Raw genomic sequence first — 70,998 nt, 5'->3', positions numbered from 1 at the left:
ATTACTAGGTTAGATCCCGTGCCATGCACGGTAATTTCAATATTTATCATTAGTTTAATACAATTATTTTACTATAAAAAATAATATCAAATTGCAAAATAGGATGAAAGTTCTGTAATTACAATTTATTTGAATCTTTAAAGAAAACAGAGGAAGAAATGCATACACGAGTGCACGACTAATAAAAATAACCATTATGGATTACATTACAAAGTTATAGATAATATTAGATTATTGTATTATATGACTCTGTTCCCGTTATAAAATAAATAAATATATAAATCTTTGTTGAATGTGTAAAAATTAATATACTTGCCAAATAGAAAAGTAAGTATTAAATTAAATACTTCTCAAAGAAGCTTTGAAAAAAAAAAAAAAAAAAAAGACCTTTTGGAGGGAAAATTTTTAACCACTTTATGACAAGTGTCATTTCTAGTTTCGCCTTTAGTATAGGTATATTGATTGATATCAAATTCATCCTAACTATGTGCAAACATAAGTGATGCAACTAAAAAAAAAAAAAAAATGGAGATAGTAAACAACAATTCCTATTTCCTATCACACTTTGGAAGATTCCAAAACTACCCTTTTATAAAGACAACATTCATGTGAGTATTTGGATAATTTGTACATTTAAGAATTTTCTTTCATTCCTCCATGAATCCTCACTCCACTCCACATTTCTTACATGGAATCCCTCCAATCATCCTTTCTCTCTCCACCTCCACTCCTCAAAACCCACCACAAACCCCAACCCCTCTTCCCAAACACCCGCACCATAACCAAATTCCGGTGCTCCGTCACCTCTGACCCATGGTCCCTCAGCGACGGCAACACCGCCCCAAAACCCCGCTCAAAAAACCCCAAAAACCCACTTTCCGACGACAACGCCCGTCGCATAATCAAGTCCAAAGCTCGCTATCTTAGCACGCTTCGAAGAAACCAGGGCCCTCTAGCTCAAACCCCCAGGTGGGTCCGCCGTACGCCGGAGCAGATGGTTCAGTACTTGGAAGATGATAGGAATGGTCATTTGTATGGTAAACAGGTTGTTGCTGCAATTCAGGTTGTTAGAAGCTTGTCCCAGAAAACTGAAGGTAGTTATGATATGAGGAAAGTAATGGGTTCTTTTGTTGCTAAGCTTACTTTTAGAGAGATGTGTGTTGTGTTGAAGGAGCAAAAGGGTTGGCGCCAAGTTAGGGATTTTTTTGCTTGGATGAAATTGCAGGTGGGTTTGTTTTATTTGGGTTCTTTTTGTTTTGATTTTTTGCTGGCATTTTGATTGTGTTTTTAGTTGAATTGTATTGGATTTCTGTTGGGGTTTTTAATATTTGGGAATTATGATGTGAGGTTGTGGCATTTGCTTATATTATATTATAGGCTAGAATAGTTTGGACACAGGTATGTGTCCAAGTGTTTAACATGGCCGTTTTATATTAACTTAACATGATTTTAGTTTAGGTTGAAGTGTTTGAGTGTCGTACCCATGTCTGAGTGTCGAGTATCTAACACAGAACTTGAGGTCAATCCAAGGGTCAGACACTGCCATTTTATGAAATTGGTCTAGAATAAAGCGTGCAAGTGTCATACCCATCTCAGAAGGTATCGATATCTAATACCGTTAATGAGGTGAATGAAGAGTCTGATTAACATAATTGGTAAGAATTTAGTTTTAGACTTTAAAATTTGCGAATTGTCTATTGGGGAGATAGATATATGTGCATGTCTTTGACTGATCTTTTACATGATAATTATTGCTGTCAAGTTTTGGAATTAGGAAAGTTATGGTGTACTAGGATTTCTTTATTCAAGAGTTGTTTTATCTTTGTTGTTAATGAATCTATAGGAAAATTATATGCTGCAGGGTGTGTTGCATTTCTACTCAACTAAGAATATCTTGACTGAGGTGTGAGAGTTAAATGCATTGGGAAGCAGCTAGTGATTCACCTACTTTATCCTTGGAACTGTTCGATAGCTTTGTTTTTACTTGGCTGAGCTTATCAGAGTTGGATTACGACAGTACAATTATGAATCAATAGGAAATTTGGTGGACAAAGTTTTATCAAAATACAACTATATAGTAAAGCAAGTTGTTGTGTGCAGCCAAAGTTGATCGCTACTTACCATAGACCAAAATGAATCATTTTCGTTGCTTCATTTGATTTGAATAATGAGTATATACTGAAGTTATTGATGCACTTGGAACAGCTGTGCTACCGTCCTAGTGTTATTGCCTACACAATTGTTTTGCGTGCATATGGTCAAGTTGGGAAGATTAAGCTGGCTGAAGAGACCTTCCTAGAGATGCTTGATGCAGGATGTGAACCTGATGAAATTGCTTGTGGGACTATGCTGTGTACATATGCTAGATGGGGACGACACAAAGCTATGCTATCTTTTTACATGGCTGTGCGAGAGAGGGATGTGCTACTTTCTGTTGCAGTTTATAACTTCATGCTGTCATCCTTACAAAAGAAGTCACTGCACCAACATGTGATACAGATATATAAAGACATGATTGATAAGAGGGTTGTACCTAACCACTTTACCTTCACGGTTGCCATCTGTTCACTCGTTAAGGAAGGTCAATTTGAAGAGGGATTGAAAACTTTCAATAAGATGAAAAGCCTTGGTTTTGTACCTGAAGAGGTCACTTACAGCCTTCTGATCACATGTAACATCAAAGAAGGCAAGCAAGATGAAGCATTGAGGCTTTATGAAGAAATGAGATATCAAGACATAATACCAAGTAATTTTACTTGTGCTTCTCTGTTAAACCTCTATTATAAGAATGGAGATTACTCAAAGGCACTGTCTCTATTTTCAGAAATGGATAGGTACAAAATCCGAGCTGACGAAGTCATTTATGGTTTACTTGTCAGGATATATGGTAAGCTCGGTCTTTGTGAAGATGCAGAAAAGACTTTTGAAGAGGCTGAAAGATTGGGTCTGCTTCGTGATGAGAAAACATATGTAGCAATGGCACAAGTGTATTTTAGTTCAGGAGATTATGTGAAAGCTTTGCATACCATGGAGGTGATGAAGTCTCGAAATATACCATTCTCCAGTTTTTCCAATTCAATCTTGTTGAAGTGTTACAAGATGAATGGAGATCTTGGATCTGCTGAAGCAACGTTTCAGTCTTTATCCAGTACTGGAGTCCCGGATTCAAGATCTTGTAATGACATGCTCAACATGTTCTTAAGACAAACATTGCTTGAGAAGGCTAAGAATTTCATTCTTCAGATAAGGAAGGACAATGTTATGTTTGATGAGGAGCTCTGCAGGACGGTGATGAAGGTATACTCTAAGGAGGGAATGCTTAGAGAAGCTGAGCAATTCATTGAAGACGTAAGTGGAAATGGATGTATGGAAAATAGCAGCTTTATTCAAACTGTTTCCATGATTTTAAAATCAGAAGATGGGAAGTTTGAGAAAGAAAAAGGTCACTCGTTAGTCCCTGCTTCCCTTGATACTAATGCACTGGAGCTTATGCTTTGTCTTTATCTAGCAAATGGTAACGGCAATAAGATAGAATACACACTTGATTTTTTACTTGGAGCTGCTGATGGCTTATCTGTTGCAAAACAACTCATCGGAAAGTTTATACATGAAGGTGAAGTTGGTGTCTTCTGGAATTTGAAATAGTGTTGCATATTATTTTAACATATTATCAATTGTTCAGTTATATCTCAAGCAATATTTATCTTGTTGAGTTTTTCTTGACGATTGCCATTTAACTTGGTGTAGGTGATGCTTCTAAAGCTGAAATCCTCTGTGATCTATTAATTAAAAGAGACTCAAAGGAAAATGGTGGAATCTTGGCTTCAATGATTAGTTTGTATGGAAAGCAACAGAATCTGGAAAAAGTGAAAACATTGTTTTCAGCTGTGGTGAATTCTGCTGATTGCGGGGCTGAAATATACAATTCCGTGATTGATGCCTGTGTTAAATGTGGTGAACCTAGGGAAGGTTACGAGCTTTTCAAGGAATGCTCAAAAAGAGGAATATGTTTGAGTCCCTTTGTCATCAGTGTGCTTGTGAACCATCTAACAAATCGTGGTAGGGTATTGGCTCACCTTTAGTCAAGTTCTGTTCTTTTTGTGGAGAAATGTATTAGTGTGTGGTTGTATATACTTGATGCCTTGATCTGTTTCCTTCTTCTAACATAGTTATTCACTTTTTCTGCCCCAGGGATATATCGGGAAGCAGAGGATGTGATTAGCAGAAGTTTGCATGACAATGTGGTTCTTGACACTATTGCATATAATACGTTTATTAAGGCAATGTTAGAAGCAGGTTGGTTGGGGAGTTTTATTTTAAAGTCTTTTTTCTTTCAAGTACTCTAATATAATACGAGAAAAACAATTATAACTTATGCCTAACATAATACTTTCACAGGTAAATTGCATTTTGCTGCGAGCATATATGACCGCATGCTATCATCTGGAGTTTCCCTGTCAATACAGACATATAGCACTGTGATCAGGTTAGGTAGCCTCCTCACTGAAAAAATAATGCATTAACAAGTGGAAGGAAAGCATGTCTTACTTTCTTTTAATATATTATTATTTGGTTGGTGTAGTGTTTATGGAAGACAAAAGAAGCTAGATAAGGCCGTAGAGATGTTCAACATGGCACAGAATATGGGCATATCTTTGGATGAGAAAGTTTATACTAATCTAATAAGCATATATGGAAAGTCTGGTATGTTTTTCCACGAAGTCTTATGCCTTTTCATTTACTTGGTTTGTCCATGCATATAATCTATGCCCCATAAGTCTCTTTCCTTTTTGGAGCTGTAACTCTTTGCTTATCCACCATATGATTACAATGGAGAGAACTCTTTTTGCAGGAAAAGCTCAGGAAGCATCTGCGTTGTTCGCTAAAATGAGGGAGGAAGGCATAAAACCTGGAAAGGTGAATTTTTCTATGTTGCTTACTTTTTGAATACTCGTATTAAGAAGTGATTCATGACTTTAAACCTTTCAGCTACTGGAGAGAGAGAGGGTGGATGTAGTTCCTCATGATATAAGTATTACTTAGTATGATATGTGTTAAACTAATGTTGCCTGCCCTCGCTCTTCTAAGCTTTGTGATTCCAATGTTGCAGATAAGCTACAATGTTATGCTAAATGTATATGCTTCTGTGGGACTTTTTTCTGAGGCCGAGGAGCTTTTTAAGATCATGCAGCAAGATGGGCGCTGTCCTGATTCCTTTACTTATCTCGCCCTTGTTAAAGCTTACACAGAGAGCATGAAATACCAAGAAGCGGAACAAACAATTGCATCCATGAAGAAAGAAGGAATACAACCTTCTTGTGCTCATTATAATCTCTTGATATCAGTCTTTGCCAAAGCTGGCCTAATGGAGGAAGCTGACCGCGTTTTCAACACAATGCTTGCTTCTGGATTAAAACCTGACATTGTATGCTGTAGGACCATATTACGGAGTTACATGGAATATGGATATGTGGATAAAGGAATTTCTCTCTTTGAAAGGATTCAACAATATGCAAAGGCAGACAGATTTATCATGAGTGCTGCTATTCACTTGTACAAAGCTGTGGATAAGGGTCATCTGGCAGATGTCGTCTTAAAATCAATGAACGATATGGGGATTCCATTTTTGAGAAGCCTTGAAATCGGAAGCAGGGCAGGAACTTCCTAGAAGTTGGTGGACATATTTTTGAGTTCGAAATTGCAGTTCTACTTTTGTAGGTGAAAATCTTAGAAGATTAGCTAGAAATACGTAACACCAAGTATACAGTTTCCATGTATTTGTATAGTATCTTTGTTGGAATTCTTGGGAGGATGGTCAACTGGGCTGTATTGGTTAAGGTTACTCTTTTTCATAATTTTATGATTACGATTTTACGAGTATAATTTATACATAATTTATTCTTGAATATATATACTCGTATATACCAAGTTAAGCTTGGTCTAGTGGTAAGATTGTCACCCAACCTTGAGGTTGGGAGTTTAATCCCCACTAGAGACCCTTTGAGGGTGGAGATCCCTTAGCTTCTCCCTCACTCTCAAAATGTCTGACCTGCAAATACCGGGCCAAAAAAAACCGAACTCAGACCGTCAAAAATATATTAAAAAAAACCCTGATAAGGAAAGAACCTTCAAACCTTAAGACTTGATTGGGGCTACCAAACGAGACCTACGACTCTACGAGTGCTCCATATGGGTCGGAGTACTGCATCACTTCTGCTGTATTGGGCCAACAATGAAACTGCAAATGGGTAAAAGGATCTAACCTCAAAATAGTAGTAAGACCCAGATATCTCAACACCTTAACTTCTTCTTCCAACTAAATTGGTATTTTCTCTCTCTTCTCCTGTCACTTTCTCTCTCCTCTTCTTCTTCCTTCTGTACTTCGATCAGTCAATTGAAGATGGCGTTGAGCTTGCTCCGAAATCTTGCAAAATCAACCGCTTTGCGTTCGAATGCCAGGAGTTTCTGCATTGTTAGCACTGAAGTCGTCACCTCTCACACTGATAAATGGATGCAGGTAAACCCTATGTTTTCCCCCTTTTTTGTTGATTCTTTTGCTATTCTATAATTTTTATGCAATCATCATCTTTCTAATTAAAATTAGATCTGAGTTAGTTGTGATTTTAATTTTATTGGGTTTCCTCCAATTTTATTGTGTGATTTCTGCTCTATCAAATTAAGGTTTAGGATTATTCATTTTTCGATTAGAACAAATATTGAAATTTTTGTGGAAGTTTTTGGGGGTAATTAGTGAATACTTAATTAGGTTTTTAATTTTGTTCTAATTTTTCAAGTTGGATACTATAATCTTTTCAATTGTTGGACCAAAATTTGATTTATTTTCTATCAAATTAGAGACTCAGGTTATTGATTTTGACCATATAGGTGCTGTGAGGAGAAATAAAAAAAAAATGAAAATTTTGGTTTCTCTTCGTTAATTAGTTAAGTTAGTGATAAACAGGTGATTGCTTAGATGGATTGTTGTTCTAGTTATTCGCCACTTTGAAATGAATGTCAGATGGAAATAAAAGTTTTATTCGTAGATGTGATTCTATAGATGATGTGATTTTCACCATTTATTGTTGATTTTCGGCCTTAGTTAAGCGATTACTGTGTTTGATTTTGTTAGTTCCTTGAAATATAGCTGAATCTGGAATGTGATAACTGATAAGCCCTTTTCGAATGGTTGTTTCAAGAGTCAATGTGTCTTCTTTCTACTAGAACATAGGAAATTTCTACCTTTAATTGATGTTATCTAGTCCTTTGCTTGATACCTTTTGGAAAAGTTTGTTAAGCCCTTGTTAGTTGTGTGTTTTGTTGTTTCTATAATCTTTTCATAATCTATGAGCTAAACCCATTTTCAAGAGTTTGAACAATGAAGCGGATGGGGAATTTTTGGCAAAGCTCTCTTATACGAAGAACTACTCCTTCCATTTTTTTACTCTTTTTGTTGAACCCATTGACTAAAGTTCTGCCTTTAAGACATAAGTCTTCAGGTTTTTCTAATCTTTTTCTTAATTTGAAGATTTGATTTGCTTGTGCAGTTTAAGAATTGATTATTAGCTAAGAGCTTCAATTAGCAATATAGCATGAAAATTTATTATATAATTGATATAGACTATAGAGGCTATCTGAGTTAAAAGATTTACAGTACCATTCAGTTTCAAAGAAAGAATCTGTTTTCTCATGATCATGACAATCTCATTGGGCTCTTTTACCACTGGAAGCTTTCATTGTGGTTTCTGGTTTGTGGTAATTTTCTTCCAGTTAATATTAATTTCGAGATTAATTTATGGTCGCCTTTGGCCAAAAGCTCATGTAAAGGAGATTTTATAGTTTCAAGCCTTTTCTTTGAGTATCTTGCTCTGGTTTTCTTCCCATTGCTCAATAGTTTCACTGGCCATTTTGATATCTACTTTTAATTAAAGCCATTGTAGCAATAGAAAGTCAGATTTCTCAGGGCATCTTGTTTTCTTTTCAGTGTTGTGGGCCTTGTGAGGCCCTTCGTGTTGTATTTGTATGTATCTGAGAGACCCTTAACTATCATAAAGATCTAATCTTTGGGAGAATTTTCTGCTAACCCTTTGTCTGATAAACTAAGAGTAAGTAACCACCTAGAATCATACAAAACCTAACCCTGTAAATTTGATCCTTGGAATTAGATTACCTTACTCTTGCATCTACTAGGTCGTGAATTCGTCTGTCATACTTTTCAACTAGCCTTTATTTGATTTTTTCCTACTCTCTATTCTTAAAGCACACCACCAGTTGTTTTAGGATCCTTTAATGGTTGTGCATTTGATATCTGAGATATTATAACGCACTGCATGTTTACAGTATTCATTTGCTGTCGTTGTAGGATAAAAGCAAGAAGTCTCCAATGGAGTTGATCAATGAAGTACCTCCCATTAAAGTGCAAGACCGAATAGTTGCATGTGAAGGAGGTTAGATTGAGTTGAATTTTGTTTTTTATTTTCAAATCTAATTCCCACTGTTTAAGTAGGCACTATTTAAAAAAATTATGCTGACATACTATTCACAGAGCTTCGAAGAGCCTAAAATCTTTAAATCAATTGACTTGTTCTATTGCGTTATTTCTTGGTGGCAGCTAAGAATCCTCTGGGGCACCCTGTCGAGTTCATATGTCTTGACTTAGAAGCTCCAGCAGTCTGCAAATATTGTGGCCTGCGCTACGTTCAAGACCATGGTCATCATCATTAGAGCTGATTTACCATTTTGTGTATGTAATTCCCCACTTGAATTTGAAATTTGGGGGAATAATTGTCAATGTAGTTTGCATCCTCTTTTCAAGTAAGCCTTGAGTGCTTTGGTACTTTGCTTCACAGAACGACAACAATTTGATTCAATGAACATAGCTGATGCGATGGAAAATAATGAAATACCTATGTCATTTTGTTTTTAGGATTGATATTCTTATTCCCTCGACAATTTATTAAGGCACCTCGTCCAATTGGAAACAAGACATCCCTAATAATTTAGGACCTAGTTAACTTGTACGGAACCTTAAAAAATAATTGAGATCCCAAAATGTATTCAATTGAGAACTTAGAAACAATTTATTCATTTGATGTTAAAATTGTATCTGAATCAAAATTTGCTATAATGATTTATTGTACAAAGTGTTAACAAGCATCATGTCATTTGTCAGATACATCAGGAAAAAATAATCTGGAACCGCGTCGAACTTCATATTTCTACACTGTGACGTTAAGTATGCCAAAACTTCCCACAAATAGGGGCAAAATTATGACCAACATCAGTGTGGATGACGAAAAAAAAATTCCTCTGTGCTTAACCTATCTGTCTTCACAGCGCCAACAAATAAATAGCAACAATCTCAGCAATAAAAAGGTAATTTGCTTTGCCTATATAAGTCATCTACGATTTCATTGAGTTACTTTCTTCAGTTCCAGCCAATTTCTTTCTTTGTTGGTGTTCTGCAACCTTGTAATCTACAACCTCACGGAACAATTGAGGATCAAGGATGCAATTTTCACTCCCATAAACAGCTGCTTGAACTCCAGCCATTAGCTTTGCTATCTCTCTTCCTGAGAATCCTTCAGTCTTAGCTGCAGCCTCTCTCAGCAAGTCATCAGTCAATCCTGTAATTTCTATCTTTTGCTGCTGCTTCTGAAACAAATGTGAAAACAGCCCAGGTTTTCTTGATCCAGCTTGTGCTATATACTTGTCAAGATAGAGTTTTAGCAACTTAAATCTTTCATCCTCTCCAGGTAATGGGAACTCAAGAACTTCATCAATACGATCAGCCACTGCTGAATCAAGATCTCCAGGCCGGTTTGTGGCAAGAGCTAGGACTAAGTCCTTAGACTGATCACCTGTTCGAAACAAGAGTGCATTGAGTGCACTCCTTTGAGCTTCACTCATGTACATTTTGTTTCGTCTGGAAAATGTCAATTTACAGCATGAGAACCAAAGGTAATAAATGGATCATGAAAGCAAATTATGACATGCATGAAGGACAAGCCAAAACTCTATTAAAATGGTGTAAGCATAATCTTTTATGAGGGCATCATAACTTCACGTGAGACAAATGAATTTATTTTAGAGTTAATTATACAATTAAATTCCAACGCTGACAAATAATAGTTTCGAGTATGTTACACAAAGAAGTTCTGATGTGTAACTAGTGATGTGTTATTACTGAGCATCAAAGAAAATTTCCGGAAATATGAAGCGTAGCACACTAGCACATTAGAAATAAAGTATAACTGTTTTTTTGAGAAAAGAAATCAAGAATAACTTACTCGCAAAGGAAAGCATCAGCTTCATCAATAAATAACAATAGACCCCTATTAGACTTCTTTGCCCAGTCAAATAGCTGATGTATCTTCGTAACAGCTTGTGCCCCTAGTGGGGCAACATCTCCACCAGTCATCAATGCGTAGTCCAATCCCTGATAAGACACAGAACAAAATTCCATCAATCCATCAAACTCCGCCAGTGGGTTTCCATTGCCAGTCGGCCAGTCCCATGTCCGGATACGGAGGTTTACGGAAGGCCAGTGACAGCCAGTGTTGTCACATCACATGACAGAACAAAATTCTAAACAGGAAGAAATTTTATTGAAACATAAAATGAGCTCTCCTATGCACGCTAAAAGTTCAGGAAGCATAAATCATGCCTACAACTATTGATAGACTTTAATAAAGCATAATATTGATATACGATAAATCACAGTGAACAGGAGCATGATTTGTCCTACTTTAAGGTCAGAACATGACCGCTATTTCAAATTTTCACAATTATGCAGGATTAAACACAAATGCCACATATTAAAAGTTTAAGACTATTAACAAGCTAGAGGTAAGATGCCATACAGATTTACGAGCCAGCTCTCGTGCAGCCATTGTTTTCCCTGTTCCTGGAGGGCCATAGAAAAGCATATTACGGAATGGTGCTTGATGAGCTTTTGTGTTTGCAGTTGCAGAAGCTAGCTGCTGGATTCTCTTCTGGAGTGAAGGGTGTAAAATAACATCACCAAAACCATTTCCATTCTTGGAAGCATTTCCTCCAGTAGAACGGAGTGTGCTCATGACACGGGGAAGAACACCAGACCAGGGATATTTTCCTCTAGAGGATTCTCTGATTAATGATGGCTGTCCCAGTATCCTGTCTACATAACTCCATACTACTTTAGCTCCTTCTCTGCAAGATGAGAAACAAGAAGGAAAAAAAAAAAAGTCTATCAAAAATTGAAAAACAGATTGAAAGTTCAGAACTAATTGCAAAAGCCACATAGCTACAGTACCCAAAACATGTGCATGTACCAGTGCTCATACATACACTCAATTTTTCTCCAAAACTCCATTTCCTTGATTTCAAAACTTAATCACCCATCATCTTTTTCTTCTACTAATGGCAGCAATCCTCTTTCAATGTTAACTTCCAATCATCCCTTTTAGGCTTTCAAATATTGGCGCACCATAGTGCAACAATGAGACTAGGATTCTTATTTTAGTTTGCATGTCACATTGTCACCTGACAATTTTCATCATACGATAACTAAACTAAGCAAATAATTTTCTTATTTTCCGTTTTCTTGGTTTAGCCTTCATCTTACCTCAACACAATAGAAAAAAAAAAGCATAGGTTGAATCTAGAATGACAGATACAATACAAGGTACAGAACAAGGAATATGTAGATGGTAAAATACTAATAATCAGCTTATTAGGAACATAGTCTACTCTCTCTTTAGTCACAAGGAAAAATATATCAGTCAAACAAACCATCACAAAGGTAGGCTGCCTTTCCACATAGGAGTGAGCAGAAAATTTAATTAATCACCTAAAATCAAATCACTTAAGTTGGTGCAGGGAAAGCAGATCAAAACATCATAAGAAAGCTGCAACCCAAGCTTTGGCCAGCAACCTCTAGATGAAGCTCAGCCCTCTAAATTAACCATGTTGGGATGCCTTGAATCAAGCACTTCAAAAACCCAAGCATGGGGGGTATTCTTAGAGTAGAGTTTAAAATCTCTGCAAGACAAAACCTAGTTATTCTGTCTTCTGTACTCTAACCTAATCAATGCTTGTCCCTTTACATGAGCACATAGCTAACAAGCTGTTAGTGAACCCTGTCAACATGTCCTCGTAATTTTTTTGTTTATTTATTACTTAAAATCTAGTTATTCTGTCTTCTGTACTCTAACCTAATCAATGCTTGTCCCTTTGCATGAGGACATAGCTAACAAGCTGTTAGTGAACCCTGTCAACATGTCCTCATAAATTTTTGTTAATTTATTACTTAAGACCCTGAGTTATCATCTAAACCTTGCATGGGCAAACATAAAATGCAAATGGAACAGAAAGCTTTAATCTTTAGGGTCTTCTACTAAAGCATACAGCACTGTCAATACTGCATGCTAATAATTAGATATTTAATTCTGATTGACAAACATAACATTCCAAAATAAAATGGAAATGTATATTGATTTGTAAGGAGGGGAAAGAGCCAATTTAGTCCTTAGACCAAGGTCTTTAAATCCTGAAGTAGTTTTTCTTAATCTAAGACAAGGGTTGCCAAATCATCAACATAACTCCAAAGAGAGAGCCCAGTGGATCTTACAGCTGCACACTAGAATTTGTACCATACGTTTTAACTCACAAGCAACACAAAATAACAGGTACTGATCATTTATAGGCACAGGGAGGCGTCTTATGAGCTAGTAAAACTTTCATACATCATAACTTCAAACATTAACCAATGCACAGGTGTGCAGTTAGTGCAACTCTCAAATACCTTTTAGAGGGAATACAAACAGAGTTATACATCACTATTTATTGAATATAGGAAAAACCGGATACCCAAATCCAGTTCCAAGACAAACAATGCTTTAGAAACTTGGATTAAATAATTTAACAACCAAAATACGGAGTATAAAACAATCAGATAAAAAATTTCAATTTGACATCTCTCTCACTCTTTCTGATGATATGGATTGGTGCGCAACTTTTTCACTGACTATGCATAGTTTTTTTTACTTGAATTTGAATGTACATATATTGATTTTCGAGCGCATGATATTATTATTAATTTTCGAGAAAAATATGACCAGGCTCATTATGTTCAACCTTGTGCATGAGTCCTTGTAAATAACTTAAATGATCAACTCAAATATACCACTTGAGCACATTCCACAATGAAACTACCAGGTACACCTGAAAACTTACTCACACTTGGATCAAAAACCATCTCAGTTAATGGAGATCGAGAGAGAGAAATTGGCATGTAAAGGGATTAAGGGATTTCCAAGTGTCAATTTACAGGTGAATCTATTTGGCCTATTCAATATATAATTAGGTAGCAAAATAGATATTTATGTAAACTCAAAGCTTCCAACAGACCTTGTGGTGTATATGCCAGCAGCAAGAGCAGTAACCCCACCAACAGCAACAATAAGCTTATTTTGATCTGTCAATATAGCTCGAAATCCTCCTAGATAAAGTAATAAAGAAACAAAATCAAGCTAATAATAATGGTAATAAGTCATAGAGGAAGAAGGGTAAACATTTGTACAGTGAGATCGATATTTCTTTATATAAAGAGGAAAAAAATTAAACTTAACACACACTTGATTAATTTTGCACAATTTACTTTTCATAAAAAATAAAAAAAAAACCCTAAAAAGGAAATTAGAATGAGCAAACGAAATCAATCAAGCCATGCGCAAGCATAAAATAGCCCTGAGAATATGGCCACTTCATTAACAGAATACCAGCACAAGACAATCTACTAAATATTCCAATCACAAGATGGTCGTATGGCATACTAGAAAAGAATGGAAAAGATTTATAAAAAATGGTAAAGAAAAGAAATGATAACAACAAACAAAAACCTCTATGCGATACTTCAAAATTGAAACACAGGATTACAAATAATAATCTACTGTACAAAACAAAGCAAAATGAGGACTATAATAAAGATACCTCCAATGTGATCAAAAGTGGTGTTTATAGCCGAAACCCATTTCTCAGTCTCTTTTTTTGCACGTTCCCCAAACAAACGTAAATTAACCTCTTCCAACAGTTTTGCTTCATGAGCTCTCCCTTCTGCTTCTGCCATTGACTTTACTCTTAGGGTTTCACGCTCTATTTCTGCCTTCTCTTTTTCAGTTTTGATACGTTGTGCTTGAATCTGCTCCTCTGTTTGTCTCCTAGCAGCTTCTACTCTTTTAGCCATCTCCCCTTGCATCTCCACAAGCTCCCGATTTCTAGCTCTTTGTTTCTCATGCTCTTCCTGTCAAAGGGTAATAAATGAGTCTCTCATACATAAATACACATGTCGATGGTAACAAAACTAATCATATTACATACATCACTCCGTTTCTTTTTCAATGAATCTTCATATTTTGCCAACTGCGATTTAATTTCTGCTGTTTGCTTATTCAATTTTTGCTGTTCTCCATACATCACTTTCTGCTTTTCCTGCATGAACAGAGAAACAATGCTAAATGATACTAAGTATATAACAAAAGTCACTGAAAGAGGTAAACAAAAATTCTAAAAGATCCAAAACTTCAAAAAAGCAAGAAATTCCAATAAGCAAAATACACCACCAACATCTCCTCACCTTCTAAATCTCTGCATACATTAAAAAACCGAACCCCCCACCCAACCCCACAGCCCCGAGTTTTAATAAGTTCACAGCCTTCTTAACATCCTAAGGTAACTAGGTAAGTATGTAAGTATCAATTAACTTTATGCTAGCCATAGACATATGATCACCGATGACGGCCATAAAGAATATCCAAGGCACAGTTCAAAATTTACAGTGATTCCGAACAGGCCCTATGTCAACTTAATAAGGGTTTAGTTGCTAGTCTTGCTACCAGTACTATGAATATATGTTCATTAAATCAAACTCATCATCAAATACTACCATTTTGTTCTAGCATTGATTCAGACAACTATGTAAATGCAAATTAAAGCTTGCCAACTTACTAATTCAGCTTGATTTGCCATTGCCTTAAGCTCTTGTATCTTCATTTCAATCTCTTTCCTCTTCGTTTCTTCCTGCTCCTTTATCATCCCAATCACCTATAAACATCAAACAAAAAAACAACAAATTATTCACTACAAAACAACAATCAAATAAAACTTCGAACATTGAAATTCGAACACATTTCAACGAATCAAATTAATACCGTTCTAGCATCTTTAGACTTCTCAATCCGTTTCAAAGCAGCAACACCTCGTTCCAACGCCTCAGGATCGAACCCAGTAGAAGAAGTTCTGGGGTTATCATTTCTCGGCTTCCTTGGCTTCTCCGGCTCGTCAGACGGCGGCGCTTGCGGCGGAGCATTCCCAGGTTGTGGAAGCTGATTCGGGGAGTTTCCGGCGGAGGGCGGCGGAGAAGGAGAAGAGAAAGGGGGGAAGTTCAAACGGGGTTCAGCGTAAGTGTTGTTGGAACCTACAGTTGCAGCAGCAATGGCTGTCATTATACCTGTTGCGCATACTTTCGCAACCGCCATTGTTGAACCTTCTTCTTCTTCAGCTTACTATTCAACAATTGGGGTTTTTAGGGTTCAATTGAATTGAAATGGGGATGAACTGAATTGAATTGGGGTTTTTTAATTTGGGGAAGAAGAAATTGGCTTGATTAACAAGAAAGATGAAAAATGTGAGATAATTTTCAGGGTTTTGGTAGGGTTTGAGACATGGCGGTTTGGAATGTTTGAGATTGTTTTTTTGGTATTAAACCGGTACATATTCGGTTTTTTGTTGTTGTTGTTGTTGTTGTGTGTGTATCTGTGTTATGGGCTTGGGCTAAAAACTAGAAGTGGCACAAGTACAAGTTCAACACACTATCATTGTTGTTTGAAACTTGGAAGTTGGAACTTGTACTCTCGAAGATGTATGTGTTTTAATTAACACGCTCCCTATGAGACCACGATAAATCAAATGGGGCAAAAATAAAGGAACTGATGGAGTATATGTTAACGCAACAATTCAATTGTGTCAACTCAAACCATTTTGTGAACTAAACACCTCATTCTTTATGTGTAAACTTGAACAGTTCCTAACACAAGTGTGGTACCTTTAATCCCTTAGAAGGTTAATAGAATGCCAAGACCATCCAACTATCCAAGGTGTACGATTTCTCTGCAAGGGATGCTAGTTAGCTTTAGTAGAATTTTTAAGAAATGGAATCTAAGTAGTAATATGGTATGCCTATAAGATTGTTCTTTTTTCTCTATATATAAAAATGCATGTATGATTTTTCCTAGAAAAGTCTTAAATGGTTTGATAGTATTTCTGCAAATGTAAATAATGAACATAAAATAATGTCTACCAGTATATAAATAGTTATCTAAAATTGTAAGTGTTTGCATTATTATCTCATGCACTTGCCACCCTAAAGCATTTAGAATACTGCTTTGGTCAACATGTAAGAGAAAAAAAAAAAAAAAAACCCCTTTATACCGAAATTCCATCAAATTACTTCTTAAAAAAAACACCAGATTACCTTTTCTTGTGATTTTAGGTACACAAATTTATTAATATTAGTATTATGTCATACTTATACGGAGTATTATAATAGTGCAAACATTTAGATACTTGATGTATAATACGAAGTAATATATTAATGTTTGATACAATTTATATTTAAAATTTGCCCTTATACTAATAGAATTACCAATGTAAGACCTATCATCTATCATCCCAACATCCTAAAGTAAACTTTGTATCTAACCAAGAAGGGTCCATTAAATATACAACATGATTATGCATTTATGCCTGCAAGAAATACGACGTATGTTTATTAGTCAACACGTAAAAACACAAGTTTGATTAGCAATAAATCAGAAGATCTTCATAATTAAATATGGATAATTGCCGGATATTAACTCATCATTTTCAAATGTATAATACAATACAAGTATATATAAGTTGGACAAATAATCTCAACATGTACGTAGTGTATAGGTGTTTGACAAGTATCTTCGTAAAGAATAATTGTCTAGTTGTTAACATGTGCCCTAAGCTAAATAACTTGATAAGTTTTTGCTCAACCATGTGCAAGACTTGTGATCGAGTTGTGATTTTGTGAAGAGTCTTGTTTTGTAAAATCATGAGGAACCGAATTTTTCAATGGTATAATAAATTAATAAGTATATACTTCATCTGTTTCGAAATAATTACTACATATTTGATTATGTAAAATATGGTTGGATTTGTTTTAATTTATTTATTGATATTTTAAAATTTTACTTACGTATACTCGAATATAAGAAGTAAGTATATATGTTGAAAAGCAAGGAAGTTTTATGCTTTAAACATATCATCTACCACCTTTTTTTTTTTTGGACGAAAAGCATATCATCTACTTTTATATGAAGGAAGTACATTAAAATACTTCATTTGTTTCTATTTATTTGACGCGTTTGATTTAGACACATACATTAAGGAGAGGAGAGAGAGTGAGAGAGAATGATAAAGCAAGTGGGGTAGCCTGTAAATGCAAGGTAAAAAACTTACCTAAAAAGGAAACGTGTCAACTAAAAAAAGAATTTCCTAAAAAGGAATATGTGTCAACTAAAAAAAAACGGAGGTAGTAGTTCTTATATGGTAGTATATAATATAATGAGTAGTATGATGCATTAAACATTTACACCTTTACACATTGCACTTAAAGTACACTTTGACCACATACATTAAATAATTGATACAGAGGAGTAAGCATGTAAACATGTAAAAAATTACACAATGGAGGAAGTAATAATTAACTAATTTGAGATTATATTATACTAATTAAAAATAGACACACACAAAAAAAAAATACAAAAAATAGAGACAAAAAATGCTAAATATTCTTTTTATTTGGATTGTTCCCCTGTATAACTCAATATAATTATTTGCAATAATACATGACCATAAGGTCCATAAGTAACGATCAAAAATCATAATTATTATTATTTTCTGAAAGTCCAAATCATCAATATGTTAAAATATTTATTTTTAAAAATAAAGACAAAAAAAAAAAAAATAAATAAAATAAATGGGGTGATAAAATACAACTGGCAATTATTATTCAACTACAAGCCTACAATAATATTTTTTCACAGGACATATATTGCTGGATGATTGCAACCCCAATTACTGCTAAGTTCTCTTCCTTTCTTTAGCCTTTTGTTGTTGATAGATCTTGGTCACAGCATTGCACCACGACATAACAATTCACATCAGCTGGTATACTTTTACGACGACTACGATTATACAATTAATTCACATTTTTAACAATTGATCATATGATTAATGATATGTTTAAACTGTAAAGGAAGGTGAGGCAAGACGAGCTCGTAGTTCCTTTCTTAGAATTTTTCCTGCAGCAGACTTAGGAATGGCATGTACGAAGTATACTTTGTGAACCTTCTTGTAAAATACCACCTAAATTCAGAAAAATTAAAAAAAAAAAAAAAATTACATTATTAGTATGTATAATCACATGGTTGGTGCATGGAATCTTGTTTAATCATATACAATATATTGTTAGTATAATATAACATATGGATAGCGAAACAAGAATTAATTAAATTAATACGGAGTATTATTAGAGTAATGTAATGCGAAGTATTTGTTTATACCTGTTTCGCGATATATTCTTTAACTAAATCTTCTGTAAGATCAAGTCCATTGGTTGATCTAACAACAAATGCGATAGGAACTTCCCCTGCAGCTTCATCCTTTAGCCTGAAATTCATTTCGAGAACAAGAATTAATGACTAAAAAATTATTATTAATGAGCACAATCTAGTATTATTCCAAAAATAAGGCGGCTTGAATGATATAATATGACTTACGGGACAACAGCAGCATCCGCAATCGATGGATGGTTTATTAGAAGTGCCTCTAGTTCTGCTGGTGGAACCTGAATGTTTGACATACACAGAATCATGTTAATTAATTTGTACTTATTGTTATAAATTATAAATGACTGGGAGTACATAACTACATAACGAAGCTGGATTTTAAAGGAAATATAGAATGTCTTGATGAATAATACTCGTAGTAATAATAAGTACACTTGCCTGGAAGCCTTTGTATTTGATGATCTCCTTGACTCGATCAACAATGTATACTTCATTGTCATCATCTACATAGCCAACGTCACCTGTATGCAGCCAACCTTCGATATCTATTGTTGCTGCTGTTGATGCTGGATCGTTCAAGTATTCTGTTCAACCACAAATATGACATGTCCGGTTATATATAATGAATCAACACCCTAGCTAAAAAAACATGTACCAGCAACAACGCACGCATGACTAGAGTCATATATATATGTTTTTAGCATGTACCTTTCATGATTTGTTCACCACGAATACAAATCTCTCCGGCCTCATTGTAACCAACAGAAACACCGGTGTCAGGATCAACAATCTTCATCTCGGCGTTCCTAACAACAATGCCACATGAGCCTGGTTTTGTCGGTAGAGGCTCCTTAGCGAATCCTGGGCACATCGACAACACTGGCCCTGCTTCTGTCATTCCATAACCCTGCATAGCAAGCCATTTTGTGAATTGGTAAGATGTCATTCAATCATAAATAAGCACTAAATAGTAGTCTTTGCTAGAAAACCTTAAAGTCAATAACTTTTACATGATTTTCAACTTTTAACTACTACAATCAGCTAATTTATCAGCCATTAACTACTCCATTAGATCATTTTCAACTTCTAATTAATTTTCAGATGAATACAACTAGTTGTCTTGCACATTTTTCATACCATTTCCATAACAAATGACAAAATCATAACCTTACAATTTACTAAAAGATATACTTCATAAGTCAGTATCACGCTCGTAAACTTTACTCTACCAACAAGTAAAGCACAAAAGCGCCAACAAAATTATACATTTGTGCATCTATTAGATTCCAACCATCATATCTTTTACGTAGTATATCACGAGAGAAAATAGAGAAAGTACCAGTATTGCTAGAAAAGATAAGGAAAGGAAGGCATGATATGTAATTTAATCCATTTTTTATATAAGCTAATTATTTTAGTTAAGAGCATGATAAGGAAATTATAAACAAACAATTATCAGTATTTTTTAAATCAAGAATTATCCCAACTTGATTACAGATACTCATCGAGACTATATAGCCTCAAACAACTTGATTTAACTTGTCCAATTCAAATTATTTGTTGCATTATTTTTTATTATATCTTTTAACTATTGTGAATTTTAATTATATAATAGTAGTTTGCTTCAAAACTCCAATATAATTGTTGTCAAATTATTATAGTTCATAGTTTGTGTTTATCACCTTTGAACATATTTTAGTATGAGTACACGCAAGGGTTCATGAAAGAGGCTTGTACTATAACACAACGTATCATATACATGCACATGTTTTACATACACACCAACACAACGATTTAAGTACACCTTGCACCCGAGTGCATAAATTAATTTTCCAGTTAACACGTCGAGAGCACTAAAAGAATATAGTATTACCTCAACCAAAACTCAAAACACTTCCTACTAATCATAATAATCCACACTAAATTATCCTCCTTATAATTTACATATTTGGTTAGAAAATCTTCCCAAAAAATAAAAATTAATACACTTAGGATTAATTTACTCGTAGTGAGTAACCCCTCTGTCTCTAAAAGTTCTTCCATTAGAAACTTTTAAGAGATTAAAGGAGTTTTAAATCTTTTAATTATAACTCCATATTCTGCATTAATGTGTAGTTGTAAACCCAAGAAAGTGTGGCAAGTTAGTTAAATTGTTAACTTGGTAGTTACAAATTTATGTTAAGAATTTAATAAATTTGTATACTCCCTCCGTCCCCTTTTGATAGTCCCTTATAAACAGATTTTAGTCCTAAAATGTTCACCCCATTTGCTTTTTCCAACAATCATTAATATTAATTTTTTACCAAAATTCCCTCCAATTTGCAACAATATTTGGGCAAATTTAACTTTTTCATGTAAATTTTGTTTTCTCATATACTTTTATTACTTTCTCTACTTTTTTTGCATACCCAATGTCAGTAAACTTTTTGAATGTACTTTAACTATTCTTATTTGTGTTTATTAATTCCTGTGAAAAATGCCCATAAGGGACTATCAAAAGGGGACAGAGAGAGTAGTATTTAGGGAAGGCAAAGGCATGCACATCAGCACATAATTTAGTGGTAGGCAGTCAACTCTGAGATGGATCTAAAATAGCGGCCCACTTAGAAATACCATTAAGGCATTAATTCCAACTCATAATTTACGAAGTATTTTGGGATTTTGTGATGTGTTCCCATTTTTCCCACAAAAATTAATAATTCTATTTTTAAAATTAAAATAATAATAAAATCTTAGTGGATAGCACAAAATGAATAAATGGTCTACATATCATTAAAATAATTAAGATAAGAAATCAGTGAAAAAAAAAAATCATCTTCAAAAAAAGAGGTTAGAAATCAGTCAAATCACTTAGAAATCAGTCAAATCACCCCAAAATGTTGAAAACTTAAAAATAAAATTAGTTTTACAATGAATTATCCTAAAAGCAAACACCGGTCTTCAACATGCATAGACTAAGAATAGTCACTCCAAAAGTCCAAATAACATGGAAGTTTTATTTCAAAGGGATTTTTTCAAAGCGCACAAATATATTTATGCAACAATTCATATTGTACAACCGATTATACCATTCTCATGGTATAACAAATTCGTAACACTCAGTATTATAATTATGCATGATTATTTATTAAACATAATATGTACAACCGGTTATATAGTGAAGTAATTTACCATTTTTATCCATCTCAAATAAGTTATTACTTCCAATTTAATTCAAAAAAACACCAATAAAAATAAAATTAATAATAATAATTGAATTTAACACAAGTAATTAAGAAGAGTTACCTGTCCTAAAACTGCTTGAGGAATTCTTTCTCTAAGAGCATCCTCAAGTTCTTTTCCAAGAGGAGCAGCACCAGACATAACCATTCTAATTGAACTCAAATCATAATTACCGACGGCCGGATTCTTCGCCAACGCCAACACTAACGGCGGCACCACCATTGCGACCGACACCCGATGCTCCTGAATCAGATGCAACAGCGAGTTTATGTCGAATTTCGGCATGATCAAAATGGCGCTCCCAGCTCTCAATGCCACCATTAGAACCGAGTTTAGCGAAAAAATATGAAATAGTGGAAGTACACAAAGAAGAACATCTTCTTCTGTTAAATGCATGTTTGGATTTTCACCATCTACTTGTTGTGCAACACTGGTTGACAAGCTTTTGTGGGTTAAGATCACTCCCTTGGGTAACCCCGTTGTCCCCGATGAGAACGGGAGTGCAACGGGGTCGTTCGGGTCGAAATCTGAACCATTTTCAAGTATACTTACGTCTTCATCCGCCTCTGATAAAACAGAGAAATGGAGGCAGTTTTCTGGTGGGGTATCAACAGTTACGACTTTGAAATCCTCCCCGAGTTTAAACTCGTTGTTTTCTCTTAATTTATCAACGAATTGAGATTGTGTTATGATCAATTTGGCCTTGGAAACTTTGACCTGCTTGAAGATCTCACAGGAAGTGTAGAATGGATTTGCTGTTGTTGAAACAGCTCCGATCATTGAAGCTCCGAAAAAACTGAACACAAATTCAGGGCAGTTTTGGAGAAGGATCATTACAACATCACCTTTATATACCCCTAATTTCGATAACCCGGCCGCGGTTTTCCGGCAAAGAAGATGGGTTTCCGAGTAAGAGTAAATTTTTCCGTTTGCGCCGGAGATCAAACAAGGTTTATGGGAAACTTCAGGGAGTTTCTCGAACAAATACTTATGAAGAGGAAGATGATTAGTAATGTTTATATCGGGTAATCTTGATTTGAAAATATGCTCTGTTTTAAGATCCTCTGTTTTTGGAGGTGGAGTTGATTTCAAAGATGGGATTTCTGAGTCAAGGGGTTTGGATTGAACAGCTGCCATACTCATTTTTTGCAATCAAGATTGAATTTTGGAAATGGGATTTGTGAAATTCTTGGGTTTTTTTGGTGAATTTGGGGAGAAGAAGTGATAATTTAGGAGAGAGAAAATGAAAGGGAGAATGGTGGATGAAAGAATGGGAAGAGAGTAGTAATAAATAGTAGGAAATGGGGATGAGAGTTAGGTGGGAGAATAGAAAATTCAGAGTTAGAAATTTTTGGGGTAGCTGAATGTTTTTGAGGTTCTAAAGAGGTGGGCAATTTCTTAATGAAAGAGGGTACGTAGTTAGCAAGATTACAAGCGAAATTTTCTGTTTTAATTGGTGTTTGAATTTCAGTTATTGTCTCAAATTGTAATTTTTTATGTTATTTTGCATGTTGGTTTTGTTTTTAATTATTTGTATTTTTTCATTATAGGACCTTCTGTTGTTCTACGTAGTTTTATGATGGCTTTCGTCTACTAAACTGGAACGGATTTATTGAGACTTATCTGATTGAGCACTTCGCCTTATATAAAAATTACTAGCAAGTTTGAAGATAAATCTAAAAATTACAGTAGAACCATGTAAGTTTAGATATTATTAGTCAAAATTGATCATGTCAACTAATGTAACTGGTTAAAGTATTACAGCACTACTTAGTCACATTTTCCTCATTGATTAAAACTTTGTGACTGAGGGAGTAGGTCGATACCCAATTACCCATTACTTTAAATCAAATTTCTTTTACTAAATTTGTCATTTGTGAATCCATTAACCAATCATCTAAAGTGGTGTGATAAAAGTTAGATTAATCTACAAAATGTTTTAGTGGTTTGATTGTCTCTTCAATTGACTAGTTGTGTGATATTTGTACGTGTCTAACCCAATCCCATCAAACCTCAAAAGTACGTGGCCCTTACAATCTTACTTACTTCTTTCTAACCATTTGTATGAACCTCTTATCCTACCTACCCCCATTGGCCCCACCTCATGCACCAAGTTGATTAAAACGAAATAAAACAGAACAAGAAATTCAGGAAACTTTTGATAAAACGCCAAGTATTACTCCTAATTTTGTTACTTTACAAATTTGAAACTACATGCTGCATGCTTGCCACATTACTGCTGGTTCGGTAGGGCACGCGCTGGGTTTATATGCGGATCATCGGATCAATAAGAGCCTCGCTGCATGAGAGGCAGGTTAATACGTCATTGCAATTGTTTTATCTGTTCATTTTAAGTAAGGGTTGTCGTTCGATTTTCGGTTTGGATTAAAGGCATGTTTATAATTATTAAAGTGAGCTGAATTGAATTGATTGGAGTTGAAGTGAAATAAATTAAAATGAATATTTTATGAGAAAAGAAAATTAAGAGTTGAACTGAAATGAATTGATTGGAGCTGAACAAAACTGAACTGAAATTAAGCTGAAGTGAACAGGTCCTAAGTCCAAATCCGATCCAATCGGAAATATAATTTGGTTTTCAATTTTCCAATCCGATCCGATTCGAATTTCTCTCCCTATCCAATCCGAATTAAAATTCGGTTATTTGGATCCGATCTGAATTATAATATATTATTTTTTAGGATACGATTATAAAAATTAAGCTCTAATATAAATACAAGTTTTCAAAATCATGATGGGTTCAACATCAAGTCATTAATTAATTAATACAAAGTTCACCTAATTAATTTTATGTAGTAGTAAGTATTTGAGCTAAACTTCAAAAAACAAAGAAATCCATATTTATACAAGCCTAATTTAACAATTCAGTTTTCGATTTGGATTAGATCCAACTAGGGTCAATCTGATCCAATCCGAAAATCCAAATTTTCAAAAAATCTCAATCTGATCCGGTTCGATTTAAAATTAGGATCCGATCTAAATTGATAATTCGATTTGGATTGGATTGGATTTTTGTTTTAATCCAAATTATGGACACCCCTAATTTTTAGCTGTAACTTTTACAATTTAGTACTATAATCAAATGAATTCTTGTTGATTTCAATTGCTTCATCTGTTCATTTTTCAATTGATTTATAAGTAAGTCAAAATATAGTCAAGTGAATTCTTGTTAATTTCGTTTCGATTTATATTTTCATAATATTAAATTTTTATGATTTACACTTATCTACGACTAGAGATATGAAGAGTTTAGATTAGGCATTGACAAACGTGAAAGTCAGAGTGTCGTTACTAAAAGCAAATAGAAAAAGTATACAAAATGTCGCTAAACATGACCTTCGTATAAATGCTAAGTTGCTAATTTATTTACATTTTCATTTGAAGAAGGATATAATATATTAATATCCAAGAATCAAAATCATACGGTTGCTACTCATTGACTCAACTCGACTCGATAACCTTACACAAACCTTGTGAAAGTTATTGAAAGCAACCTGGACCCGAGCAACCTACATTCAACCAAATTTCACTCATATATCATATTTTTTTGTAATAACCCAAAATTGACCTATATACAGTATATATACATAACGTTGCCACAAGTATACTACGAGAATACGAGTAGTACAAAACAATAGACAGCGTCTTAGGAGATGAAGATAGGACCTACGTGCTCTTCCTCGGATCTGATAACATGAGCAATCTCTTCAACATTTTCTATATTTTTATTTTGTTAAAGTCTTCAATCCCAACTCAATTATTTGATCAATTGAACACGATTTCTTAGATAAAATCTTCAATCCCAACTCAATTACTGTACTTAATTATCATTTATGAGTATTCGCATTGATAGATACATTCGCTGTGCAATGGTGCATTTGGATTTACAACTCCTTTTGCATGCCCCCGGTTTACAGTAATTTTATTGTACATCGAACATTTTTACGAAAAAGTGACCCTTTTTCTTTATAAAAGTGACCCTTTTTCTTTACAAAAGTGACCCTTTTTATTATAAAAGTGATTCATATTTTCACAAAAGTTACCCCTTTTTTACAAAAATGACCCTTTTTTACAAAAATGACCCTTTTTTTCCACAAAAGTGACCCTTTTTCTTCACAAAAATGACCCTTTTTTTCACAAAAACAGAGTATTAAAATAAAAAAAATAAACACAAAATACAAAGGTTACCCCAATGGCTCTACTTTCATCCCGTATCTTTATCTCTCCTCAAAACTAAACATTTCCACCATTAACAAACCTTCAAATTCTCTCTCCTCCATCAAAACCTCAACCCCCTTCTCCCTCTCCGTTACCAACTGCAAGCCCTCATATTTTTCCCTTCATAGTTGTCGTCATCGTCACCTCTGCCGCCATAGTCATCACCACCTCCGCCGCTGCCATGTTTGCCACCATCAAAGTAGATGAGGCGAAATGATAAAAACCCACAATAAGGTATATATGCAATTGGGGTCGAGGTATTCGGAGTTGTTGTAATTCCGGACTTCAAACTCGACAAATCGGGGGATGGGGGGAGGTCAGAAGCGCAGGAATCAGGGGATTGGGATGCTTAGCAAGGTCGAAATCGGAGGGGGACGCCGGATTCTTAGGAGAAGCTAAGGGAGTGGCGACAGGAGTGGTGGTTTGGCAGTTGTTGGTTGTCCCAACTTCCGCCATTCACTAATTTACTGAACACCGGCTTTTTTTAAAAATTTGTGTTGGATTTATATGTGGCTTGAATTTAACTCCGAATAGAAAAGTTAATTACGATATACTTTTTCCGTTGCTTTATTCTCCGTATTTTTTTTAAATATCAATAATTATATACGAAACCTGAAATGACACTTGTCATTTTCTGGTTAAAAAATTTCTTGCCTTTTTTTTTTCTTTCTTGTTTTTTTGCGATATTTTAATGACATTCATTTTATAACCTACAATAATAGTTATTTCCATCTTGACAGTATATTTAATCCAATTATATTGAATTTTTTTACATATATTTTATATAGTCGAAAACTTTTAGTTATAAAAATATTATTTTTTTGAAAGAAAATATTATTATATTACATATATATATATATATATATATATATATATATATATATATATATATATATATATATAAAGGGGAGTTTTTTCCCGAGTTTTTAGAGAGCCGCGTATGAATTAATTTTTTCAGCGCGTCAGGTAGGATAATAAATTTTAGTGGTAGCCAATTAAATACGAGATTATTAATTTCTTTTAGAATTAAATAATTTAAATGACATGTAAGCAAAATTGGCCCAGTTTAAATTAATTAAATATAAAATATTATCTTTTGATATCAGTAATTTTATCTAAATATTATTATTATTATTATTATTATTATTATTATTATTATTATTATTATTTTCATTCTAGGTTATTTTGTTCAAATTTCGCATGTTGTTCAACCAATTTTTTGATTTTGACTGATTTTTGCGATTTCATTCTGAATCTCCATTTTTTTTTCAATTAGTTTGTGTTTTAAGGCTCAAATCTAGATTTCCCTGATTTTTTTTTTTTAATTTTCGCAAAAAGGAGTTACAGATTCTTGTGTTTTATGGTCCATCTTTGTTTTGTTTGCTTCCAATATGTGTTCTGAATTCTGATGATTTCGATCCATTTCCTTGGCTGTTGACAAATTGTATGAAGCATATTGGTTCTAAATTGTCGTTCACAAAGCATAAAAATTGATTTTAAGTTAAGTTAGGTTTACAAATTACAATTAGATTATAGACCAAGCTAAAAATTAGGCTGTACAATTTGTATAACTGCATAAAATGGACAATGTACACTAAAGTTTGATAGAAAATACAAATTATAATGAAAATGACAATGATGATTGCTATTTAAGTCCATATTGTTGTGTTTCTAGGAATATATACCTCGGGGTAATTGTAGTGTATGGTTAAGTTTTATATGCGACCCCTAGATGCTTAGAATACATCATTGGTGCATACTAATTAAATAGTAGTTGATCTCCAACATACTACTCATACATTTTTTTATTTTTTTATTTTTTTGAGGTACTCATCATACATACTTCTTAGTAGTAGTTTTGTCGAGTAATTTCACTAATTTGTCAGCATATGTTGGGCAAATGTGAGTTATGCGTGGTAGTAGTAATGGGGGCATTTGAGTTTCTACATGTGATTGTTTTCCTCCCCTTCCAAGAGAGGGGTAGTGATCAATAACAAACGGCTAAAACCTATTAGCTCAAGTGATAGAGCACTATGCAAATGCAAGATGTAGGTTCGAATCCTACATAGGTTATCTTTATACATAACTAAAAAAAAAACTTAAAAAATAAACCTAATTATTTCTCCTTATAGCAACAAATTAAATGTAATAATTTAGAACATAATGTAATAATAATATAAACATTGGAAATAATTTTAGAACATATGGAAAAAAAAAATTAGAGCATAGGAAAAAATTTAGAACACAAGATAAAAGTTTTGAACATAGGAAAAAAATTAAAACATTAGAACATAGGTAAAAAAAAAATTAGAAAACATAGGAAAAAAAAATTAGAGCATAGGTAGAAAAAGTTTGAATATAGGAAAAGTTTTAGAACATGGGAAAAAACTTTAGAACATATGAAATTAAAAGGCTTGGAACATAGGAAAGATAATTTTGAACATGAGAGGCAAAAAAAAATTTAGAATATAAGAAAAGGTTTAGAACATAGGAAAGATAGTTTAGAACATGAGAGAAAATTTTAGAACATAAGAAGAAAAAAAATTTAGAATATTGGAAAAAATTTAGAACATACACAAAAAAAAAAAAAAAAAAAAAATTAGAACACGGGAAAAATTTAGAACATAGACATAAATAATTTAGAACATAGACAAAAAAATATACAAAAAAAGTTAAGAATAAAGGTTTTGAACATACATAGAAACATAGGTAGAAAAATTTAGAACACAGAGAAAATTTAGTGAATATGTATAGAACATAGAATAATAATTTGGAACATAGGTATAAAAATTTTAAAACATAGAAAAAAAAATTAGAACATAGAAAAATGTTTAGAACATAGGTAGAAAAAGTTAAAATATAATGAAAGAATATAGGAAAAAAAATTTATAACATGAAAAATTTTAGAACGTAGGAAAAAATTATTAAACATAGGCAAATTGTTTAGAACATGGGCAAAAAATTTAGAACATACGAAAAAAAAATTAGAATACAGACAGAAAAATTTTAAACATAGGAAAAAAAAATATTTAAACATAGGCAGAATAGTTTAGAACATAGGCGGATAATTGGCTTGAAATAATTTTTGATTTTGGAATGTTTATTACAACTAAAGTCTGAAACAAATTTTCATCTCAAAACTACACAAATAAACCTACGTGGGACTCGAACCCACATCGTGTGTGCTTTAGCACAATGCTCTACCCATTGAGCTAGTAGGTTAATAAATATAAAATATTCGAGTAAAGAAAAATTAGTTCAGTAGAAATGAGACCGTTTGGTCCTTGTCAAAAACTCGGAAAGTTTCTTTCTAACTCTTCCTCCGGTCAATCTTGGCGATCATGTTCAGGAACTCTCATAAGGTAATAATTGTTCCATTTCCATCAGCATCTGCTTCATTAACGATATCCTGTAACTCAACTATATTTGGGCTATGATCAAGTACACATCACGGTTCCAAGCTCATTAGTGGAAATACAAGCTAGAGAAGTAGCATATGTAAATCATATTTTGATGCAAAATATAACATGATGTCGAGCAATACACAACAAAGCCATCAACCCCTCAAAGTAATCCCCTCAAACTCTCAAAGTTCTTAGCAAACTATCACAACAGACTACTTGCATTTAATATTGTAATAACATATTGCTAAAAGCTAAGCCTACATTTCATTAAACTTTCCCCAAATCTACAAATTAAATTACACACAAATCATTGAACATCATTAAATTTGAAACACAAATTGCAACACCCAAAACATTCTTAGTGCAATGAAGCTCAGTTAATCAATCAATACAATGTCCACCCAACAAGCTTTCCTTGTTCCACAATTTTAAACACACAACTCCACGAACAAACAATATCAACTTTGAAATAAATACACAAGCAAATGAACAATGCAATAAAATTCAAGCAAATAAAATAAAATAAAAATAAAATAAAACTAGAAAGCTAGAAGACGAAGTTGATTAAATTGGGGAAAAAAAACCTCAAGCAAATTCGCAAAATTAAAAAAAAATCGAAAATTAAACAAACAAATTGAAAATAAAAACGAAGAAATCTAAAGATGTAAACTCTAAATTGATGAAAGTACGAACAAAAATAAGAAAAATCGCAAAAAAAAAAAAAAAAAATCGCACGAAAAACTCTAAGAAATCTGGAAAAAAATCGAAACAATCAAGGAATAAAATGAAATCACAATTTTTTAAGAATTGATAAAACTTATCAGAGTATGAATACATTGATGAAAATCGGGTACTTTTGAGTTTTGAGGAGAGAGAAGATGCTAAGGAGAGAGAAAATATTGAGGAAAAAGAATGAATAGCCTTGAGATTTAGGCCCTGTTCTTTTGAGCCTCTAGGCAGAACACGGGTCAGCAGAGCAAAGCAGATTAAATTTTAACAGAGCAGAGCAGAGCAGAGCCGAGCCAAGCAGAGCAGAGCAGATTTCAACATTATTATTAATACTATTATTATTATTATTAAGTGCATATACCATTGATTTAGGTGAGTGAAAACATAAATAAATGTGTATCATATTTAACATATGTTAATAGTAGAAAGATAAAAGACAACAGTTTACTTATATTCATTTCACAAAAAATTTAAAATAAAATGATTTAATGTGTAATAATGATTTTACTTATAAATATGTCTTAATCATATATTTTTAACCCTCAAAATAATAATATACGAAGTACTACTTGAAAACAACCTCTTTTTTTTTTTTTTTTTTTTTAATTCATAAATTGTATGGAAAGATTTGAAAAATAATTCAACTCAATGAACTAACAATCAATACCCATATTAAATGTTTCTATACATTGTGATTCTAATATTAACAATCAATACCCACATTAAATGTTTCTATACATTGTGATTCTAATATCAAATGTTTATAAAAAAGAAATTGTTATTATTATTATTTATTTTTTTGAAAGAATTGTTATAATTATTAGAAATTATTAATTAATAATATTATTAAATATTAATTCTTAATAATTTGAATTATAAAATACTAGATGAAGCCCATGCAATGCACGGTTTGTTTGAATTTTTAAAATTATATTTTTTTTTATGTATGTGCTAAAATTTGTTATATATTTAGATAAAATTCATAATATCAAAAGATAATATTTTATATTTAATTAATTTAAACTTAAAAATCTCAATTGACAATTTTGCTTACATGGCATTTGAATTATTTAATTTTAAAAGAAATTAATAATCTCTTATTTTATTGGCTACAATTAAAATTTAAAATCCTATATGGCGTGTTAAGAAAAATAAATCCTATATGGCTCTCTAAAAACTTGGGAAAAAACTCCCTATATATATATATTAGATTATTATTGATAATTATTATTATAATTATTTAAAATAATAAATTATTATCATCAATACAATATTAATTATTATATTGAATATTAATTATTATTGTTATTATTAATTATTATTAGAAAATAGAACAGAACAGAGCACAGCAGAGTAGATTTCTTTTGAGAAGAGCAGATTTGATCTGAGCAGAGCAGGGCTCAACAGAGCATAGCAGAATAGCTCTAAAGAACGGGGCCTTAGGGTATTTTGTTCTAAAGGTAAAAAAAAATGTAAACAATTACAGAAATGTCATTACTAAAGGATCATTTTAGATATCAAAACTAATAAAGAGTTGAGATTGGTTGTTATATAAGATTGGGTTCTTATATAGAGGAGGGTTCTTACATGAGCCTTCATATATATATATATATATATATATATATATATATATATATATATATATATATATATATATATATATATAATTCTAAAAATTCAAACAAACCGTGCATCGCACGGGCTTCATCTAGTATTATTATAATATCATCAATGTCAATTTTTTTTTCTCCAAATTTTATCATTTGACAATAAATTTTATTTTAATTAAAAAAGAAAAATAATTTTGGTAGCATACCATACTTTGTATATAAATCTTAAATTTATATAACGTTTATAAGAACAAAATCATTTGGTTATACTATACATAACATATGTTGCAAAATTAAATCTAATTACTCTAAATATTTGTGTGATTGTTTAAAAAATAAAAACCCCTAGCCTACTACACTAAAAATATATATTTTAAAAAGTTGATTACAGAATATTAATTATCCTAAAGTAAAATAAAATCAACTAAATTTTCATATTACACTAGTCAAAGTATGTCAACAATTTAAGGATAAACTAGTATTTGGGCCCAGGTGATGCCCTAGGTCATTATATACAGCTTGATAGTAAGATGCTCAGCCCTGGAATCAGAGGTTGCATGTTTCAATCTTGTGGAAAACATAATTTAATAAGAAGTTGAGTGGATGATGTGGCGTAATAAGAAGTTGAGTAGATTATGTGGCAATAAGAAGTTGAGTAGGTGATGTGGCGTAATGAAAGGGTCTACGTGGCACGACATATTCAGAACGCCTTTTAATAGATTAGTATAAATGTTTATGAGTTTGTATATGGGTACTAATTAACCTAAGCTAATATTTTAATTTTCTTATAGAAAACCTTATAGCTTCTAAATTTCTATTACTATATTATTTTTTATACAATCCAAATCAATAACCTTTACGTATTTGGTATTGGTATAAACTAAAATTCAAGTTATTTTGTTACAAATAATTTTTTTGGATAAATTATTATTGAATTAACACCATTATTTATAATTTATTTGTTGTAAAATTTAAATATGACCATGACACGACGGGACTTCACCTGATTAATTTTTATGATTAAATTTTTTAAGTTTAGTACAAAAATTTACTATTATAAACATCAAAACCATATGCGATCTTGTTGAATTTAGTTTGAAATAAAATAGATTTTTTTATGAGATAACGCTAAAGTTTCTAAATAACAAAGATCATCAATTTATTTATATCAACAAGTAGACAATTACTTTGTATTTTCTAAAACACATGGTCAAGCTAGAGGCGGAGCCATCGCTAGGGCAGGAGAGTCGTTATCGTGGAACATTGACAGTCATGCCTCTTATATGTGCAAATTGCATTCCATTTTTACAATATTTTTAACAAATGATTCTGATATATTTATTCACCGTGATTAAAAATGTTACTCCTACTATTTTTAATTAATATTCCTATTTGAAATCCTTAAAATTAACAAAAGCATATAATGCTCTCTTAATAAATGTATAATGGAGTAAGAAAAAACATAATCACATGAATTATCATGTTATTCATTTCATTGTGTAAATATTTATAATACGTGTAATTATTAGAAAGTGGAAATATATAGTAAAATGTTGCGCTTAAAAAGTTAAAAATATGCAAAAATAACGGAATTACAAATAATATTTAGATGCTTAGAGAGTTTACTTTTATATAGATTTTTTGTTCGAACTTTACCTTAGAGGTAATGTCTTTTACAAAGAATATGTTTGATAAATTAAGCCATAATATTACAAGTAAAGGTTACCCTGCTAATGTTTGTTTTTAATATGTTTTTGACAGTTTGACCTATTAATAGTGTTAATTAATTGTATACATACAAAGAACTATGGAAAAGAGAGGACTTGACTTTGTTATTATTATTAATTTATATTATTTTTGGAATAAGAGAGTACTTGACTTACTACTTCAAAATTGGCGGAATATGTATTTCTTCTGAGGCTCTTTTGACTTGACTCATATAGCTTAGTCATATACTACTCCATTAAAGCATATGTAATTTGACGGTTTAGCTTATTAGTGCATCAGTAAATAAAATTCTGGCCAATAAGGACCACGGTGTTTTTAAATTCAGAAATTAAGACTGAATTAATATTTTATTTTAATTTTAGTTCATGTTTGATTTGAACAAAAGTTGTGAAGTACTCATAGTTTGTTTAATGAGTCCGCTTACTCATACAAAGTAAATAACACTCGACGTATTATCATCCGTAGTATGAGATGCATCAACATAATTAATACTTATAATATGTTAAAACAAAATAGAGGATGCGGAATAAGAGAGACCAGATATTTCTATTCGACATATCACAAACGTTTTCCTAATAGTTTTTTATCAGCTCCAGCGCTGATAAGTCTCAAACAGTTTGATTGAACTCCTTCCAAATCGCCAGGATTGGTAGTGCAACAAAACTTGGCAAATAGTTTTTTTTTTTTTTTTTTTTTTTTTTTTTTTTTTTTTTTTTTTTTTTTTGGTGTTTAAAGAGCCACACGGGCGAATGATGAAGATCGATCCCGGGATCACTTGAAACTGGGAGGAAAGCTATAACCACTTAAAGTATCGCTCACTCTCATATTTTGCATACATATTGGTAGTTATTGACTAATATAAATAAGCGAGGTTATTGAAAAAAAAACATAAGGCTATTAATTCAAAGGAATTGCTCACAATTTTGACAAAACACAAATTCACAATGTATGTGTAGGGTTGCCTATGATAGAATTACTGACTCTTTCTGAATGAGAATACTATTAATGATAAATAAATGATGGGGTGTGTTTGATTTTGGCCCAAAAACAGCGGGATGAGATTTCTTTATGCTGGTTAATTCAGGATATCCAGGCTATTCTGTCTACTTTTGAGGCTTTAAAATTCTAAAGGTTTCATGGAAATGGGTGTCCCCAGCGCACTGGTTGGCCGGAAAGGCTTGTGCTCGGGAGTGTCTTTTTTTGTCCTTTTAAGCTGTTTGTTGTTTATTTTCTTTCTTTGTTTTTACTGTAAAAAAAGAAAATAAAAATAAATAAATAAATGATGGGGTTACATATATAGCTGTAAAGGAGAAAAAAAAATAATGATTTGTTGAGATTATTGATTATATCGAATTACCAACTAATTGCGTCACACAAAAAATTAGCTCGTAAAATAAATCGTACAAATCAATAATCAATAATAACTTAATACTAAAATAGACACCGGGGGTGACACTTAATACTAAAACAGACATCGAGGGTGACACTTAATACTAAAACAGACACCGGGGTTGACACGTGTCACACCCTGGTGTTGTTTTTTCCCTCCAAAATTTCCCTTCCTTTTTAACCGAATTTTTTTTTTAGAATATTTTTATTATTTAACTATAATAATATTATTTCAAACCTTTTATATTATTTTTGTAATAAATATTTTCCTTTTTATTTGGTGTTCTTAATTCTTTCATAAACATTTACCTAAAATATTAGTCCATTTTTTTTAATTGATTCATATAATATATATTAATGAGATTACTTTAAGCTGATATTATTAGATTTTGCCAAAAATAATAATAAAATTAAATTGTTCATATAATTGATATTAACGAAATAACTTAAATTTTTTGTGCGGCTGGCCACACCATATGACGCCTATTATAAAAGAATAAAGTAACCTTTATAATACTAATGGAGCAACCTTGTAATATATTTTTTTTATCTAAAACATGATATTATATACTTCGTAGTAATCTTTTCTTTATCCTTTTAATATAGTTTATGATAATATAATTTCTATATATTTGATGGGTATGTTTTATCAAATTTTATTTTTTAAATTTAATAATTTTTTTTGAAAAAACTGAATTTACCGTACATGGCACGAGGCTTAAGCTAGTACTTATCAATTTTGGACCCCACGCAATACTCGGTCTAATACAAGTACTTTTAATTTTGTAAAATCATGTACTCCGTAGTACATTATACAAATAACGGAGTATAATTTATTAGAGGCTTCCAATTTAAGATTGAACATCTAGGGAGTGCAAAAATACAATACGGAGTATTTCATCCGTCCCTTAATTATATGCCTATTTCTTTCATTTATTACTCACATAATAGATAGAGTATATTCTTAGACCATCCTTTGGAAGTGTACCCAAACAAAGCTTGATAGAATATTAAAAGGACCATCACAACCAAAAGTTTAAACTGATGTTGAAGCCCATGATCAATTTATTATATAATTGAACCCTACCTTTGTGTCACGTTGAATCTTGATACTATAGTAAAAGGACCATCTCAACCAAAGGTTTAAGGTGGAGGTTGAAGCCCAGGATTTTATATACACTATCTAGAATTGGTGGAGAGCTCACCTTGTAACTTTGATACTTTAAGGTTACAAATTTGAGCCTCGCCAACTATATTTAATTGGAATAGTAGGATTTTTTTTATCTTCCCCTTTACTCTCAAACTTGACCTACGGAGCTGAGCTATATATGAGAGGTGTCATCTTACCTAAAAAAAACTTTGAAAACTGTGGCGAATATATCATACGAAATTACCAAGTAACTAGTCTTAGCTCTTCGTTCTCAACTTATTAAAGAAGAAAAATAATTGTATTTTATTGACTTATAATCAATTAATAATATATTTATGATGTGCAATTCATGACCACTTTTATATGCGAACGTCATCATCTTTTTTTTTTTTTTTTTTGACAGCAGTGGAAAGAGGCAATCAAGCCCCAAGAACATTAGTAACTAAGATACTAAAACAATGAAAACTAGGAATCAGGTCCCTAACAGCACTTAATCTGTCTCTGAACGAATGAGCTCCAGCGTAATCCCCCTGTAACCATCTTGACATTCTGGGAGAAGAAATCCTAAGCTGCAGGTGCCAAGTCTGCTGTCCCATAGCTGCTCTCATACCTGCAAATAAAGCATCCATACAATTGCTAGACGAACCAGCTTGAGTCCAGTCCATACCCTGCGAACGTCATCATCAATCTATAGAAGAAAACAACTTTTTGCTCAATGATTAAGCTGTTTCGGCGTGACATAATATTGAAATTAAGAAATTGGGGTAGGAGAAATTGTACTCTCACTGTATTTTTTTGAATTAAACTTGCTTGAATGAATAAGAAAATCTAACTAATTTCTGATTAAATGTGTTCTAAGACAAAAAATCTTTGGTAGGCATCTTTAGAAGTGGAAACAAAATCGAAAAAATGTGAATTGATGAGGTTTACTCACAATTTTTTCTACACAAAATCGATAAAAATGTATAAATAATATTTCTGTCAATATATATATATAGTTAATTACCAATCAATTCTTTCCAAAAAAAAAACAATCAATCAGAAAATAGATGAATTAATATTTCTTGATAATCAATCGAAAGATTCATCTTTAATTCTTATTTGTAATATTTATCTTTATTTTTTTATTTTTTTTTAAAACATTTTCTTTTTAAAAAAACATTTTTTTTTAATGTAAGGGTTAATATATAAACCAATTTGTCAAAATAAATAAATAAATAATAAAACCTATGTAGTTCAAAATTTGTACACATATCAATTGAACGCATTCTAATATTCTATTTTTCATCACCCGATTTCAAGAGATCTTGGGATCGATTCTCATAATCCGCCCTTGTGGCTCTCTAAACAACAAAAAAATATGTTCTATCCTTCATTTTTTTTATTTTTTTTTTTAACAATTACACTAGTTGAACAATATTTTTTATATTAAAAAAATAATAATGTCAAAGTAAGTATATATATAGTATAGAAATTAATTTATGTCGGTTTTAACAAGACTTGTAATTTATATGATTCATAGTCAATTTAGAGGGCTAAAAAGGAGAAGACAACGTAGTCAAAGTAAAAATATTATGATCCTCCTCCACAGTCCACACTCCAGTTCTCTACTCGAAAAATATAAACGACTGGACTTGTTCAGTTTTTCAAAAATTAACTGCTATTTAATTTATTGTTGACATTGGCAACGATTACTTTCTTTTTTGCTACGTACGTCCGCCTACTTCGTATGTATAATGTATCCATTGTATAACAAATACGGAGTAATATACACTATTGTAGAAATCTTGTATTATTATATTTTTATAAAACTACCTTTTGTTATTAGAATACCAACTCAACCTAAATGGTAAGTTGATGATTGAAATTCAGGATCGGTTTATATTATATATTCTCACTCCCCCTTACATGAGATTTGAACTTGTGACCTTTGTGTCACATTGACTCTTGATATCATGTTATAAGACCTAAAAATAATACTCCCTCTGTTTCATAATGTTAGTCTCATATATTATTTTGGGCGGTTTAAAAAGATCTACCCATATTGAATATAATTCATTTTTAACTTGATTTTTTGGAATTAATTGATTGTGGATTGATAACATGACTCTAAATAAGGAAATTTTTACCTTAAATTATGCAATTTTGACTTGTGCTTTCCTAATAAAAAGTCAAAAAAGTTAAATAAGGTAAACTAATTATGAATTATGTTGTACTTTAATGTTAAATTCCAAATATAATTGTTTTCTTATTTTATGTGATTGATTCCATATAAAACTAACATTATGAAGCGGAGGGAGTATTAAATTGATGATTAAAGTCCAAGATCGATTTAATATACTCTATCACTTTTGAAAATAAACTAACCAACTTTAATTTATAATTGCAATAGATTAATAATACGGAGTACTTTGTAATAATTAGGGGGTGTAAGTACAAAATTAGATCAATCTTTGACTTTATATTAAAGAAGTTTATAGCATAAACCTTTGTATTTCTTATTTATTACTTTGGCCATGTTTGGTGAATAGCTTAAAACTAAAAGCTGAAGTTAATTATATTAGCTGATTTTGACTAGCTGATTGTATTAACTGATTTGACTAGGGATGTCAATGGGGTGGGGTGGGGTGGGGTGGGCGGGGGGGGGGGGGGGGGGAGGGGGAGATGTTTACCTTCCCATCCCCATCTAAAATTTTTATCCCCATCCCAGTGGCGGGTTCAAAATTCATCCCTATCCCCGCCCTGACGGGTACGATTCCAAATCCATCCCCGCCCCAGCCCCATTTGGATATCCATCCCCACTTAAGACCCGCCTAATCCCCACCTCCTAATACACAATCCAACATAATTAAAATAGATTACACAAAAAAAAAAAAAAAAGAAGAAAATTATATTACACACTTTTTTAGTTATAATATTGGTGTCTTACAAATTATTATATCTACTATTTTATTTTACATAAATTTTTTTTATAAAATTGTATAGAAGTATATAATTTTCTTTTTAAAAATATATACATGTGGGTGTGAGGTGGGGATGAGGTGAGTAAGAAGTGGGGCGGGTACAACGTAAAATCCACCCTCGCTCCATCACCCATGGCGGGTATGATTTTTATCTCCATCCCCGCCCCATCACCTGCCAAATCAAGACCCATCCCCGAGGCGGGGATAGGACGGGTCTCCTACTTGACCCGCCTCACTGACATCCCTAGATTTGACTAACTTATTTTATTAGGTGATTGTATAAAAGTGTTTGATAAATAGTTGATAGTTTAAAGTTGTTTGAGTATGTGAAATGACCAATAAACTAATTGTGGGGTAGGTAGTTTAGGTAAGATTTTAAATTAAATGGGGCTCTAAGTGTCATTTCACCGTATATTATTGTATAAGCTAATTGAAAAAGCTCCTTTTAGAAGCTTTTTCAAAAAGAGCTTATTTGATGTTGGTCAAATAAGTTAATTTTGCTCAAATAAGCTGTTTTACCAAACATAACCTTTCTTTTTATAGTCGTTATATTAAGATTGTATACGAGTTTGTAATACTCCATAGCAAACCAGTCTAAAAGTCTATGAGGAAATAAAAGTTTATTTCCTTGATTTGTTTATCACGGGATAAAAGTGTAATTTTTACGATGAAAATGGGTAAAATCGCTACTTGAAGTAGCGAATTTGCCTTGAAACTGCTACTTAAGGAAGCGATTTTGCATTAAATCAGTACTTGAGGTAGCGGTTTATACTAAAACCCCTACCAATACCAATTTTGCTTAAACCTACTACCTCGTGATAAACGAAATTTGTTTATCAAAAAATAAACCGGGCAGCCTCAAAGTCTATGTAATAGACAAACCGATTATGATCTGAAATGTTTTGATTTTTGACCACAGATACGAGGAATATATTAAATTTATATAAGATATTGATCGATGGTTAATTTATGACCACCAAATAATAGACGAGTAGGATTGGAGGAAGAACTTGAAGGAACGTTATTTAGGGGATTTGTGTTCTTTACTACTTTGGGTGGGCATTAGATTAATTGATACGTGCGTAAAATAGCAAGAATTAATTAATTAAATTAAATAATTGATGAGGAACACCACCTCCCAAAGTCTCTTGTTGTATATCAAATCATCAATAACATGAATGCATGCACCTATCAATTAAACAAATTCTGTTCTTTTTCTTGACTATTTTTCTTTTCCAGTCATTTTCGGGTTGGATTATTATATTAAAATAAAAGTATCTCATATAAGAAATGAACAAATTAATTCATTGATTAATATTACAATAAATTAATTGCTCTATACAATTATTTTAAGTTATGTCAATTTCTTTTTTTTAGACGTTAGGTCAATTTCTTTTCTTCCTATGAATTCTTACATAAAACATACAAATTTAAAGAAAGTTACTTTATATAATGCGTAGTTCTTTTCCTAATTGATTGAAATCTTATTATTAAGAGGAAAAAAAATACACAAATAACTTAATTATGGACTATGTACGGAATATATAATAACATAACATAATGTCATAATAGTACTCCATCATTAACCTATACTAAAAGCGAACCTAAAATGACATATGTCACAATTTCATTAAAAATTTTCCTGCCCATTTTACTTTCCTTTTTTACGCAGATTCTTTAAGGAAATCATTTTATAATAATTTAAAATATCTTTTTTCCAATTAAAATTCTTAACAATAATAATTCTCCATATAAACCCAACTAATATATTTTTACATATACGTAGTCTTTTATTTGGTATTATTTTTGTAAAAAAAATGAGGTAAATATTATTAAACAATACTGCTATATATTATTTTAGTCTTCAATAATACTATAAGCTTTTTTTTTTCTTCTAATTTTGTTACTTTTGCAATAATGTTTAATTCAATTAAAAATAAAACAATTTTGTTAAGATATATATACACTTTATTTTCTACTATTAAAAGTCGTATCAATACTAACGCAGCATGTGCGGGTACTATCCTTAGAATTTTGTTACAAAAAATAAAAACTTCAAAGACTTTTTTTTTTTTTAAATCAAGTCTAAGTGTCACTAATCTTGACATTGATATAGTTACGTATAAAATTAAAGTTATATTTATTTTTGAATTAGTATTATGAGTTTAAGTTTTTTTATAAAATTCAATGCAATAACTCTTTATAAAATTTAATAATAACCGTGCATTACACGGGATTCAAACTAGTAGAACAATAAAATTGAGGGTTTGTAAATTTTAAGACCCTAAAATTATCGACCAGAAGAGAAATGGCATTTGCTAAAGCACATTCTTGTGGTTGCTTTCGTAGTCTTTTCGGTCAATTCTGATAACTACTTACTGTCTTATTTTACATATAACATGCCACATGCTAATTGTCAATTTATTTATTTTTTTTTTCGTCAAAAAAAAATATCCAATTTTTTATTTATATTTAAACGATTTGTTACGTAATCATGGGTACCGCTTAGTTATTGTAAGTCTGGGTCACCTAACACTCGTGAATAGCCAAATTATCCCATGCATGAAAGAACGGGCTATGTCCAATAACAGTCAATACTTTTGACATAGTAAGATCTCTCATTTAGAAATCAAAATTTAGCATAGAAAAAAGTAGTTAAATCTTGGAAGATAGTTAGTTGTAAAGAAGAGTAATCCAAAAGCATTCAGATCTTTCAAAGGTATGTTTGTTTTTTTTGTTATTTTTTTGGGTAATTTTTAAGAATTTTATGTGGTGGTTGCTTGGATTTTACTTCGTTGTATTATGGAATCTGGATCTATGGATACTACTATTTAGGTCATTTTAGTATTGATTAAAAGTGCATGAAGTTTACCATTTTAGGTCTTAATAATAAATATTGTAGGTCTTTATAATTATTAAAACTTTAGCATTTTGCTGTACATATATAGTCCAAAATAAGATGATTGTGATGGCTTTAAATCCTAATATTTGTGTTTGGTGATTAATTGATTGAAAGAGAGGTTCGAACTTGATCTTTTATTTTTATTTTGAATATAAACCACATGTATGTAACCTTTTCAATTTCGATATTTAAAAACAAATATAACTTGGTCAAATACATGTGTATTCAATAATGAATTATGCCAATGTCCCTATATACTTGCCTATTTTAATACTCCGTAATCTGTATCACTTTAATTATAGAAATGGCTTAACCCACAACTCAACACAAAACGGATAGTGCCACGAGCCTAATGGCTCAACGTATGTAACGTGGAGATCTGCAATCGATGTATACCATATAATCATATTTGCTTATTTCGGGTTACAGAAATAATCGTAGCAGCTCCGAATTGCTATGGAGAATGTGGGATGTTGTACGGAACATACGAGTGTAATGTGGATTGTTTTATGAAACATTTCAAAGGAGGAAGATGCCAACCTGTTGCTCCTGGTAGAAGTAGAACTAGTGTCTTCTGCTGTTGTCAAAAATAATGAGGCTTTATGCTACTAGTTGATACTTGATAAGATTGTTCAACACATCTGACAATATTAATTTCATACATTAGTTCAAAATCTATCGTTACTATCATTATCATTGTTATTATTCTTTTTGTCACTATTAAGATAATAATATAAGTATCTAGTCATTAGGATTACAAATAAGCATTTAATTAATACCTTTCTAAATTGATATACTTATATTTACTGAAGCCTGAAGGATTCATCACACATTAAGCAAGGCAAAATTATGCATAATCGGTTTAACAAAAATTTTATTTTATTTATTATTGGGAATTTTCAATTTTAGCTACTAATTTGTGGCCCTTAGAGCTTTATACAAAGTATATCAGTGTTATTGTTATTTTTCATTTTCACAACCTAGTTGGTTCATAGAATCATAGATATATTAAATGAACCACTTGGTTGGGTTAGTCTAATGTCACTTTCAAGTTTTTCTTTCAATAACTACAATACTTCATGACGATTTTCAATCACTATAAATTTTAATGTCAGAGATTCAATTTTGATAACAATGGTCTTTCATGGTCTTTTTTTGGTATAGAATATAGGTGAAGTTAATTCATTTAAATTGAGTACATAAATAAACACAACAAACTGAACCATAAATTTATGGTAAGCTACCGAGCTACAGTGGTAGCCACCTAGCCGGTAGCTCGGTAGGGCGTGTTTTTGCCATCGAATATCATTCTTGACAACAAACGCTTAGGCAGAATAAAATATTTCCAAAATAAACTTTCATATAATTGCTTGCTTTGATATATTTTACTCCGTAATAATTACCAATTGGTAGTTGATGCAGTGGTGATTGGGCTGTACTTAGTAGGAAAGGCCGCATGTTCGATCCCTTACAACAACAATTGGGAGGGGACTAGAATCCAACCATCCAGAATTGAGCCCCAAATTCGGATTAACTCAAAAGGGTGAACCGGATGGAACACCAAAAAAGAAAATATATATATTTCAATAATTTCATTGCTTAGTTTACTTTCAAACATGCAATTATTTTTTTGCACGTTTCATTACCCAAAATTGCAAGCCATCAAGCATTATTCAACCTTGAATTATAAGGGTTGAATAGCATATGCAATGGTATGATTAGAAATGGCTAAATGACAAATGATACACATCATATTGATTATCTTGCTAAATATAATGCAATTGATAAATCCCAAAAATATTGGGAAATTATAGAAAGATAATAGCTTCTCAACAGCAACATAATATGAAATAATCCTACAATAGCTAAACTTAAACCACCTAAATTGTTTATAAAAGATTCCACCATACTATTGACATCATAACCCAACTTGACAAATACCCGATTAGACGCGGGCCGGAATCCAAACCAGAAGATCCAGATTTGTGTGGGATGGAATTTGAACCAGCGGGTTGCGGGGTAGCTGCAGGAGCCATATCAAAACCACTGAAACCTGTCATCGGAGGTGAAAGGGAAGGAGGGGGAGCCGCCACTGGCAAGGGTGGAGAGGAAGAATTAGGCAGTGAAGGTGTTTTGTTGATATCCTGCAACACCCCATCTATTCCATGACACCTGATTGAAGACCCAGCAACACATATGTCAGGGCTGATTATCTTAACATTGTTAAGGAAGAAGCTCTTACGCCCATTATTTGAGACTTTAAGCATAAACTCGGGCTCTGATGAAGGAAGCATCGATCCTGTTGGGAAGCGGATTAAGTAGTCAAACCTCAAAGTGGCTGGTATCGAGTGCCTGAGCAAGAAGTTAAGCACATCATTTTCAGGTATCACAGCTTTTGCTAATAACCGGTTGTTGGGCATCAAGAAGGTTACGTTGCTTGGGATCTTGTCTGTCGAAACCATATTTAAAAGCATGACAAATGCAAAGTAGTTAGCTCTTTGCATTTCTTCAATAGCAGTGTTAAGGGTTTGATTTGTTAAGGGGGCATCTTTAGCAATGGCCGAAGGCATCAGCGCCATTACAAAGAGTGAAAGAGCAGTGTATATGGCCATAGTTGGCAGGGATCTGTGTTTGTTAAGAAAAGAGGAGGTTTCATATGCAGGAAGAAAGTGCTTAAAATAAGATACTAGATCTTAACTGAAAATGAAAATCAAATTATATAGCTTAAGACATGCAACAATGCTGGTTCAACAACTGAAAGTTCACAGTTTCTGCGTTTTCGATATTTAGCAATCATAAACTTATCATTCATGAGTTTTACATCTCAAATTCAGATGAGAACATTTTAGTTGTAGTTACTGGAAGGTTGGACAACATGTCACCTACTCATATTTCATTTCTTTATTTTTTAACCTAGTTAAAAATTGCCATGCTTTTGGGATTGTGGTTTAGACAAGATCCTACATCAATTCGCCTGATAATTACGCAATAAACTCATTGCAACAAATGGCACAATCTGAAAGACTGAAGGCGTTACTTCACAATAATATCTTTCTGAAAAAAATGTTTTTACTGAATCATACAAAAATGAACGAATATTGGGGAGGGGGGGGGGGGGGGGGGGGGGAAGGGTAGCATATTCTTCCACTCTAGCTCCTGGAGTCATTGGTGAGCCTTAGTAACATTGCTGGATGATATGACTCGCATGAGCGATTAACTCATAGAGCAGTCAATAAAGAATATGCAAGAAAGTAATTTTATCTAACCGAATTGTTTACCTTCTAAGGGAACTGAAATGAGCCTCCGATTTGGTCAGTATCTGATGGAGGTTTGATAGCAACCCAGAGGAGGGAAATCGTAATAGCAAGTAGTCCCGACCATACGAAAACAATAGTAGGTGTCCTCCCTCTTCTTCCCATCAGACCTTTAGCAAAAGGGTACAGATGTGCCAACACCCAAAAACTGAAGAAAACCCCACCTATCAGCTTACTCCACTGGGGTATAGTACTGTAAATTGTACGGCTAAACCCAACTGCTATGGCTATCAAATTGAGCATCATGATCAGAATAGGTGGAATCATCAAAGATGTCCATTTCACGATGTAAAGATCAGCAAATTCATCATCGTTCTCATCACCGGAAGATTTAGAAGTCAAGGTAAAAGAGATTTCAATTCCTGCCACCACTTTCAGCAAGCCTTGGAGCACTGCTGCAAGATGAGCACTTGTCCCTCCAATCAACCAAAACTGTTCATTTCGCCACCATTCCTCCAACTGAATGCCGGACCATTTGATCTCAAGGATAGCAAGCAGACAGAGAGTTAAAGTAATGATTAGTAGATAGGTGAGGAAAGTGACATTCAGGGTTTGTACGATGAACTGGCCGGAGAAGAGAGAGAGTGCAGGTAGGAAGCAGTATACAATTAGGAAAATAGAGGTGAAAGGATAGATACCCACATTAAGGTATGCAATTCTTTGCAATATTTTCATTTTTGGGCTGGCAAGAAGGGCATTATTGCGGGAGAAGAAGATTTCAACTGAGCCAGTGGCCCACCGAAGAACCTGATGGAGACGATCAGTTAGATTGATTGGAGCAGTCCCTCGGAAAGCATCTCGTTTGGTGACACAGTACACGGACTTCCAACCTCTGTTGTGCATCCTATAACCAGTGACCACATCCTCTGTAACAGAACCATAGATCCAACCCACACGCTGCCCCCATTCTGTCTTGTCCTCATACCAGCAAGAAATGGAATTGATTGCCTCGGCAACAGTTGTTGCATCAAGCAACTCTCGGCCAATTGTGAGAGCGCCAGGTGGCCTTCCATTCTTGACTGCAGGGTGATCAGCCAGCGGACGGCCTTGGTACTCTGCCACAGGGATTGAATCAATAAGGAACCTAGAGTTGCCGAATTTCTTAGGAAATGTGGCAAGAGGCATTTCTTCATCGTCAGAGTCGTCACCCATTCTCAGAGCTCGGTTCTCTTCAGCTGCTGCGCGCATTTTGCTACGTCGAAAGCAGCAATCCCAGACACTTGGAGCACGGTCTTTTGCACGAGGTGGATCAAAGCCATAAAGGGCCATTCTTCGGAATAGACAACCAGTTCCGACATAAACTGGGCCTTGAAGCCCATCAAGGGCTCGCATATTAACGTCGAAGAAAACTGTGTTATTGTTGGCATACCGATCAGAGGGGTCAATACCCTCAAACCTTTGAGGGAACTGTACGTAACAAATGCGATCCCCACCACGGTCCATCATGAAACACATGCCTTCTCTCATTGCTTGGGCGTAGTAAATGTAATGGTCACAATCCAGGTTGAGAATGAAAGGACCATTAGACATGATTGCAGATGCTCTCACCAATGCATTCATGGCTCCAGCCTTTTTGTTGTGATCATAGCCAGGGCGCTTCTCACGTGACACATAAACCAGCAGGGGAAGGCGGATGTCAACTTCTGTGAGGTCAAGAAGCTTGGAATCATCAGGAACACCTACAAGTGGTTCTTCACTAGGAGGCTTGAGCATAACCTGCATCACTTACAAAAGGCCATATCAGCACATCTGATCATAAAAGCATTAATCTATTTAAGGCTTTAACAATCACTAATTTACCATCAGACTAGCTACTCCATAAAATAAGTGCTCAGTTTGAATAATGTATACTTTGGTCTTTTAACACAGCACAACCATACACAATCCTAGACCCAAACATAGTATGTCCCTAAGATGATATACCAAAGGATAGAGTCCCTCAATTTAACAAGGAAAGATACTTGTGGTCAGCATTTACACTACTAATCAATGCATGATTTCCAAATCCATTTGACAAATTTTCCGAGTACAAAATGCCACATGTAAAATTTGAAAACATTTTACCCCACATGGACACATGGTACCCCTCTACAGACTCTCTTTCATAATCATCTCATCAAATTAATTATGTCCTCATGACCCTCCACCAAAATACATAGCAAATTATATGTAGAACCAGGGGTGGATCAAGAGATATGATTATTGTAGTCATGTAGTGATTATTCTAACCAGTTTTCTACAGTTTATGGCACTAGATTTTTCAGTAGATGTATTGGTTTAGCGTTCAATGACATCAATCATCATTGGTCATGAAATGAAGAGTTATCAAATGTTACCTGTATGATTCCTGCATGATCTCCCTTAGAGTGTTCAGGAGCAGGATGATTCCAAGTACCAGGCCAGTGAGTTCCATCAGCCATCCAAGTAGCTTTCGGAATTTTCACAACCTCGAAAGGTTCATCGGTTGGATTTTGTCTCTGAAGTTTAAGGGCTTTGATTTCTTCCCTGGCATGGTAAGCATCAGATCGCCGTCGAATAGACTCAGGCAAACCATTGATCCGAACCTTGAATTCATCATATTCTCGCTTTACACGCCTACGGTCTTTAACAAAGTCTGGGCGAACTTTATTCTTGTATGGATCCTTCTTCAGATTAAAGTAAGAATCAGGATTCCTTGGCTCAATATTATGTTTACGGCAGAAAGGGACCCACATATGGGCAAAGCTTGCAGCTTCAGCCATGGCCTCAAAGGTAAGAAGGGCACCACCATCATCAGAAACATAGCAAGATAGCTTTTCCACAGGATAATCAGCAGCTAGGATAGACAAAATAGTGTTGGCAGTGACAAGAGGAGGCTCTTTCTCCGGATCTGCAGTAGACACAAAAATATCTATTCCAGGGAGATCAGATCTTCCAGTTGGATTGTTAGAACTAGGTGTCTCAAACTTCTCTTTCAGAACATTGAGATCTGTAGCACGATTTATGGGGCAGAGTTTCGGCATCTGATCAAGAAGCCAAGAGAAGGCAAACCAAATCTCACAAACCACAGACATGCCCCACAACCATAATGCATCCTCATTTTTATGTTTAACTCTCCATGCAAGAAAGAAGCCGAGAACAACCATTCGCACAAAAATGAGCAGCCTGTAGTAGTGAACAAGCAAAAAATTAATACTGCTGAATAAACATTGTAAAAATAATAATAGAAGAAAAAACTAGAAGATGTAAACATAACAGAAACATTACCGATAAGGACTGAGAACAGCAGCAGGAATCTTCACTTTCCGAGTAAGTGGCCTCCACGGTTTGTTCATCAATTCCTGAGGATCGTGAACATCCCCATCATCTCCATTACCATCATTTGGAACTCCCTCTTTTGGCCAAATAGCATTTCCATAACCATAGGTCCCCTTTGTTTCAAATAACCACCGACTGTGATCAAATTCTGCAGTCTGACTTCTCATCAACACCGACTTTGTCGATTTCATTAACGACAATCTCCGCTCCATCTTGTTCATTCCGCCTGCAGGTGGAAGTGGGAGTGGTCTTTCACCAGTTGCTGCATCCAGCTCAGTATTCTTATAAGGTTCCTTACAACCAGGACACAATGAGTTCCCAGACTTGACTGCATCAATGTAGCAATCCCGACAAATCTTGAAATCACATTCACAAGGAAGAATATCCTCTCCCCTCTCATCACTCATCACATTCCCATCACATCCAGGGATCGCACAAGAGGATCCTTTGGCACCAGCCATCTGTGGATGGCTAGCTTCAGAATCAAAAACCTTGTCCATGAGATGAGCTCTTGTAACACTATTAAACCCTCCAGTAAAAAGAGAGTTGGAAACATATTGCTCTTCAACCCTTTGTGAAATGGTGTGGTCCATTGGCTGGTTATCAGGCGTTTGAGGTATCTGCACAGTATACTGTGCATATCCTGAACTCAAAAGTTCACTATCAAGATCATCCCTCGAACGGTTAGTATAGCGACCAGAGGACCGTCGACCAAAGCTTACAGTTGGAGGAAGGGGAGGTCTGAGTTGCTGCAACTCAGATGCATCAGTGCTCGCTGATAGATTCGAGCGACTTTGCTTAAAAGATTTAGATGCCATTTGTATATACCTATCCAGAATCCCACAAATTCAACAATCAGATACTTCAACATTTTACTTATTCATTGACATACATAATTCATATTCTGCTAAATTTCAGCAGAACCAATGGTAATAAAATAAACAGCATTATTTCACCCAGATTCAAACACAGGTCAATAATTATCAATACTGCTGACTAAGAATAAGCAAGAAATCTGAACTAACACAAGCTTCACTACTATTACTACTATAAATTAATTATATTCATACTAAACTCAGATCTTTAAATCAAATTTAAACCACCCCACAATACTAATAAGCTCTTTAATTACTAACTTGCATCATCACAGTAAAAGAAATCAAATCAAACACAAACAAAATTCAGATCTTAAAACCCTAAATTCAACTGAAGAATCAATACAAAAATCAACCCAAAAAATACCCTTTACTAACAATATAGTTTAAGTCATCCTTAACACAAAAAAAAGGAAATAAAATAAAAGCTAAACTAGAGCAATAGCAGCAAAACAAAAACAAAAAACAGGGGATTAAAAAATTATACAAAATAAAAACATGGATTTAAAAATCCATTAAAAAAAAATTAAAGCTTACCACTTAGAGCATAAAGGAAGAGATCTTTGGTGGGATCTTAGTAAAGAAGCTTCAAAATCAAATCAATGGCGAAAAATAGCAGAAACATGCTGTTCTTGTTCAACCCAAAAGAGAAGAGATAATAGATTGTAAGAAAAATGCAATGAGAGTTGTAATAATTATTGCAAATAGCAAAGCTAATATGGAAAATTTAGATTTATGGAAAAGTTTCTAAAAAAAAACCCAGATTATATTAAGTCAAAAAAATTGAGAAAGAATGAAAATAAATTTTCTCTTCCCAAAAAATTAAATTAAATTAAAATAGGGAGTATAAAAAAAAATGTGAATTAGCAAAGTTTGAAAATAAAATAAAATTTGGTATTTGTGAGAGTAAGGTTCACACGGAAGTGTGAACTGGGAAGTTGCTGCTTCCAGTGGGTTTTATTACATTGTTCATGTGAGAGATTAAGCAAGCTACTCTACTATTACACGACACCGTTTTACGCGTTTATTTGGATATTTTTTTTTTTGAATATAAAGTGCGGTTTTTCCGTTAAAGTGTACTTTTTCTTACTAAGTTCAATAGGAGTACAAGCGTTTTATACTTTTGTTTTGTTTTGTTTTGTTTATACCTTGTCATGTAAGAAGTGTTTGTAAATGTGGGGTGTAACGAGATAGTAATGACTAATGAGTAGAGCATGCCTATGTAGCTCAAAAAATATAACACATGAAAATATGAAATACAAGTCTATCGAGATGATAAACATATTTAAGATAAGTAGATAATAACAGGGTATGAATGACATTTTTTTTATTAAATGATGGGTATTGTTGTATAATTAGTAGGCATAATCGCATACGTGGGATTAATGTCATGTCTACTTCATCAACAAACTCCGTTAATAAAGTAGTATTTTGCTTCATCAAAGCCTGACTGATACATCACTTTCTTGCATACTCCATCGAAGCTTCCTCGATTTCCACCATCTTCGAAAATCAAGGTAAATGGTAGCTTCGATAGAGGACATGGGCTTAATTTCACCCTTTATTCATAACATATTAGGTTAATTTGGCGATGAAGTCGCCATAGATGGTGGTGTCGTCGCTGGAAGAAGGTGGTGAGGAAGATGGTGTCGGTCAAAGGTGGAAATGGTGATGTCGGTGGAAGGTGGGTGGAGATTGAGGAAGGAAGGAGGAAGCTTCAATGATGGTGTATGAGCATTTTTGTGTTTGTATGCATTGCTCCACGGTGGCATAACATTAAGTGTGATCAGACATAATTCTTTACCTAGCATATGACATGTCAAAAACATAATTGCTAAAAAGTAACTATAGAGCCACTAGATAAACATTATCCTTTTTTATAAGATCAATGGAGTCGCCTCCTACAATAACATAATAATCCGTTTAATTTCCGGATCATCAATTAAAAATTCACTTCATACAGTACTATATATAAAACGACAAATAAAGTTTATTTTAGGACTTAAACATTAAGTTCATCACGCCATTCTTCATCTTATCTACCAAAATTAATTTTTTTTTTTTTTTTTTTTTTAAAAAAAAAAAAAAAAAAGAACACATTTAAAATGAAGTAAGTATCAACATCTCACGACATAATTGAATACATATAACTATATAAGATCACATTGAACAGAACAGAAGCTTCCCTTACTTGCCATTTTGCCAAGTAATTGGCTAATCCAAAATTTTAAAAAGTAAAGTACTTGATAATACTGTTATAGATTAGAGTTTCATTATAAGACAAAAAAATAAAAAATTGTATTTTATTAAAGAACAAAATAGAAAGGAAAAAATGTCAAAGCACATAGCAATATGTATGGGGACAGTCATTGTAACATGCACTTTTGATTTTGAGCTAACCTGATAAAAGAAATTTGCTCTAACATCTTTTTGTTGCAACAAGTATTTAATCAACTATTCCGTAACATATTTGTCAGTAATTCTTTATTGTAAGTTAATAATAACCACATATATGAAAATAAATCATCTAAATATGTCAACTGGTATGGAAAGAAGACATTTTAGGAGGCACAGGTGCAACCACTTTGCCACCTAAATTGAATCCTTCCTAATTATTTTTATAGTTCATATACTTTTCAATTCTTAAAAGTTTGATACTAACTTGTTTGACATTGGTAATAATCATGTTCTAATGTGGTTATTTGGGCATTCCTTACACGGTTTCCTCGGCAAATTATAAAGTAGGACATGTATATTGTATAAGATGTACTAAAAGACAATTGTAAATTTAAAAAAATCATACCATATTTATCGTAAGAACATTACATCTTATTGTATACACTCGAAATTTTCCAGAAAATCCTGTATCTCATTTCTTGCCTTACTTTTAATAGATACAGAGTACTAAATTAGTTGGTATAAATGAAGCACTAATAATGGTCTGATCTCGATCGAGATCAAGAGGAATATACTTGCTGGCATTCCATGAATTTGCAAATAAAAAGAAAATTAAAGTCGAAGGTACAATATTCATGTGCACCGCCTTTATAGTCTTTGCTACCTTAATCATTTCATATACTTCACTAATTTATAATTTATTATTAAAGGCCTAATAAGGTCATTGTCAAGATACATATAGTCAAAATTCAATAATGATCTTGTCAAAAAATAAAAAATAAAAAATAATAAATAAACAAAATAATAATAATAATAACATTTGATGAAAAAAGAAAATAATATGCTTGCAAGATCTAAGCCGAGAAGTATGGGAATAATGGATGTTGTCTTTTTCATGCGAGGACCATTATTATCCTCATTGTCCTATTTGTTATTTTTATAGGACTGTACCCAGTATTGATATAAGCTGCCCTGCAAAATGTGGAAAGGAGCCCTAGAAAGTAAAGGCCGTGCATTTTTAAATTAATATCAATTCAAAATACTCCTTAGTTGGGACTGTTCAAGTAAATGTTCGAGTTAACCCAAAGTTGGAAATTTTCAAGTGACATCAAAGTTGACATAACACATAATGCTTAAGAGTTTTTCTTTATCCTTTTTAATTTCAATGCATATGAATGCCAGACTATCCATACTTTACTAATGCAACATCCTTGATGCACTGCAAGACCTGCGGTGGTTTGTGATCAATCATCATCCTTGGACCTGCAGACTTGGCAAAACTCACAAGTTCTCATCACAAGCCAAAAGTAACCGCAGAAGATAAATTAAGGATCGATAAATTAGATGATAGGGTTTAAATTACATTACCCATAAGGAAAAATTGTATTCTTTGCCAAAACAAACATAAGAATGACATATTACAATTTGAGATTTGAGCAATCTATTCCTTGATCCAGATAGTGAACACAGTGAGACGTATAACTGAACTATTATGAACATGTGAGTCCAAAAAGGCAATTCTACATCAGCAATAAGGAATTACAAAAAAAATATGGAAGGGGTTATCTATAATTAAATTTCAGTCATAACAAGGGACCTGAGATACTGGAATTCGACTGCCTACATTCACATGTGCATATGCTTCTGGATCCCTGAACCACACGTTGTGATCTCCTGATATGAAGTTTGATGTTCACCAGCTTACCAGCAATCTGCAGCATCTTTCTTAAGTTAGCAGAAAATCAACAGGGCAAAGGACGGGAGGGGGGAGTTGTCCAGTACACATTTAACAAGCATGCCAAGTTTGCAGGGCAAAGGGAAGGGTTTGCATGAAATAGACAAGGTTATGAATCGTAAAAGCAAACCATTCTCCATGTCAAGTCTTCAGGACCCAAAGGCTGTGCTGGATTTGAATAGACGAAATGCCTCGAGTACTGAAAATAAAAACAATTTCAGTCATAAATTATCATAAGCAAAAGACAATTAAGATAATTATGCTAGTTCATAATGGAAATCCAAAACAAACCCAAACACAGTTTAGATACCAGGGTGAAACACTCTTGTTTCTTTTACATTACATTAAAAAGGCGCACGATAGGCAATAAGCAGATGAGAAGAGATGGTTCAATCATATTTAAAGATGCTTCTAACATTTTTGGGCTTATTAGGCGGCAAGAAAATACAAATTTAAAATTACCTTGGCCAAGAATTTTTGTTTCTCTTTGATCTCTGAAGGACTAAAACCTTTAAGGTGGGTTAATAGCCAACCCGATCTTAAGGCATCATTTGATGAGACAAATACAGCCATCTGCATACATAATGACATAAAGAATCTTGAGTATAAAATTCAGTTCAAGGTACTAATAACATGAACTTGATTATTTGACGACTTAGTGAAAAAAGCCAGCAATTTGAAGCAAAAAGCGAGCAGCATAGCTTAATAAGATGCTAATTCACACCAATATTTGTGGGTTTCTGATAAAAGTAACAAATCATTATTTAAAACCAATTGCATCCAAATTAAGCTATCCAAATGCCTCCCTTTTGGAATAATGAAAGATACCCAGAACTTAAACATCTAGAAAATTTATGCAAATGGCAAGAAGCAGCATAGGCTGACAAAACGCTAGATGCTAATGCACGTCACAATATACGTGGGCACTATATACTAGTAGCAAGACAATAGATGATACTATTCTATGCATGTGGGCAGGCTCAGATTCGGTTTGTCGAAGGATTGGGGATGGCCACACTTAGGGCCCGGCTGGACTAACCGCTTGACTCGGATAGGAGGCGCAAGCTGGGCAGGAAGCTAATTGGGGGGCCCAGGGATACTAATTGCATCCAAACCAAGCTTTGCAAATCCCATCCTTTAGAGAGTATGGAGGAGCCAAGAAGGTCATGCAGCCAGACAGCATACAGTAATGGCAGCTCTTGAGCTATCAGTTTAAAGATTAAAAAGGCAAGAATGTACGACAACAATCAAGCTTGAAATTCACATCCACCTCAATTTAGTCTTCCAACAAAAAAGAAAAGAAACCTAAGTCTAATAATTATATTACCATCAGAGAGACAAAAGTGAATCACAGTCGAAGAGCTTTGCAAAAATGAATATGTAATATCTTTACATTCACTACAATCAGTTCAGTTGACTACTGATTGGTCTGTCAGTAATTAGTGGCTAGCAGCCTAGTGCTAGCAGTTAGCATATGCTAAATTACAGTTCAATATATAACACAATAGCAGTAATTGACAGATAACATTAACACCGAATATTGTGGACGGAAGAAAAAGGGGGGAAGTTACAAAAACAAGATATTATGTTTGATAAACTACTGTTAGTCCTTAGCAGTTTAACATGTCCAAAAACATATGATGACACAAACTATGCTAATTCTATTCACTTGAGAGGTGTGCAAAAAAAATTCTTTTTAGGGTCTTATATAGTGAAAACACTATGTGAAACCCGAAAATCATAATTTTAATTTGAAATTTTCCTAACTTAAAAATTGGTATGTGAAACGCTAAAACAGTCCAAATGGCATTGGCATTGCGATAGTCCATAGCCATACCTTACGATAGTCAATTATTCCTTCAAATGGAAGCTCCAGCTCGTCACTGACTATGACAGGGATGCAGCCACTAAATATAGCATCAAACAGTCTTGCAGATGATGGAGTATCACCAGCTGGGCTCAGGCAAAAGATGGACCTGACAAGCATGAAAAACTACTCAGCTGCATCCACAATTTGTAGGTGTAATATACTATTCAGCTAAAAATCCCAACACAATTGAATGTATTGAAAATTAAGAAAGAAAGAAAAAAATAAGGAAGATTGTCCAAGTGAAGTTCACAATTCTCACTTGCGCATTCCATTTTGGGCTGCAGCTTTGCCAGCCTCTCCAGATGTCCCTTCCTCAATGACTACACCATCAGCACCAGACAGCTCTATCACAAGTTTTGATCGGATCTTTCCTCCCTAAAAAGCAGGAACAGCAATATAAGTAAAGACATTTAACATCTTGTGTGGTACTTCCAACAAATGTCTTTCTTCTTTCACAAGCATTATCAGACAAAAACTTTATTTTCAGCAATCAAAAGCACCATTGCTTTTAAATAACTAGAAAGAAAATCATAAGACATGTACACAAAACATTTGCCTTAAGCTCAAATTTAACAAGGCAGAAAGAATGATAATGATTAGTAACAATATCCAAGTCTAATCTCTATCCAGTATCCACTTCCTACAATTCATAACATATTCCCACTTTCACATTCCACAGAGACTTAGAAAGTTCATTAGACGGCATTGCAAAGGTAATTTGCCCAAATATATAAAAGAACATTCAACTTTTTAAGGAACGCTATACAATATCATAAAGGTATTGCAGCAAAAGAATTAGAAAAATGAAAACATGTCGATAGACTTAGTCTTTGATACAAACCCATTTTGGAAATCTCAAACTGCAGTATGTATTACCATGCATAAAAAGAGTAGGAAGTATTTCAGTTCAAGTTACTACCAATAGTCCCAAAACAACACAAATCATCTATGATAATTCCAAATAAAATACTAAAAGCTAGCTATCATGAGAAGGTTCCTTACTGCATTTCTTTTAAGTCTCCCACGAAAAAATAGCAGTGTGCTTCTCTTGGACTCATATTCACGTAAACAATAAGAGTCGCAAAAGTCCACATTAGAAACATATGGCAGAATCAGGTCTTTCTCGAGGTAAACCTGGCCAGGCTTGTACCTAAATCCAACACATAGTATCCAAATCAGCCACATTAACTTCTTAGGTGGAAATTAAATCACAAAAACAATCACAAACCAGTTTCCTGTTGAGTCCATGTCAGGTAATAGCCAAATTGCGGTTTTCATAAGTCTACGAACTGATTTAAATGACCAGGGATGATGAACTGGAAGTATGTGGTCTCTTCCCCCAGAACGCTTCCATGCCGGCTGATCAGTCACCCATTTCAAAACTTCCTACATCAAAGCATAACATACAATTACTTAACAAGAACATTCAGCTACAGAAGAAATCATCATCTCACAGAAAAAGATTGGAGGAACTTGGCCAGCTTCAGGGTATTGACTAAGGCCCCACAACGATAAAATGTCGGTTAAATATTAGGCAAACTACTATTGCTTCACATAACCAAAAGGTTAATTCAGAGTTTTCTTTCCAACATTTAGGAAATTTTTATCAGTCATATGCTTTGTTCAAGACCATATATCAACAATAATGTATATTTGGTATCTAAACTTAATGTTATTGGTGCATAAGTTTACTAATAGTTAATGTACAGATTTTTTTTTCCCACCCAAACTTCTCCATAGTGTTAATTAATAGTCAGAATTTCTATTTAGTAGCGCATTAACACAACAACATAATCATTAAATACATACCTCTATTTAGTAATTTATAATAATCGATTATATAATAGGATTAAAATTTTACAGCCTAAGTAAATCTTCCCTAAGATTTTGCTTATATAGATGTGGTGCTAGGTCTCTAGCTTTTGCTCCCTCAAACTTTCAGGAAGAAGCTGTCAACATTTTGTTAAATAGCAAAAGGAAAAAAAAAAACATGAGGGGGGAAGAAACAGAAATATTGAAATTATGTGCACAGAAAACCTCATCCAAGTGAGCTCCATGCATTTGTGAGTTAAATTAAGCATGGAAAAGAGGAGTAAGAGTGTAAGACAAACAGACTAGATCAACAATCATACAGAATTTGAACTTCGGACCTGAAACTAAATCCACATTTTTACAGAAACAATAAATGATAAATTTCAATCTCAAATTCAAAACTGTTTTGTCTGATGAGCTGAAATCATAAAAAGACTTGGAGGTGATTCAAAATTTTGGATACAATTCTGAAGAATCAAAATTTCATCAGCAAAAACTTCATTGACATACACACAACAATTTTCTCATACCTCTAATCATAAAAGGACTTGGAGTTGATTTAGAATTTTGCATACAATTCTAAAGAATCAAAATTTCATCAGCAAAAACTTCAATGACATAGACAAAACAACCCATTGCAAAATTGCACAAATCACAAACCAGACATCAATGCGAGGTTTAATTAGAGCAGGAAAAACAAAAGCGAAGAAAGTAAAATGAATATCAGAGAAGCACTCACACCCTGTAAAGTGCTTTGCATTGCTGTTTCTCCATCAAGAAGTAGCTGATAGTGGTGAAAAATGGGATATAAAATAAATCAGCTTCCTCTTGCTTGTGAACGCGTATGACGTTTTTTAACAGCCTTTTTGACTCCGGAGCAATCAGATCAGCCCAAAGCCAGTAGTCCACAGAATGCTGTAAAAGAGTAAACGAAAGTATTCAACAATCATTCTCATCCTTAAACAGATAATCACAGGTAACAGCACTATAAAGGAAACTGAACTGATAAGCAATCCACACCAATGTACTTACAAGTCATAAGTAATAACCTTGTCCCCATATATCATGAAACCATGTAGAGTACCTAGCAACCAATTCAATTTACCAAGGGTCGAAACCTAAATCTTAATAGAACTTTCTTACTCTCCCTCGCCACTTTCCCACTTAAAAATTAAGTAGCTCTTCATATCTAGTAAATTAAATAACACATTCTCAAATTACACTTACTATTTTAGGAATTGATTCGTAGTTTCATGACACGATGCTTGTTATCGACAACTGTATGATTAAACAAGCGTAATTATGGTATTTTAAGCCAAATCGTTAACAATAGTTTCTAACCAATGCAGCAATGCTGCCTACTAAATTAAGGACGATGGAGTTCAACTAAAAAGGCAAGTAATTTAAGTTTTGTGAAGCTCTAAGTACAGAGTTGCCTCAAATTTCCTTCTGCCTTTTTCGTTATCGAATTGATTTTCGAGTTTAGTTGCCCGAAAGCACACACTAAAATTCCGGTTTCAAAATTTCTCAGATGATAAACAAATTGATGCTTCAACACACAGCAATAAGTCAATAGCTAATCAAATCAAAACTATATTTCCATAAGCAGAATCAAAGTTAACAAAATATGCCAGAATCTCAATAGAATAGTGCAGAATTTCACCTGTTCGATAAGGCGATGAACAGGACTACCATTAGAGGTCAAATTGGAGGTTTCTTTATAAGTATTCCGAAACAACCACAACAAATCATAAGTAAATTTCGAAGGCATTTCATACACATAAACCCTAATCGGCATAGAACCAGCAGGATAATACGATTCATCACCAATTCTCTCATTCTCTCTCTTCCAAATCAAATCATCCAGCTTCTTCGCACTCTCATCGTCGGTGGAACTCGCTGTATCGTCATTCAAATGCTTGGGGAGCTTGTTCGTGAGGAAATTCTCGAGCGATGCGACGAAAGAGTACTCGAAATTAGGGTTAGGGTTTGGGATTGAGAAAGAGGATTTGGAGGAGAGAGAAGGAGTAGCAGAGGAGAAGAAGAAGACGATGAAGAAGAAAGTGAGGAGAGAGAGAATGATGATAATGATTGGAGAACTGTAAATTGGTCTTTCTCTTGAGGAAGATGAAGAAGAAGAGTGGAGGTGTTTTCCTGCCATTGTTGGAAGGTAGGAGAGAGAAAGTGAGCAGGAGAGTGAAGTGAGAAAGTTTTGAGATCTCTGTTTGTGTCTGCTTTCATATGGTGATCAATGGTAAATTGATGGAGTGACGGTAGAGGAAAGAACGACACTAGAGTAGCGCGTCGGTCGAGCCGTGCTAGCTCACGTTTTGGACCCGTTAATAAATAGTCATGCGGTGTTGGACTTCTGGTGACTTTAAGCCGCAACAACAAATGAATTCGAACGAGGAAAATTAGATATCATGTCTAAAGAATTTTTTTAAATAAGATCGTCTAACCATTAAGATTACATTGACTTACAAAACTGCTCTTATGATGGTATCATCATGGTAACAAAAGTTGTCTTACAATGGTAATGCAGTCTTGTACAAATTCGTCTGATTAAGCTATAAGGATTTAGATTAATTGGTACGACTTACAAAACTTCTTAGTGTTTGGTGATCAATGGTAAATTGATGGAATGAAGGTAGAGGAAAGAACGACACTAGACCCATCGGTTGAGCCGTGCTAGCCCACGTTTTGGACGCACTAATAAAAAAAAGTCATGTTGTGTTGGGCTTCTAATGAACTTAAGTCGAGATAACAAGTGAGTGAATGAAGCTCAAGGAGGAAATTAGTTATCATGCTTAAATAATTTTTTACGCAAAAATAAAATCGTCTTACCATCATAAGATCACCTTGACTCACAAAATTGGTCTTGCGATTATAACAAAAGTAATCTTACAATGGTAAGTTGGTAACACAGTTTTAAACAAATTCGTCTAATTAAGCTATAAGGGTTTGGATTAATTGGTACGAGTCGTACGACTTACGAAACTTCTTAGTGTTTGATTCGGGATGTTGGTTAGGCTTCAGGGCTTGAAGCTTCAATCTTAGACTCCTTATCATTTGTTCAACCTTAACCATACTTGCGATTTACCTCTAGAAAGAACTACTTTTTTGCCCCAATTTCAGCTTCAACATTTATAACGGATTCCTGGGAAAATAGTACTATTAATAGCTAGTATGTTATTAATGGTTCATATACTCATACAGAAGTCATTGTGATAGAAGATGATGGCATTAATTCAAAGTAGATCAATGGAGGATAATGGTAGGCTAAAGCAAAATACTCGTAATATGTTTACCCAATAGGACCAGAGGCCAGAATGACAACATGCTTTAACTATTCTCCATGCTTAAACAACAAACAGACCAATGGAACAATAATCAAGTAAACACAAGCACAGCTCCTAGATAATTCAAGATTACTGGAACTAAAAATCCAAGAATCTGAGAAGAATCTACTTACAAAGGAGCGGCCAGACACAATGAAAATGTTAGCAATCCTTATAAAATTCACATGCATTTCCTTTAGCCTCAAACACATATCCAGGCATCAAACACATACATAGAACACCAGACAACCACTCATATATGTATACGTAAAGTCAGAAGGAAATGAGATCATCTTTTGCTGAATCCGGTTTCTTTGGCTCAATTCCAGAATTTGTTGGGGTGCCAGATTTCGAGCCAAAGATCATCTCGTCAAGATCGTCCATCATGTCATCATGCTGCCCTCCATGAGAATTGCCTCGGGATCCTGATGGTTTCCTTACAAGTGACTCTTCTTTCCCAGCCCGTGGAGACTCCTCAGGCTCAACAGCAACAGGAATCATGGCTGGTTCCGGTGCTGATGGGACAGTCGAGGGCTTTTTCATATCATCATATTTGGAGATGACTTTCTGGATCTCATCGTTTACATTTAGGGCCTCAAAAAGAAGAGCCTCATCATCACCAGCAGTCTCAATGATTCTCTGAATAGTGAATTGGGACTGGCGACACTGTTGTACCAACGTTGTAGTCAAGTCATCCTGCCAAAGGGAAGAAACAACTTATTATTCAGTGAAGCACATCAGAGCAAGTGCATCATCAGTTAAAAAATTAGAAAAATCCACCAGGGAATACCAAATCTCAGAAAAAGTGAACATAAATTCAACTGCATAACATGAAGAAGTTACAAAATTGTTAAGTTGAAAAAATACTCACTAGCACGTATCATAAGCAATACTGAGAACAGTGAGAAGTGATAAAATTAATCTTTATACCAATAAATATAGCATCTCATTTAGCTCAACTTCCATACTACACAAAACTGAATAGAAATTCAATTTGAATTCAGAAGCCTGAAAGTCCATGTAATGAACATAGATTCAATAACTTGTCTCAGCATTAGTAGTCATATGAAGACTCCCATGAATTTCACCTACTGAGCCATGCAGCAGACCAGGCATTCTGTTTCAGAAGGACATGAGGAATTGCTAAATATTGAGTGTAGTCAAGAGATACAACAAACCTTTAGAGCAACTCAACCTAATTATAAAATGCAATGGCATTGTCAATTGTCATATGGCATCTGGAAAGGTAATTATAAGCCATACATATATTAGTGTTGCTGAGGGAAGAACAGTGGAGGAACATGTCAGGGCAGAGCAATTGGAATTTGGAAAAGGCACTAGCTGGATCTAGTTCTACCGAAAACATGTCACCACTTGCAGTTCTATCATTATGGAGCCAACAAAAGCAATCTTCAATTCTTCATACTCACAGCAAAGGAGTCTAAACTCTAGACTCTAAAACAGTCAATCTGAACAAATGATACAGGGAACCCTTACAAACTAATTTTCGTCAAAAGCATCACTATGAACATAAATTGACCTTTGACACCTCCTGATCTGCACAGAGCATAATCTCAGATACTGGGACAGCAAAATAAGGAAGAAGTGGGTGGTTGGTTCAAACATAGGTCAGCTAGACTGATTGCTGGATTCCTCAACAAATTCTAATTATTCAATCACTTGGCATAGTCTTCCAACAATTTCATATTCAACTATATGGTCTAAGCAAGATCATATCACATGCAAAGGGCTTGATGCAAAAAGTTCTACAAACCCTGTTCAGTTGTGTAATAAGCCAGTCCTGAACCTCCTTAACCAATTTGTTCTCTTTACTCTTGCCTAGAATCTTCCTCTATGAACCTCCACAATGCCTCTGTGACCAATGCCACCTTATCTCAGATCAACCACAAGGCCCACAATGCTAGACTGGAAGCCTAAAAACACTGGTTTGGAAACACAACTGGATTGCAAGTTCACTAAATATTTCACAAATTTAGGTCTTACAATCAAACATCTATATTCTTCTGCCATAAAAATCTGAAGTGGCCAAAATGCAAAATGAATTTCAAAGAAGATTCTTCAATGCTAACATCTAGTCATCACAGCCATTAACTGCCCAAGCTATATAATATTGCACACCAAAATGTAATCATCTTCAAGAAGGGGAAAGAAAAAGAAACAGGCACAGCGTATATAGAGTATTAATACAGCATATACTCAATCTCTAGCAACAGAGCAGTGTAGATGAATCATAGACTAGTAAAGAATCTTGGGTGGCTCAGCTGATAGCCTGTAAGAGCTATCTCACCTTTACTGCTGACTACAGTATAAGCATGGCAGGATATCCAGCAAAGGTACAACCAAATGTCAGGGATTATAAATCCATCAAATCAATTGACTGGAATGAATAAAAAAATTTAAATATAACAATCATGCAAAGTAGGTGAGGCAGTATATATTCAGTATGCATAGGATCCCCAAGCATATTATGCTTCTAATGAAATCTAACACAAGCTCATCTCTAAAGGTACATCGAATGATCCTAAAAAAGTCGAGATTCTATGATTTTAGAGGGAGCAAGAGTAACAGAAATTACCTGCAGCACATCTTGTTGAGGAGAAGATGATAAAACAGTGGAAAGAAGTTCAATACAGTTCCGCGCTACATCAAAAGCTTCTTTTGTGTCTTCAGCAGAGAAGGTTTGTACAGGAACATCACGTTGTGCAAGAGTTGCATTCAATTCTGCTTCAGAGACGGAGCGTGGAGGGGTAAATACGGGTGCCAAACTCTCATCATCACGCCCTGGGAACCGGATTCCTCTCGACTTCAAGCTCTTTTAAGCAAAGAATACAACGTTAGAATGAAAGGGTAGGGTAATATATTACTCTATGCTCATTTAAATACTCCAATCTTAAGCAATACATGTTAAGTCTGCATTACAAAGGTAGCATGCCAAATCTTATGTTTCTCCAATCAACAGAACAGCCATGAACTTCCATAACAAGTAAGAAAAAGAGAGTCAAGCAAAAATTAGCAGAGAACCTTAAATCATTCTATTCAGGAGCATTCCTAAGATAGATTGGATCATTTGAATGATATACTTTTTATGTGCATACAGGAAAGTACAAAGTAAAGAGGTTATAAAAGTTATTGCATTCAGGAAGTTCAAAAAAACTGTGATATATAGCCCTTTATAAATGCTGAAAATTGCATACGACTTTCAATTAAAAAAAATAGTTACACATGAACTTCAAACCTAAATTATATACTGTCTACTTAGCATAAGTGAAACACATTATTACACTACATGTTTTGATGCAGTCTTAAGAATTCACCATATGCTTCCCCCTTCCCCCACCCTAGAGGAAATGCCTGATTATAAGGCTTATCAACTTATATAGTGAGTGTCCCAAAAAAAAAAAAAAAAAAAAAAAAAAAACTTATATAGTGAGTGTCTAATACGAGATGACCATGGCATGTGTAACACCTGAATTTTAATCTCAGTCTGAACAAATAAATACTCCATATTTGGATAAGATCACACAAAGGGGAGTGTCCAATCTTTCTCCCATCATCCTACATCTTGAAGTTGTGAATCTACCACTTAGTTATCAAGTTGTATTTGCAAAAAAAGAAAAAGAAAAAAAAAAAAAACAAATAATAAAATCCACATTCACTCCAATTCCTCCGTAATAATTTGAGAACTTCTTTAATTTTTGACAAGCAGAAGATTGAAACATGATAAAATATATTTTCATTTCAGTCAAAAGCAAAAACAAGAGAAGATGGATATGCAAATAAAAATATGGACATACCTTGTATGTTTCTTCAAATACAGGCAAGTATCTCAGCTCATTTGTGGACTCCCCCCAGGATTCGATTAGCATAAGTGCCTTGTTCCTGTTCATAACAACAGTTTGGGGGTCATCAATCAACTTTACCATCTCATCAAGAACCCTTTCTGATGCCACCTCAGAGAATGCCTTTTCACAGTTCTTAACAATAGTTTCGAGCAACACCATAGCCAAATACTGAATCCTAGGGGTCTTTAACATAATCCGCTTCTTTATCCCTCGAATCAAATCAACACTATTAACTCTTTCTTGATTAACCATGTCACATATCTCAAGATTCGTAGCCCAATCTGGCTCCTCAAGAGTCTCAGCAGTTGCTTCCTCGACGATTTTATCAGCCTGATTTGTTCCCCCTTGGAATAGTTCCTTCATCTTGAAGCTCATCGAGCTCACACCCTCGCTCATCTTCTTACCAACCTCAGTCCCGCCGATCCTTAGACGCTCACCCAATGAAGTCACTTTCTCCATCAAATTATCACTCATCTTTACAACCCCAAATTCAACAATCAACTTCAAGATACAACCTAAAACCACCACTGGTTATCAGAACAGCAGCACTGGCGTCGACAACAACAACAACAAATTACCTTATGCAAAACCAGCAAAAACGGCAATCAATAGAAAATTCCAAGTCAATTTAAAACTCGTCAAGCACGTTATAATCTGGAAAAAAAAATGCTACAAAAATAGGGTTTTTCCGAAAAAGTCAGAAATTAACCTAAATATTAAAATTCCACCAAACATTATCAAAAATTCAACACGGAAACTAAGTAACAAAGAAGATTCGAAGTTCAAAGACCTAGAAAAAGTCCAAACACAAAAAAACAAGAATTGATCAAAATTTATTAAAAAGACAGTTACGAAATCATCAAATTAGGTACAAAAATCCAACACAAAACTCAACTAAAACACAGCACTAATTCGAACAAAAACACCAAATGATTAGCTAAAACACAGTCTAAAATTAGTAAAAACCAACGAAATTAAAGTAATAATACGGTTAAATTGAAGTTGACTAAGCAGATCGAACAAATTACAGAGAAAATGCATCTTTAAATTGCAGAAATATAGCAAGAAATTAAAGAAAAAATGGATAATCTTACCTTGGAAATGAAGGTAGATGATGAAGAACGAGAAATTCGGAGGAGAGAGAAAAAGGGGAGAAAATGTTGCGATAATTAGAAGAATACGACGATGATGGATGACTTGAGATAGAAGGTTCTTCCGATGATATTTTTATTTTTCATTTCAGTACTTGGGAAAGTACTTGCTTCTTTTCTATTCTAGCGTGTCGTCATTCTTTCGCTTTTTGTGCGTTACCTACTTTACCCTTTCTCTAACAACCATTTTCACATACATTCTTGACTTTTTCGGCAATTTTTATTGTACAATCGGCTGTACGGAGTACGTGAATTATGTATATAGATTATGGCGTTATTTGGTAATTGGTTGCTGGCTGTTGGCTGTCGTCTGGTTTGACTGGCTGTGTTGTATTGGCTTTTTTGTTGGTTATTTGACTTTTTATTAATTTAAAAACATGATTGGTAAAATTGGTTGTTGGATGTTATTAGTAACTTAGGTAGCCAAAAGCTACTACAAGTAGCTTTTTCATTTTGGCTTAAAAGCCAGCTTTTCAGTTGGCTGAAAAAGTCATTTACCAAACACAAATTTTGGATGTTTAACCAAATGAAAAAGCCAAAAATCAATCAAAAAACCAATGAAAAGCCATTTACCAAACAAGCCCATATATAGTTTTTTGTTACTCCGTATTATATGTTTTTCTTTTGCAAAATAAGTTACTCCCTCCGTGTTTTAATAAGTGTTATGGTTTGACAAAACACGCATGCCGAGACACGACTTTGATCATTAATTTAACTAATCATATGTTAATAAAATTATAAGAAAATTGATATTATGATAGTATTCGTTATAACAAATCTAAGAATGTATTATACAATAACATTGGTTTTTTTTTTTTTATATTAGTAAAATTAATCAAGTCAAACTCATTATGTGAATAGTAAAAAAAAAATCAAACTGTAACACTTATTAAAACACGGAGGGAGTAAATTTAAAATATATATAATTAGGCCCTGTTCTTTCGTAAAAATAAATGTATAGTATCATAATTTATAATTGTGGTAAGTAAATACAAAATGCTTGTAAGTTTTGCAAATGTAAAAAGCACTCATGTAAAATGAGATGTAATTTTTTTTTGTTTTTTGTACTTGACTCTTTTTTTTTCTTTTTTTTTTTGACATGACTTTATTGTTGAACATATATTACAATTATATATGTAGTGAAAATTAATTACTAATGTGTATATAAACCCATCATATTTTATTGCTCATTGATTTAGATACATCATACAATATTATGTTTTTTGATGCGATTGTATTGTAGGAGGTCAAATTATAAGCAGGCCCGTCTTAGAGCATGTTTTTTATGATACACAGCACAGGACCCCTAAAATTGAGGGGCCTAAAATTTTGTTGGTTCAAGTAAAAAAAAATAATAAATAAATAAATATCTCATTTTTGTCATATTCCCGTAAAATAAGGTCACCATTTCCAAAATCTTATCCAAACTCTTCAAATTCTTTCTTCTCCAAATTTAAGTCTTTTATTTTAGTTTTTAAATTTTCAATTAAAATTAAACACTCTTTTTTTTTAAATTTTTTTTTTTTTATCTCTTTTAAATGTCTAATTCCCTTAATTGTACCCAACTACCACTATTTTTTAGGCAAACTTTAAGCAACAATTTATTCTCAATTATAATATCCGATTTCGATTCACATTAACTGCCAATTTATTTTCATATTATACCAGTATTAAGTACTTTCATACCCACAAACAATTAGAGCTTGTTCACATTTACTTAATTTCAGTTCAGTTCAGCTCCAATCAGTTCAGTTAAGTTCAACTCCAATCAGTTCAGTTCAGTTCAACTCTAATCAGTTCAGTTCAGTTTTGCTCCTAATTTTCCTCTCTCATAAAATATTCATTTCAGCTCACTTCAATTCAATCCAGTTCAGTTCAGCTCCTAATTTCCCTCTCTCATAAAATACTCAGTTCAGTTCTGTTCAGTTCAGCTGCAATCAGTTTAGTTCAGTTCAATAAATGTGAACAGGCCCTTAGTCAATTAGAATCTTTGCACAAAAAAAAAAAAAATTACAATTTTTTTTCAATTGTAATTCGCTTCAATCCACAGGTTCTTTGGCCAAGAATTCTTCCATTAAAGTTCATAGACTTGGAGCTATGGTCTTTGCCTTTTTTTTTTTTTTTTTTGAAGTATAATAATAATAATAATAATAATAATACTTTTTACCTTTATTTAAAAATGGTTCTTTAAAAATTATTAGGGCCTAATTTTTTAATTATAACAGGGCCTCCAAATTATAGGAGACGGTCCTAATTGTAAGTATGCTTTTAAAATTGTTTCAAAAAAAAAAAAAGTATGCTTTTAAAAAAGTTTTACACAATTATATAATTTTCTTAAGTCTGTATTATAAGATGTCAAATTAAAAATGCGGGTGGAGTATATTATTAAATATAACAAACTAATAACAAGGATAGGCTAATCAAGTAATAAGTGAAAATAACACTGCGAATAACTCATGCATTAAATAATTTTAAAAAGTAAAATTATGCACTAAGAAACTAGTAACATATTACTCTCTTTTATTCCCTTTTGTTTTTGACGTTTGGAATTATGAACGACTAATAAAAAATTGTGTAAAGTAGAGGTATATTTTCCTTAATTCAATTATTGAAAGCAAACTTTTATTTAGATAAAGAATATTGTACATATGGGGTGATGAAAAGTATAAGAGATGGGGTAGAAAAAGTTAATGAGTATTGAAACCCACTAAATTATTATAAATAGTATAAATGCACATAGAAAATTGAAGACAATTGAATATTTAAATTGTAATGCAAGGATAATTTTGTCCAAAATATATGTCTTTGAAAAAATCCTAAATATTAAGAATTCTCGTATAAGGGAACACCTTAATGGAAACGTACATATAAAAAAAATAAAAAGGAACGAGGGGAGTAACATATACATAATAGAAATTCTTAAATACTTTAACTCTTTAAGATAAGGCACATGAACACATGGTTAATCTTAGAATGATTATTGCTTATACTTCGTATTAATTAGAGGACAAAATGTCCATGAGTACCTAAGGAGTAATATCACTTGAAGAATGATTTTCTCAAACTTTTTCCATCTTGTCTTAACATACAAACCAACCAAATTAGATCAGACCATATCATATGAATTGAATATAGCCTATACTTAGGTTGTGTTCAGCAAAACATAGCATTATTTGTTAATAAGCTGTTAGATGTTAGATGTGAAGCTATATCATTAAAATATGAGTGTTCGGTTAATAGTTGTCGACTAATTACTCCATCCATTTTTAAATACTTGCTCAATTCCTCCATGCACGGAGTTTTAGAAGAAATTAAAAAAGTACTCCGTAATAAAATATGGAGGTAGTGGAGTAGGTGGAAATGAATTAAATATTATAAAAATTTGCAAATAAGGAAATAGAGCAAGTAAAACGGCCGAAAATAAAAGTAGAGCAAATATTTTAAAACGGAAGGAGTAATACATATTAAAAAAAAAAGAAAAATGGAAACTAATAATCCCACCTTTACCTGTTCTGCTCAAAACAATCCCACCTTTTCGAATTCCCAAAAAAAATTCCACCTTTTACCCCATTCTTCTTAAAACAAGCCCTTTTCATTTAATGACCGGTTAAACATATTTCCTTTAATTTTTAGCAGGTAATTTCTTTATTACCGTTGAGCTCCATTAATTCCCCATTTACTCCATCTCTCTTCCTCTGCAACTCTCTATAAATGCCTTCTGTAATTGTTCATCTCCTCTTCAAAATATTCCCAAAAAAAATCCCTTCCAATGGCAATGGCAAGTCAGCAATCCCTTGGCTCTTCTTCACAGTCCAAGAATTCAGGCTCCCCACAGCTCCCACTTTACTGTTACCACGACGAGGTAGCTCCGTTGAGGACTGTGAAGGTTGACGGTCCCACGAAAGGAAAGCGGTTTTACGGTTGTTCTTTTTGGCTGGTATATTTTCTCGTCTTTTAAATGTATTTGTAATTATGTTTGAATGGGTAATGAATTGATTTGTTGTGTTTGTTTGGAACAGAGGACATGCGGTTTTTTCAAATGGGTGGACGAGGTTGATGATATTCGTGTTCTGCAATCGCACATCATGGATAAGAACTCAACTATCAATGAATTGGAGGACAAGCTTAAGCTGGTGAAGGAGAAGGTCGGGAAGTTGAAGGCAAAACAAGAGGAATCGGTTGATGTAGAGGCAGAGGTGGGGATTGCTGCAACTGAGACCCTCTATGAGATGAAGACGAACAACAAGGAGAAGAAGCTAATGATGGCTTTGATCTTGTCTTGAAATTTTTTCACTGTTGTGTTCTTGATGAAGTAAAGGTTGTAGTACTTAATTTGAAGTATTAGGTTGGGGTTTTAAAGTTTTTTGTGGTATGATCTAGGTTTGGTGGGTTAATGTTATGGGATTGTAGGTCTTTTTTCGGGTTATGGCTTATGATGGTAATGTAAGTAGTTATTATCTAAGTAGATTTTCCGTAATGCAGCAGTAGTAGTACTTTTGTTGGTGTCATGGATTTAGGATGATAATGATGCATTATTTAGGGGTTTATTGTAAATCTTTTGCACTTAATGAAATGAATATGATGATATTTTAATTGAAGTAAATTGATATCACTTATCTTATCTTGAATTTGCACACAAAATGGGTGAAGGTACTTAGTTGTCTTTACAAATAAACAGAGGTTCATTACATATAACAAGTTCCATAAGTGTTTGACAAACACATAATTAGCTAAATAAAACAGTTATAAGGGTTACAACCAAAAGCCCTAACCACTTAACAACTACACAAAAGTAGCAACAACCAAAAGGGGAAAATGACATGAGATTGCTTGTTGACTATCCCAGCCCTATTGCCCACCAGTTGCAGATGTTGAACCTTGACTGAAGTTGAATGAGTAGGTACTGGTGAAGGCAGAAACATCAGCAGGTGCACTACTTCCTGGTGCCTGTAACAAATACCATTAAAGTCAGTCACTGAAGAAGGTTCTGTGAATACTTACACTTAAAAAAATAAAAATAAAAAATTTGAGATCCTTACATTTGTGAAGGATCTTCCATCAGGGGTGACAAATACACCAAATCCTTGTGGCACAGCATTGGTGCCACCCCTTGCACCCCTTCTACCTCCCCTGCCACCAATTCTCCCTTCCCTTTGCCCTGAGTCAATACCCCTCCCACCAGTTCTTCCACCCCTTGCACCTGTTGGTACTCCCCTACCACCAGTACTACCACCTCTTCCATTTGATTCACTTCCCCTCCCAATGGTTCTTCCACCCCTCACACCTGATTGAACACCCTTGCCACCACTTCTTCCTACCCTTGCACCTCTACTACTACCACCTCTAGTGACAACTCTGCCTCCTCTGCCTATTCTGGAGGG

The 70,998-nt window shown here is 33.6% G+C and overlaps 7 protein-coding genes across 14 annotated transcripts; 2 read left to right on the top strand and 5 right to left on the bottom strand.

Moving 5' to 3' along the window:
- Positions 1–688: 688 nt before the first annotated feature.
- On the top strand, positions 689–5,883 carry LOC145562598 (uncharacterized). 2 transcript variants are annotated; one of them, XM_081622927.1, is made up of 8 exons: positions 689–1,225; positions 2,206–3,613; positions 3,748–4,059; positions 4,192–4,296; positions 4,399–4,486; positions 4,583–4,704; positions 4,853–4,917; positions 5,111–5,883. In XM_081622927.1, the coding sequence occupies exons 1-8, from the start codon at positions 689–691 to the stop codon at positions 5,666–5,668; spliced, it is 3,195 nt and encodes a 1,064-aa protein (XP_081479053.1). In that variant the 3' UTR covers positions 5,669–5,883. The 2 variants fall into 2 exon arrangements, with proteins under 2 accessions (XP_081479053.1, XP_081479054.1); XM_081622928.1 differs by having other exon boundaries at positions 1,097–1,225; positions 1,862–3,613.
- A 419-nt stretch (positions 5,884–6,302) lies between these two features.
- Positions 6,303–8,922, top strand: LOC145564216 (NADH dehydrogenase [ubiquinone] iron-sulfur protein 6, mitochondrial-like). The gene is made up of 3 exons (XM_081624547.1): positions 6,303–6,517; positions 8,360–8,444; positions 8,609–8,922. The coding sequence occupies exons 1-3, from the start codon at positions 6,401–6,403 to the stop codon at positions 8,719–8,721; spliced, it is 315 nt and encodes a 104-aa protein (XP_081480673.1). The 5' UTR covers positions 6,303–6,400; the 3' UTR covers positions 8,722–8,922.
- Positions 8,923–9,177: 255 nt separating this feature from the next.
- LOC145562597 (uncharacterized) lies at positions 9,178–15,714 on the bottom strand. Its single transcript, XM_081622926.1, has 8 exons — positions 15,186–15,714; positions 14,983–15,078; positions 14,356–14,466; positions 13,969–14,278; positions 13,387–13,477; positions 10,860–11,187; positions 10,287–10,435; positions 9,178–9,922 (listed from the first exon to the last, which is right to left on the bottom strand). The coding sequence occupies exons 1-8, from the start codon at positions 15,510–15,512 to the stop codon at positions 9,400–9,402; spliced, it is 1,935 nt and encodes a 644-aa protein (XP_081479052.1). The 5' UTR covers positions 15,513–15,714; the 3' UTR covers positions 9,178–9,399.
- Positions 15,715–17,843: 2,129 nt separating this feature from the next.
- On the bottom strand, positions 17,844–23,243 carry LOC145564215 (4-coumarate--CoA ligase 2-like). Its single transcript, XM_081624546.1, has 6 exons — positions 21,918–23,243; positions 19,341–19,539; positions 19,071–19,216; positions 18,843–18,910; positions 18,627–18,732; positions 17,844–18,429 (listed from the first exon to the last, which is right to left on the bottom strand). The coding sequence occupies exons 1-6, from the start codon at positions 22,995–22,997 to the stop codon at positions 18,307–18,309; spliced, it is 1,722 nt and encodes a 573-aa protein (XP_081480672.1). The 5' UTR covers positions 22,998–23,243; the 3' UTR covers positions 17,844–18,306.
- Positions 23,244–44,130: 20,887 nt separating this feature from the next.
- On the bottom strand, positions 44,131–50,386 carry LOC145562596 (cellulose synthase-like protein D3). Of its 5 annotated transcripts, none has more exons than XM_081622924.1 (5): positions 49,989–50,386; positions 48,526–49,404; positions 47,616–48,423; positions 45,244–46,995; positions 44,131–44,264 (listed from the first exon to the last, which is right to left on the bottom strand). In XM_081622924.1, the coding sequence occupies exons 2-4, from the start codon at positions 49,392–49,394 to the stop codon at positions 45,247–45,249; spliced, it is 3,426 nt and encodes a 1,141-aa protein (XP_081479050.1). In that variant the 5' UTR covers positions 49,395–49,404; positions 49,989–50,386; the 3' UTR covers positions 44,131–44,264; positions 45,244–45,246. The 5 variants fall into 5 exon arrangements, with proteins under 5 accessions (XP_081479050.1, XP_081479047.1, XP_081479049.1 ...); XM_081622921.1 differs by having other exon boundaries at positions 44,180–44,317; XM_081622923.1 differs by lacking the exon at positions 44,131–44,264 and adding an exon at positions 44,279–44,414.
- Positions 50,387–53,182: 2,796 nt separating this feature from the next.
- On the bottom strand, positions 53,183–59,545 carry LOC145564214 (putative arabinosyltransferase ARAD1). Its single transcript, XM_081624545.1, has 9 exons — positions 58,929–59,545; positions 58,007–58,180; positions 56,682–56,839; positions 56,456–56,603; positions 55,713–55,828; positions 55,421–55,559; positions 54,046–54,156; positions 53,714–53,782; positions 53,183–53,560 (listed from the first exon to the last, which is right to left on the bottom strand). The coding sequence occupies exons 1-9, from the start codon at positions 59,424–59,426 to the stop codon at positions 53,432–53,434; spliced, it is 1,542 nt and encodes a 513-aa protein (XP_081480671.1). The 5' UTR covers positions 59,427–59,545; the 3' UTR covers positions 53,183–53,431.
- Positions 59,546–60,681: 1,136 nt separating this feature from the next.
- On the bottom strand, positions 60,682–65,713 carry LOC145562594 (TOM1-like protein 1). Of its 3 annotated transcripts, none has more exons than XM_081622917.1 (4): positions 65,561–65,713; positions 64,419–65,044; positions 63,200–63,436; positions 60,682–61,299 (listed from the first exon to the last, which is right to left on the bottom strand). In XM_081622917.1, exons 2-4 carry the CDS (start codon positions 64,938–64,940, stop codon positions 60,877–60,879), a joined length of 1,182 nt encoding a protein of 393 aa, XP_081479043.1. In that variant the 5' UTR covers positions 64,941–65,044; positions 65,561–65,713; the 3' UTR covers positions 60,682–60,876. The 3 variants fall into 3 exon arrangements, with proteins under 3 accessions (XP_081479043.1, XP_081479045.1, XP_081479044.1); XM_081622919.1 differs by having other exon boundaries at positions 64,419–64,981; positions 65,561–65,700; XM_081622918.1 differs by having other exon boundaries at positions 64,419–65,014; positions 65,561–65,695.
- Between the last annotated feature and the right edge of the window lie 5,285 nt (positions 65,714–70,998).

Source organism: Chenopodium album, chromosome 10 (genome assembly GCF_948465745.1).
Source record: "Chenopodium album chromosome 10, dcCheAlbu1.1, whole genome shotgun sequence".
Taxonomy (NCBI): domain Eukaryota; kingdom Viridiplantae; phylum Streptophyta; class Magnoliopsida; order Caryophyllales; family Amaranthaceae; genus Chenopodium; species Chenopodium album.
Note: the sequence above shows the minus strand (reverse complement) of the source record. Positions and strands in the feature narration are given on the sequence as shown.

Coding starts and splice junctions, on each gene's coding strand:
- LOC145562597 (XM_081622926.1), bottom strand. CDS start 15,512: ATGGCGGTTGCGAAAGTATGCGCAACAGGTATAATGACAGCCATTGCT. Junction 14,279..14,355: donor TGAAAAAGAAACGGAGTGAT/GTATGTAATATG, acceptor ACCCTTTGACAG/GAAGAGCATGAGAAACAAAG. Junction 11,188..13,386: donor GCTGGCATATACACCACAAG/GTCTGTTGGAAG, acceptor CTCATCTTGCAG/AGAAGGAGCTAAAGTAGTAT.
- LOC145564215 (XM_081624546.1), bottom strand. CDS start 22,997: ATGAGTATGGCAGCTGTTCAATCCAAACCCCTTGACTCAGAAATCCCA. Junction 19,540..21,917: donor CTCAAGCAGTTTTAGGACAG/GTAACTCTTCTT, acceptor CTTGCTATGCAG/GGTTATGGAATGACAGAAGC. Junction 18,430..18,626: donor AAGAATATATCGCGAAACAG/GTATAAACAAAT, acceptor TTCTGAATTTAG/GTGGTATTTTACAAGAAGGT.
- LOC145564214 (XM_081624545.1), bottom strand. CDS start 59,426: ATGGCAGGAAAACACCTCCACTCTTCTTCTTCATCTTCCTCAAGAGAA. Junction 55,829..56,455: donor GGAGACTTAAAAGAAATGCA/GTAAGGAACCTT, acceptor CCTGCTTTTTAG/GGAGGAAAGATCCGATCAAA. Junction 54,157..55,420: donor GAATAATTGACTATCGTAAG/GTATGGCTATGG, acceptor TTATGTATGCAG/ATGGCTGTATTTGTCTCATC.
- LOC145562594 (XM_081622917.1), bottom strand. CDS start 64,940: ATGAGTGATAATTTGATGGAGAAAGTGACTTCATTGGGTGAGCGTCTA. Junction 63,437..64,418: donor TATTTGAAGAAACATACAAG/GTATGTCCATAT, acceptor TTTGCTTAAAAG/AGCTTGAAGTCGAGAGGAAT. Junction 61,300..63,199: donor CTCAACAAGATGTGCTGCAG/GTAATTTCTGTT, acceptor TCCCTTTGGCAG/GATGACTTGACTACAACGTT.
- LOC145564216 (XM_081624547.1), top strand. CDS start 6,401: ATGGCGTTGAGCTTGCTCCGAAATCTTGCAAAATCAACCGCTTTGCGT. Junction 6,518..8,359: donor ACACTGATAAATGGATGCAG/GTAAACCCTATG, acceptor CTGTCGTTGTAG/GATAAAAGCAAGAAGTCTCC. Junction 8,445..8,608: donor AATAGTTGCATGTGAAGGAG/GTTAGATTGAGT, acceptor TCTTGGTGGCAG/CTAAGAATCCTCTGGGGCAC.
- LOC145562598 (XM_081622927.1), top strand. CDS start 689: ATGGAATCCCTCCAATCATCCTTTCTCTCTCCACCTCCACTCCTCAAA. Junction 4,297..4,398: donor TAAGGCAATGTTAGAAGCAG/GTTGGTTGGGGA, acceptor ATACTTTCACAG/GTAAATTGCATTTTGCTGCG. Junction 4,918..5,110: donor AAGGCATAAAACCTGGAAAG/GTGAATTTTTCT, acceptor CCAATGTTGCAG/ATAAGCTACAATGTTATGCT.
- LOC145562596 (XM_081622924.1), bottom strand. CDS start 49,394: ATGGCATCTAAATCTTTTAAGCAAAGTCGCTCGAATCTATCAGCGAGC. Junction 48,424..48,525: donor GCTGTTCTCAGTCCTTATCG/GTAATGTTTCTG, acceptor TCACTACTACAG/GCTGCTCATTTTTGTGCGAA. Junction 46,996..47,615: donor ATCATGCAGGAATCATACAG/GTAACATTTGAT, acceptor TAAGTGATGCAG/GTTATGCTCAAGCCTCCTAG.